The sequence below is a fragment of the Coregonus clupeaformis genome, chromosome 2 (genome assembly GCF_020615455.1).
Source record: "Coregonus clupeaformis isolate EN_2021a chromosome 2, ASM2061545v1, whole genome shotgun sequence".
NCBI lineage: Eukaryota > Metazoa > Chordata > Actinopteri > Salmoniformes > Salmonidae > Coregonus > Coregonus clupeaformis.
In genome coordinates, this window is record NC_059193.1 from 25091189 (window position 1) to 25162968 (window position 71780).

Consider the following 71780-nt stretch of genomic DNA (forward strand, 5'->3'; position numbering starts at 1 on the left):
GTTCAGGGTCCTGTTGGTTCCAGACTTGGTGCACTGGTACCGCTTGCCATGCGGTAGCAGAGAGAACAGTCTATGGCTTTGGTGGCTGGAGTCTTTTTTGTGGGCCTTCCTCTGACACTGCCTGGTATAGAGGACCTGGATGGCAGGGAGCTTGTCCACGATCAGCTCCTTTGTCTTGCTGATGTTGAGGGAGAGGTTGTTGTCCCGGCACCACACTGTTAGGTCTCTGACCTCCTCCCTATAGGCTGCCTCATTGTCGTCAGTGATCAGTCCTACTACTGTCGTGTTGTCAGCAAACTTAATGATGGTGATGGAGTCCTGCGCGGCCACGCAGTCATGGGTGAACAGGGAGTACAGGGGGGCACCCATGTTGATGGTCAGCGTGACGGATGTGTTGTTGCCTACCCTCACTGCCTGGGGGGCGACCTGTTAGGAAGTCCAGGATCCAGTTGCAGAGGGAGGTGTTCAGTCCTAGGGTCCTAAGCTTGGTGATGAGCTCGAAGGGGATTATGGTGTTGAATGCTGAGCTGTAGTCAATGAACAGCATTCTTATATAGGTATTGCTTTTGTCCAGGTGGGTGAGGGCAGCGTGGAGTGCAATAGAGATTGTGTCATCTGTGGATCTGTTGGGGTGGTATACGCATTAGAGTGTGTCCATGGTGTCTGGGATGATGGTGTTGATGTGAGCCATGACCAGCCTTTCAAAGCATTTCATGGTTACAGTGGGGGGGGAAAGTATTTAGTCAGCCACCAATTGTGCAAGTTCTCCCACTTAAAAAGATGAGAGAGGCCTGTAATTTTCATCATAGGTACACGTCAACTATGACAGACAAAATGAGAAAAGAAAATCCAGAAAATCACATTGTAGGATTTTTTATGAATTTATTTGCAAATTATGGTGGAAAATAAGTATTTGGTCAATAAAAAAAGTTTCTCAATACTTTGTTATATACCCTTTGTTGGCAATGACACAGGTCAAACGTTTTCTGTAAGTCTTCACAAGGTTTTCACACACTGTTGCTGGTATTTTGGCCCATTCCTCCATGCAGATCTCCTCTACAGTAGTGATGTTTTGGGGCTGTCGCTGGGCAACACGGACTTTCAACTCCCTCCAAAGATTTTCTATGGGGTTGAGATCTGGAGACTGGCTAGGCCACTCCAAGACCTTGAAATGCTTCTTACGAAGCCACTCCTTCGTTGCCCGGGCGGTGTGTTTGGGATCATTGTCATGCTGAAACCCCCAGCCACGTTTCATCTTCAATGCCCTTGCTGATGGAAGGAGGTTTTCACTCAAAATCTCACGATATATGGCCCCATTCATTCTTTCCTTTACACGGATCAGTCGTCCTGGTCCCTTTGCAGAAAAACAGCCCCAAAGCATGATGTTTCCACCCCCATGCTTCACAGTAGGTATGGTGTTCTTTGGATGCAACTCAGCATTCTTTGTCCTCCAAACACGACGAGTTGAGTTTTTACCAAAAAGTTATATTTTGGTTTCATCTGACCATATGACATTCTCCCAATCCTCTTCTGGATCATCCAAATGCACTCTAGCAAACTTCAGACGGGCCTGGACAGGTACTGGCTTAAGCAGGGGGACACGTCTGGCACTGCAAGATTTGAGTCCCTGGCGGCGTAGTGTGTTACTGATGGTAGGCTTTGTTACTTTGGTCCCAGCTCTCTGCAGGTCATTCACTAGGTCCCCCCATGTGGTTCTGGGATTTCTGCTCACCGTTCTTGTGATCATTTTGACCCCACGGGGTGAGATCTTGCGTGGAGCCCCAGATCGAGGGAGATTATCAGTGGTCTTGTATGTCTTCCATTTCCTAATAATTGCTCCCACAGTTGATTTCTTCAAACCAAGCTGCTTACCTATTGCAGATTCAGTCTTCCCAGCCTGGTGCAGGTCTACAATTTTGTTTCTGGTGTCCTTTGACAGCTCTTTGGTCTTGGCCATAGTGGAGTTTGGAGTGTGACTGTTTGAGGTTGTGGACAGGTGTCTTTTATACTGATAACAAGTTCAAACAGGTGCCATTAATACAGGTAACGAGTGGAGGACAGAGGAGCCTCTTAAAGAAGAAGTTACAGGTCTGTGAGAGCCAGAAATCTTGCTTGTTTGTAGGTGACCAAATACTTATTTTACACCATAATTTGCAAATAAATTCATTAAAAATCCTACAATGTGATTTTCTGGAAAATAAATTCTCAATTTGTCTGTCATGAAAATTACAGGCCTCTCTCATCTTTTTAAGTGGGAGAACTTGCAGAATTGGTGGCTGACTAAATACTTTTTTCCCCCACTGTATATATGTGAGTGCTACGGGGCAATAGTAATTTAGGCCGGTTACCTTGGCATTCTTGGGCACGGGTACAGTGGTGGTCTGCTTGAAACAAGTTGGTATTACAGACCGGGTCAGGGATAGGTTGAAAATGTCAGTGAAGACACTTGACAGCTGATCAGCGCATGCTCTGAGTACGCATCCCGGTATTCCGTCTAACCCTGCGGCCTTGCGAATGTTAACCCGTTTAAAGGTCTTACTCACATCGGCTATGGAGAGAGAGATCACACAGTCGCCCGGACCATCTAGTGCTCTCACGCAAGGCCAAGTGTTGCTTGCCTTGAAGTGAGCATAGAAGGCATTTAGCTTGTCTGGTAGGCTCACATTGCTGGGCAGCTTGCGGCTGGGTTTCCCTCTGTAATTCGTGATAATTTGCAAGCCCTGCCACATCCGTCGAGCGTCAGTTCCGTAAGATTCGATCTTAGTCCTGTATTGATGCTTTGCCTATTTGATGGCTTGTTTGAGGTCGTAGCGGGATTTCCTGTAAGAGTCCAGATTAGTTTCCTGATTAGTGTCCTGACATTAATAAGGCCAGTGACTGATGTGGTTAACTCCTCAATGTTATCGGAACATTTCCGGAACATATTCCAGTCTGTGCTAGCGGAACAGTCCTGTAGCTTAGCATCCGCTTCTTCAGACCACTTCCACATTGAGCGCATCACTGGTACTTCCTGTTTGAGTTTTTGCTTGTAAGCAGGAAGCAGGAAGATAGAGTTATGGTCTGATTTGCCAAAGGGATGGCGAGGGAGGGCCTTGTATGCGTTTCTGTATGGTCTGCAGCTTACAGTGCATTCAGAAAGTATTCAGACCCCTTGGCTTTTTCCACATTGTGTTACGTTACAGCCTTATTCTAAAATTGATTAAATAAAACATTTTCCTCATCAATCTACAAACAATACCCCATAATGACAAAGTGAAAACAGGTTTTTAGTATTTTAGCAAATGTATTCAAAATAAAAAACAGAAATACCTTATTTACATAAGTATTCAGACCCTTTGCTATGAGACTCGAAATTGAGCTCAGTTGCATCCTGTTTCCATTGATCATCCTTGAGATGTCTCTACAACTTGATTGGAGTCCACCTGTGGTAAATTCAATTGATTGGACGTTCTTTGAAAAGGCACACACCTGTCTATATAAGGTCCCACAGTTGACAGTGCATGTCAGAGCAAAAACCAAGCCATGAGGTCGAAGAAATTGTCTGTAGAGCTCTGAGAGGATTGTGTTGAGGAACAGATCTGGGGAAGTGATTAAAAAATTTCTGCAGCATTGAAGGTCCCCAAGAACACAGTGGCCTCCATCATTCTTAAATGGAAGAAGTTTGGAACCACCAAGACTCTTCCTAGAGCTGGCCGCCCGGCCAAACTGAGAAATCGGGGGAGAAGAGCCTTGGTCAGGGAGGTGACCAAGAACCCGATGATCACTCTGACAGAGCTCCAGAGTTCCTCTGTGGAGATGGGAGAACCTTCCAGAAGGACAACCATCTCTGCAGCACTCCAACAATCAGGCCTTTATGGTAGAGTGACCAGCGGAAGCCACTCCTCAGTAAAAGGCACATGACATCCCGCTTGGAGTTTGCCAAAAGGCACCTAAAGACTCTCAGACCATGAGAAACAAGATTCTCTGGTCTGATTAAATCAAGATTGAGCTCTTTGTCCTAAATGCCAAGCATCACGTCTGGAGGAAACCTGGCAGGGACTGGGAGACTAGTCAGGATTGAGGGAAAGATTAATGAAGCAAAGTACAGAGAGATCCTTGATGAAAACCTGCTCCAGAGCGCTCAGGACCTCAGACTGGGGTCAAGGTTCACCTTCCAACAGGACAACGACACTAAGCACACAGCAAATACAATGCAGGAGTGGCTTCGGGACAAGTCTCTGAATGTCCTTGAGTGGCCCAGCCAGAGCCCGGACTTGAACCCGATCGAACATCTCTGGAGAGACCTGAAAATGGCTGTGCAGCAAAGCTCCCCATCCAACCTGACAGAGCTTGAGAGGATCTGCAGAGAAGAATGGGAGAAACTCCCCAAATACAGGTGTGCCAAGCTTGCAGCGTCATACCCAAGTAGACTCGAGGCTGTGATCGCTGCCAAAGGTGCTTCAACAAAGTACTGAGTAAAGGGTCTGAATATTTATGTAAATGTGATATTTCAGTTTTGTTTTTTTATACATATGTGGTATTGTGTGTAGATTGTTGAGGAAAAAATCTATTTAATCAATTTTAGAATAAGGCTGTAACATAAAATGTGGGAAAAGTGAGGAGAGAAAGTGAAGTTAGGGAGAGTGACAAAGGAGAAGGGGAAGGAGAAAGAGAGAGGGGAAGGAGACTGAGAGAGGGGGAGGAGAAAGAGAGAGGAGAGGAGGAAGAGAGAGGGGAGGAGAAAGAGAGAGGAGAGGAAAAAGAGAGAGGAGAGGAGACAGAGAGGGGAGGAGAAAGAGAGAGGAGAGAAGAAAGAGAGAAGGGAGGAGAAAGAGAGAGGAGAGGAGGAAGAGAGAGGGGAGGAGAAAGAGAGAGGAGAGGAGGACGAGAGAGGGGAGGAGAAAGAGAGAGGAGAGGAGGAAGAGAGAGGGGAGGAGAAAGAGAGAGGAGAGGAAGGAGAAAGAGAGAGGGAAGGAGAAAGAGAGAGGGAAGGAGAAAGAGAGAGGGAAGGAGTAAGAGAGAGGGTAGGAGAAAGAGAGAGGGAAGGTGAAAGAGAGAGGGAGGGAGAAAGAGAGAGGGGGAAAAGCTAGCCAGCACAGTGGAAAAAAGTCTGGAAAAGAGGACAAGAACGCAGGAGTGAGACAGACAGTGGCTGTGCCAAGCAACCCACCTGAGTGTGCATGGTGTGGCTATGTTTTGTCTTTGGGAATTCAGGGAAAAGGAGGAGGAGAAAGAGGGGCGGAGGAGGGAGGGAGGGGTAGGCCCAGAGAAAGTAGTCTGCTGGCAGTGTTGGTTAATGAAGTGAAGTCACTCGCAGGAATGATTTAGGCTGCTGCGTCAGTTTTTTTCTCTCCTCTCTCTCTTCCTACTCACATCTGGAGCGGGGAGTCACTTCCTCTGTCTGTGCTGCCAGCGTTGTGTTGTGCCCTAACAGGGCTAGTCCTCTCGTCCTCTACTCCCCCCTTCCCCTCCTCCACTGACGACACTCCAAAGAGATACGGAACACACTACCCCAGGGGGACGGGACCTCCCCAACACAATCTCAGCACGGGACCGACCAGGGACCCTGGACAACCCCCACCAACACCCCACACCCACCCTCTGGAATCTACGTCTGAAAACAGAGAGGGAGAGAGAGAGACTGTGAAATCTGGAGAGAACTGCAACCATCAGATGAACTTTCTGTAGGGTGTTTCCCCTTTCCCTTATATGGCAAAACAACTGGGAAATTATTTGAATTTGTCTGGTTTCTCTTGCACGCCTGCCTGGGCGCTGACTTCTATCCACCAATGCAGGCTGTGCAGCAGGGTTTGTTTGTGTGGCTGACTGACTGCTTTTGGTTCTTCTTTCCTGTGTTGTTTGCATGCGGGGCTTTTGAGGGGACAGCAGGCAGGAGCATTGCTGGTGTATGTGGTGAGGCTGCAGGCACTGCTGTCACTGCCCCCAGGGTTGGTTGGCTTTACACACCATTGTTTTCTCTCTCTCTCTCTCTCTCTCTCTCTCTCTCTCTCTCTCTCTCTCTCTCTCTCTCTCTCTCTCTCCTCCACAATGGGCTCTGTCTGCCTGAGACGAACATTCGGCTGGCAGCAGCCTGAACACAGGCACTGAGACGGTCTCTTTCTGAGGGGGAACTAACAGCAAGGTGGGCCAAAGTTCATCAAGAGGAAGCAACTGTAGTTCTGGAATCTGGACACACAGAGAAGTCTGTGGGAGGGTTATTCACTCTGACTCTTCAACGGTAACAATTCTCAACTGCAACAGGACGTGTAACCCAGTAAGGGGGCGCCTGTATTACATGAGGAGGGCTGTTGTTGTTGTTCCTGAGTTGACCTTGCTAGTTAGGACCAGGATGCTGGAGAAGCTATGAACACTCAAGAGGACAGCACAATGTGAGCTCCTGATTGGTGCCATGACACAAGTGTCTGAGACAGATTGTGTGTGTCGCCTCTGACCTTATACCTTACTGTGGATTACCCTGTTGGACAGACAGACACTCTACTGACTGACAGGTGGACAAAAACAGTGTCGGATGTCATGGCAATGGTGGCGTGGTACCACCGTGACATCAGCCGTGTGCATGCGGAGGACCTGCTGGCCCGGGCTGGGAGGGACGGCAGCTTCCTAGTCAGGGACAGTGAGTCTGTGCCTGGAGCCTACGCCCTCTGTTTGCTGTGAGTACACACACACACACACACACACACACACACCCACGCACGCACAAACACTTATTTTCCATCTCTGAGTGTGTACGGTCATTATGAACCCAGTGATGCTTGCAGTCAGACACCCACACCTGCTCACGGGACACTGGTAACTTTCCCCTACAAGTCAGTGGAAGGGGAACTAACCTCATATTCAGTGTTATAGACTGTCTCAATGTCTGTTTTAATGTCTGTATTGTATTCAGCAGCCTGTCTCTCTGTCATCTCCATCAGTCTCACTCGGAGCTGGGCCAGTGGGCAGGGAGAAGGCTTTGGCTCAGCCCAAGAACAGTCAGGCTGCCCTGTCCTGATACAGCCCAACCCAGCCAGTGTGTGTGTGTGTGTGTGTGTCGAACCCTGGTTAGGGCTCTCTCCTCTCTCTCCTCTCCTCTCCTCTCCTCTCCTCTTCCCTTACTTTAGTCTTCCCTGGGGCCCCTGGAAGAGGGCGGGAGCTGTTGTGACCATACGTCTCTGTGCAAAACGGCCCCGAGCCAGACACATTCCTGAAAGCTGAGCCCCACTGCTGCTCATGCTGCTCGCACACCCGCTCCCCCTCTCCCCCTCTCTCCCTCTCTCTCTCTCTCTCTCTCTTCCTCTCTTGCTCCATCTCTCTCTCTCTCTCTCTCTCTCTCTCTCTCTCTCTCTCTCTCCCTCTCTCCTTCTCCCTCTCTTTCTCTCTACCTCTCTCACTCTCTCCCTCCCTCCCCCTCTCTCTCTCTCTCTCTCTCTCTCTCTCTCTCTCTGTCTCTCTCTCTCTCACTCTCTCTCACTCCATCTCTCTGCCTCTCTCCCTCTCCATCTCTCTCTCCCTCGCTCTCTCTCGCTTTCTCTCCCTCTCTCTGCCTCTCTCTCTCTCTTTCTTCCTTTCTCTCCCTTTCCCTCTCTCCCCCTATCTCTCTCTCTCTCCCTCTCTATCTCTCTCTCACTCCATCTCTCTGCCTCTCTCCCTCTCTCTCTCTCTCCCTCGGTCTCTCTCTCCTTCTCCCTCTCACTCTATTTCTCTCTACCTCTCTCTCTCTGTCTCTCCAACCCTCCCTCCCTCTCTCTCTCTCTCTCTCTCTCTCTCTCTCTCTCTCTCTCTCTCTCTCTCTCTCTCTCTCTCTCTCTCTCTCTCTCCCTCTTTCTTTCCCTCTCCCTCGCTCTCTCTCTCTCTCTCTCCCTCGCTCTCTCTCTCTCTCTCGCTCGCTCTCTCTCTCTTTCTCTCCCTCTCTCTGCCTCTCTCTCTTCCTCTCTCTCCCTCTCCCTCTCTCTCTCTCTCTCTCTCTCCCTCTCTCTCTCCCTCTCCCTCTCTCTCTCTCTCTCTCTCCCTCGCTCTCTACCTCTCTCTCTCTCTCTCTCCCTCTCTCTCGGTCTCTCAACCTCTCTCTCTCTCTCTCTCTCTCTCTCTCTCTCTCTCTCTCTCTCTCTCTCTCTCTCTCTCTCCCTCTTTCTCTCCCTCTCCCTCGCTCTCTCTCTCTCTCTCTCCCTCGCTCTCTCTCTCTCTCCCTCGCTCTCTCTCTCTTTCTCTCCCTCTCTCTGCTTCTCTCTCTTCCTCTCTCTCCCTCTCCCTCTCACTCCCCTCTCTCTCTCTCTCTCCCTCTCTCTCTCTCTCTCTCTCTCTTTCTTTCTCTCTCTCTTCCTCTCTCTCTCCCCTCTCTCTCTCTCCTCTCTCTCTCCCCTCTCTCTCCCCCTCTCTCTCTCTCTCTCTCCCTCTCTCTCTCTCTCTCTCTCTCTCTCTCTCTCTCTCTCTCTCTCTCTCTCTCTCTCTCTCTCTCTGTGTGTGTCTCTTAGCTGTCTCATTCTCTTTTCCCCTCTCTCTCATTCTTTTTTTGTTGTATTCTATTCTGTGTTTTCCCACATCAATACAGACCTACTGTACACTAATCGAATCTCCACATAAATACAGGCCTACTGTACAATAATCTAATACTCACATCAATACAGACCTACTGTACACTAATCGAATCTCCACATAAATACAGGCCTACTGTACAATAATCTAATACTCACATCAATACAGGCCTACTGTACACTAATCGAATCTCCACATCAATACAGGCCTACTGTACACTAATCGAATCTCCACATCAATACAGGCCTACTGTACAATAATCTAATACCCACATCAATACAGGCCTACTGTACACTAATCGAATCTCCACATCAACACAGGCCTACTGTACACTAATCGAATCTCCACATCAATACAGGCCTACTGTACAATAATCTAATATCTACATCAATACAGGCCTACTGTACACTAATCGAATCTCCACGTCAATACAGGCCTACTGTACAATAATCTAATATCCACATCAATACAGGCCTACTGTACACTAATCTAATCTCCACATCAATACAGGTCTACTGTTTCTTTGCATATTCTCTAACTTCATTAATGGGATATATGCATTCCTTTTAGATGAATTGCACATGTGCTTTTCTACCAGGTCAAGCTTTCAACAGGGGGCTTTCAACAGAGGGCTTTCAACAGAGGGCTTTCAACAGAGGGGGTGTTATAGGCATTTACTGTACTGTGTCTCAAGGTTGTGAGAGGTAGTAGAGATAAAAGTTAGCCATCTATTGGATACTTGACAAAGACTAGTAGTATGATTTTGCTACCAAGTGATTATTATCGAACATGAAGCCCATATGTTTTTCAGGTGAGTGACACCCCTCAGGGCAGTTTGTATAGCTATAGCTTGTGTAAACAGTGGTGTGTTAAAACAGTAGGTGTGTGGGTAGTCATGTAGTCTCATGCTACCGCAATGGACCGTGAAGTTGCTAAAATAACCATCGAAATGAGTCACACATCAACAAATTGGCGTCTTGTTTATAAAGTTGTAGTATCTTTAACAAGAGCAGCACATCTGCTCTTCTTTATTTTGCTGTTACTGTAAAGCATGTTTTGCCTTTCAATGTTTATTTCTGTCCCACGGCAGTGGTATAGTGCTGTGTAGTGCTGTCTTGGAGTTCATAGTACATTTATAAATGTTATTTTCCCCTTTTCAGGTTCCAACGGCATGTTCACACTTATCGTATTCTTCCTGATGTAGACGGCCTATTAGCTGTTCAGGTGAGTGACCATCATTAGAGTTCAAGTTCGAGTTTCCATACCCCACTCACATTGAAAGTCAGGGCAATCCTTGTCCAGCAGGGAAACTTTGTTTTTATAGTTAAAAAAACAAAAATATTTTGTTGCATTATTTGAGCTTAAAACATATTTTAGGATAATTTTATAAGGGAAAATATTTGTTTTTGGAATTTTCTAAATACTTTCTATATTATTAATTTCCATGTCAGCTCTACAGTATGCCTGGAAATGCCCTTGTCTGGAGCAAAGGATCCCAATTTTAAACCCTCCAAAATAGTGTTTATAATTCTAAAAACTGGCAATAATGGACATTAACTGAACAATTATCTTATGTAGTTTCTTGCCATAACCCTCTGTGGCTTTAAAGAAAATTTCTCTCAAAACTCTGATACCTAAAAGATGTGTCCGGAGATTTGGTCAATTTGTCTAAAATCCTAAATTAATCAGGAATGAGCAAGACTGCTCATGGTCTGTAAAATTCTCTCCTTTTGATAGATTTAAACAAACAATTTTGAAATCACCATGGTCACAACCATAAACTGTCAACTCCATCTGCCTGATAGATTAAGATATAATATGAATTTTGGTTCAAATATGTCACATTTAATTAGATTTTAGAGTCATAAAGCAACTGAGGAAAACTAAATTGCTACTGTGCATTCCACTTGAATGAGTTGTAAAACATAAACTCCGTCAGATTTCAGAGTGCTGAAAGATCTGATAGAATTGTTATGTTTTTATTGGGGATTTTCAAATGAATAATTTTCCATATTTTAGAAATGTTTGTATTGAACTTTTATTTTTAGAGGTGAAAATGTTTTGAGTATCGTTGTCAACTCCGTCAGTGGCTTGTTAAATCTGTCACTGATGGCTAACCCCCTTAAAATAAATGTTTGGGGTCAATATTCAGAAAAAATATTTTCATCGCTGTTCTGTAACAAATGCTTACACTATTGAAGTATTTGATGTGGGAGACCAAAGGAATAATGTTTGCTATATAAATGTTGTTTTATGTAAAAAAAAAGAAAAAAATAATAACATGCCAAAATGCTAATGAAATTAGCCTTTTATGGTGTCTGACAATGTTGACATAAATCCAGTTAGTTGCATTCTATGAAAAAATAAATAGCTAATACTTTGGTCTATCAAAATATATATTTCAAACTGTGTTAATATTAAGACAAATATTTGTGGGGAAAAAGTTGAGATTGTCCCGTCGTTAAAGAATCCCTGAACTTACAGGGCCGTGCACAGACCTGTCAGGGGGCAGGTGCTCAAAGTGAAAAGGGCACCCACCGGCACACCCCTGATGAATTTCATCATTCATATTTCGAAATTCATAACATACTAACTGCCTCTGTAGCGATTTTGTTTTTTTACATTTGAGCATTGGCCTATTTACTTCTGCAACAGCACACACTCATCACAAATTGTAAGCAAGCAAGTTACAATGCCTCCTAAATACATGATTAACAAGAGGGTGTGCTATCAGCTCATTGATGTTGATGATTGATGTAAATCTGCTAGTTTGCTAGCTAGATTTTTTTTATTTTTACCGATTGTGATTTATTTTCAATGCTCTTAAGTAATAACTTCATAATATAATATTCATAATCTTCTAACTCATGATATATGGCTGGCTGTGGATATTTTAGTACATGGTGGTTAGCTAGAGTCTAGGGCTACAACGAAAATGTGTACTGTTGGGTGTACTCGAGGACCAGGGTTGGGAAACACTCTAGATCACTGTTTCCAAAACTCGGTCTTGGGGGCCCCACTGGTAGCACGTTTTGGTTTTTGCCCAAGCACTACACAGCTGATTAAAATCAAAGCTTGATGATGAGTTGGCTATTTGTACATTGTAGAGTAATACTGAAGACATCAAAATGATGAAATAACACACATGGAATCATGTAGTAACCAAAAAAGTGTTAAACAAATAAAAATATATTTTATATTTGAGATTCTTCAAAGTAGCCACCCTTTGTCTTGATGACAGTTTACACACTCTTGGCATTCTCTCAACCAGCTTCATGAGGTAGTCACCTGGAATGGATTTCAATAAACAGGTGTGCCTTGTTATTTTGTGGAATTTGAAATACAGAAGATTGATATACAGAAGATAGCCCCATTTGGTAAAATACCATATTATGGCAAGAACAGCTCAAATAAGCAAAGAGAAATGACAGTCCATCAGCCTCAGAAATTGCAGCCCAAATAAATGCTTCAAGTAACAGACACATCTCAACATCATCTGTTCAGAGGAGACTGTGTGAATCAGGCCTTCGTGGTTGAATTGCTGCAAAGAAACCACTACTAAAGGACACCAATAAGAAGAAGAGACTTGCTTGGGCCAAGAAACACGAGCAATGGACATTAGACCGGTGGAAATGTGTCCTTTGGTCTGGAGTCCAAATTTGAGATTTTTGGTTGTCTTTGTGAGACACAGAGTAGGTGAACGGATGATCTCTGCATGTGTGGTTCCCACAGTGAAGCATGGAGGAGGAGGTGTGATGGTGTGGGGGTGCTTTGCTAGTGACACTGTCTGTGATTTATTTAGAATTCAAGATACACTTAACTAGCATGGCTACCACAGCATTCTGCAGTGATACACCATCCCATCTGGTGTGGGCTTAGTGGGACTATCATTTGTTTTTCAACAGGACAATGATCCAACACACCCCCAGGCTGTGTAAGGGCTATTTTACCAAGAAGGAGAGTGATGGAGTGCTGCATCAGATGACCTGGCCTCCACAATCCCCCGACCTCAACCAAATTGAGATGGTTTGGGATGAGTTGGAACGCAGAGGGAAGGAAAAGCAGCCAACAAGTGCTCAGCATATATGGGAACTCCTTCAAGACTGTTGGAAAAGCATTCCAGGTGAAGCTGGTTGAGAGAATGCCAAGAGTGTGGAAAGCTGTCATCAAGGCAAAGGGTGGCTATTTGAAGAATCTCAAATATAAAATATATTTTTATTTGTTTAACACTTTTTTGGTTACTACATGATTCCATATGTGTTATTTCATAGTTTATGTATTCACTATTATTTTACAATGTAGAAAATAGTAAAACAATAAAGAAAAACCCTTGAATGAGTAGGTGTTCTAAAACTTTTGAGCGGTAGTGTATATATAAATTATTTAATTATATATCATAAGGGCACTCCAGCTAGTAAACCTAGTAACTACATCTAGCCAACAACTATTATCAAGCTAGCAAGAAGCAAGACAAGGACAAAACTCACTTGGCGAGTGGGAGGGCAAAGGGGCAAGTTCTCGGGCACAGGTAGACCCCTATCTGTGCACGTGCCTGGTAACTAAACTAATATACTGTAACCTACATGTACACATGCAACAGTATCCTGTTGTAGCAACCACTATCGAGAAAGAATGTATAGTACAATACTGTAGTTGTTATCGTTACTGTACGACAACAGAGTTGTGTTGTCTGTTGTAAGGGAAACAGGAAGCGTCTTGTGTTCTAATACTGGGCTCATTCTGCTACATGCCTTGTTGTTTTAATGGCATCTCTTTCTGCCATGTTGCCACATGCTCGGATAATGACCTCAGCTGCACAGAGGAGAAATTGTGTGTGTGTGTGTCACAGATTCCTGCTCTACCCATGCACTGGGTCATTGACCAGTGCTCTAAGGGGGTTGGGTCTGTTTGTGCTTTGAGTGTGTATGTGTCATGGACAGGGATGTGTTTGTTGATGGTTAGCCGCTCAGAGGATAGGGGTGGCTGGGATTGGTTTGTGTGTGTCGGTTATATGTGTGTGTATTAGACACAGTAAGTATTTGGGATGACTCCTTTCAAGAGCCTGTGCCTGGTCCTAATTATCAGGAAGGAGAAAAACACAAAAACTAAAACGTTAGAGGCAGCCTGTAAATTCCTTCACCGTGTCTGGGTGCACAAGTCCAAAGACAACAGCTCAAATACTATATAACCTTTACTTTCAGATGAGGGCTGTCTTCCACATACTGCATCACTGCTTCGTTTGTTTTCCACTGAAGTCAGTAAAGTCTCCAGTAAGCAGACTGTCTCACTGGCTTTGAAACCATTACCACGTAGGGATTGCTGTGTTGCTTTCTTGTTTTTCTGAGAGGGCTATTTTACAGAGGGGATATTTTGAGCGAAAAGAGAGGCCATTTTTGTCTCCCTGTGTCATTTAGTCTTCATTTAGTATGTAATCACTTTTCAAGAGCTCCTCGAAAAAATGCATAAATCATTTGAATAGTCCCTGGCAGCTGGGGCAGGTAACGTCTGCCAAAAATGGTTTTTCAAACCACACGAGGAAAACAAACGTTTCTAAAATTAAGACTTACATGAAAAATGCTTTTATTTTTTGCAGTGTTGCTGTGAGTGCCCTGTGTCTGAGTTTGTCCGTGACATCTAATACGTCTGTGCCCGCAGCGTTGTGGGTATTTTGAGTGCAATTAGTGTAAACAGTCTTTGTGTCTGACTGGCACCTTAATGTGGTTGTCTATGGCTGGTGAATGTGTGTTTCCCCTTCATGTTTACTGTACATATCTGAGGCGTCTGTCTGTTGGAGTGTTTGTAGCGGGCAGCGGGTGTTTAAGGTAGACTGGCTCAGAACAGAGGTCAGCTAGTAAACTGCTGGAACACTGACTCATGGCAGCAATATGGAGGTGAAAGAAACGCACACCTATTTAGGCAAGGTGCTGGCTAACGGAGTAGAACAATAAGAAAAAGGAGAGCCGCACACTCTAGGAGCTCAGATGCAATAATTTAATAACCAACGTTTCGACAGACAAGCTGTCTTCATCAGGGTAACGACAAACACTGCAGGTCACTAGTTTATATAGTGTCAAAGGACACACACAGGTGTCTGTAATCATGACCTGATATCATTGGTTAATTCACAGATAAACAGAACATACAAAAAACATGAATAGATAGCATAAGATCATAGATACAACGTGGCTACATAGGCCCAAACATTTACAATGAATAGCAAAATCACAAGAATGGCTTCAAATCAAAGTCTACGCTGAGACCGAATGGAGCAAGGGTCTTTAAATTAAAGATCCAGGCAGCCTCTCGTTTTAACAATAACTTGTCCAGGTCACCCCCTCTCCTAGGGAGGGTGACATGTTCGATGCCGATATAACTTTGGGACGAAATCGAGTTGTTCGCTTCCAAAGTGGGCCGCGACTGGGTATGTCGAGTTTTTGCACCCAATGGTACTACGATGCTCCGAGATCCGTACTTTTAACTCGCCCTTTGTTTTACCCACATCATGTTTACCACAAGGACAAGTTAAGATAAATAACTGCCATAGTGGAGCACGTGATAACACCTTTGATTGGGATCTGTTCCCCTGTTTGGGGGTGTTTGAAGGATCTACATTTGTAAGTGCCATTGCATTGAGCGCAGCCATTACACTTGTAGTTTCCATCCGGTAGAGGCGCAAATAGACGTTGTGCAGGGATATTTAGGGGTGGTAAATCAGTTTACCAATTGATCAGAGATTTCTGCCCCGCGAGAATATGACCAAGGGAGGGTCCGAAAACACATTACCGATACTGTCATCGGATCTTAGAATGTGCCAATGTTTGTGAACGATTCCCTTAGTTTGTTTTGAGCGCTTTAATAGCGTGTAGTCAGAACGCAAGAACGCTTCTTTTTGCGAGACTATCCTTGAAAGAGATCAGGTCTCGATTTGTTTTGAATTTTCTCAATGGCAGTATTAATCTTACCATTTTTGTACCCCCTCTCCTTGAATTTTCTTTGCGTCTCAGCCATATGTGTCGAAATGTGATTATTTTTTGCAAATGCTTTTGATTTGACAGAATTGGCTGTAGTGTGACGAGTACTGAGGATACAATAGGCAGGAATGAACAATGTAAAGGTTTACTTAACACTGAGCAAGCGAACAACACTGAACAGTCCAGGGCTATATAGGGGTGGTGATGAGGTGCAGGTGCGCTGGAGGTAATTAGGGTGCGTAGGGTTTCCATTCCGGTGTTGCCGAGGTGGTGCGCTCAGACCAGTAGCTCAGTAGACCGGCGAATCAGAGCGCCGGAGGGGAGCAACGGGAGGAGACGTGACATGTAGGGGAAACTGTTTTTCAAGGGAAGCGGGTGACAACTATCAGCCCTCAACAAACTGTTACGATCAGTTGGTTTCCTGTAAAGCTCAGTGTATAGAACATTATCCTCACACAAAATCAGAAGATCAAGGAAACTGATTTGACGTGTGTCAGATTGTATAGTAAATCTCAGGTGCTCAGAACAAGAGTTAAGGAATGCCTGGAGCTGTTTTGAATCACCCGTCCATAGAACAAAAATATCATCAATGTACCGTTTCAAAATAATAATGTTAGGCAAGAAAACATTTTTGAGAGGATTGAAAATTGACTGTTTCTCCATGTAACCCACATACAAATTAGCATAGTTTGGAGCCATAGGGGATCCCATAGCAGTACCCTTCGTCTGAATAAAGAAATAATTTAGAAACATGAAGTAGTTGTGTGTGAGTACTATTTCAGCCAATATTATAATGCATGCACTGGAAGGTAGTTCATTTGGGTCACGTTGCAGAAGAAAATGCTCCATGGCCTCAATACCGCCCTCGTGTGGAATATTCGTGTATAACGACTCAACATCAAAAGTAACTAACAAGGTATTATCAGGGAGAGGATCAAGAGATTCAATAATAGAGATCATACTGCTGGTGTCCTTTACAAAGGAGGGGAACTGTTCTGCGAGTGGTCTAATAAAAAAGTCAACAAAGGTCGATAAAGGGGCTGTTACTGCATCAATGCCCGCTACAATAGGGCTCCCTGGAGGTTTTGTAACATTCTTGTGTAATTTCGGCAAAGTATAGAAGGTGGCAATTTTAGGGTGTTGAATAGCCAAAAAGTCGTGTTCTTTTTTGGTGATTTGACCAGAACAAATACCCATCTAGGACAGTAAAGATAGTGTTCTGAAATTGGGAAGTGGGGTCACTTCTGAGTTTCTTGTAAATGACACTAATTTACATAAACTGTCCTATCCATGAGTACAACCGACCCACCCTTATCAGCAGAGCGGGTAAGAACTGATGTATCGGATTGTAAATCAAGCAAAGCTTGTTTTTAATCCTTAGGTAAATTATGGAAAGATATGTAGCCTCCCGTGTAGCTCAGTTGGTAGAGCATGTCGTTTGCAACGCCAGTGTTGTGGGTTCGATTCGGACTGGGGGCAAGTATGAAAAATATATGCACTAACTGTAGGTCGCTCTGGATAAGAGCGTCCGCTAAAATGTAATATGTTCTCAAGGAGATTACAATATATTTTTCAAAAGTCTGCAATATGTCTCAATAGAGTGATTGCGATTGGCTGGAGGTACAAAATAACTCTTACTTCTGAAAGGAGTCGGAGTATGTGCAGGTGAGCCACCTACATGTTCAGTTGAAATACCACGATTAGGGGAGCTGAAGTATTCCCTTAAACGGATGATTCTAAAAAACTTAAACATGTCTACCTTAACATCGAAATCGTTGCACTGAGTTGTAGGCACAAAAGATAACCCTTTATTAAGCAAGGAGACATTGGCAGGACTCAATATCTTGCTTGGTAAATTAAAGACACTGAGTCCCGTGGGTTCTGGGACCATGTGAACGGTCCCCTCTGCCTCTGGTAGTCGTTTCTTCTTACCCCGTTGGGTACAGCATTTCGTCCGTACGCGTGACCGCGGCCACCTCCGCGCTTCGGTCGGCCCAGTCTCTCGTTGGATAAAAAACTGGCACTGGAAGCGGATGAGGCGCTGGTTATAAAGCGTTGGTCAGACTCATGGCAGCAAACCTTGTCAGTGACCAGGATGTGGGTGGGTGGTTGGTTGTGACATAATCTCCTGTCCTGTGGGGATAGTAGGGGTTTCTGCAGCCCGCTGGGCGGTGTGTGTTTGATGTGGTTCTTGTTCTGGCCATTCAAACAGAGGTGAGGGGCTGTGGCTTCTGTTTGGCACCTCCAGGGTCTAGGAGAGTAGCACCTCTATTCCAAATCCCCCTCCTGAGTATATCCAGGTCAGTTGGCTTCCAGATATGAGGAGCTCTGGAGGCATGCAGTCACATTCAAAACATCCACAGCCATTTTGCTTTTGTGGATAATGTTAGAACAGTACATGCTGATCCTGAACAGATGCACTGCATATTTGAGACAGTCTTCCAAGCTTTAGGAACTTGTAGGAACAGTTTAGGAACATGATGATCACCTGTGTGTAGGTTCTATGATATATATATATATATATATATATATATATATATATATATATATATATATATATATATATATATATATATATATATATATATATATATATATATATATATTTAATGTTGAGTTTATGGTATTTTAGACCTTTCTGGGTAATGTTTTGTAACCACAGCCCATGTATGCACATTCACATAAAAAACAAAAATGTTTAAGCTGTAAGCCAGGAGTTTCAGGCCATTGTGTTAGCGTAAAACTAAAAAATGTGTCTGTGAATGTCTATATAAATTGTATTTATACACTGAGTAGACAAAACATTAGGAACACCTGCTCTTTCCATGACATAGACTGATCAGGTGAACACTATGATCCCGTATAGATGTCACTTGTTAAATCCACTTCAATCAGTGTAGATGAAGGGGAGGAGACATGTTAAATAAGGATTTTAAAGCCTTGACACAATTGAGACATGGATTGTGTATGTGTGCCATTCAGAGGGTGAATGGGCAAGACAAAATATTTAAGTGCCTTTGAACAGTGTATGGTAGTAGGTGCCAGGCGCACCGGTTTGTGTCAAGAACTGCAATGCTGCTGGGTTTTTCACACTCAACAGTTTCCAGTGTGTATCAAGAATGGTCCACCACCCAAAGGACATCCAGTCAACTTGACACAACTGTGGGAAGCATTGGAGTCAACATGGGCCAGCATCCCTGTGGAACACTTTCCACACCTTGTAGAGTCCACACCCCCAACGAATTGAGGCTGTTCTGAGGGCAAAAGGGGATGAAACTCAATATTAGGAAGGTGTTCCTAATGTTTTGTACACTCAGTGTATGTCTGTGTGTGTGCTTCCCCACAGACGTCTCAGGGGGTGCAGGTGAACTGTTTCCGTACACTGGGGGACCTAGTGTTGGGGTACCAGCACCCCCATAAGGGTCTGGTCACCCCCCTGCTGTACCCTGTGGGGAGGGATATGGAGCCTGGTGACGAGAGCTCAGGTGATGATGAGAAGCCAGGGCTGGTGTGGAGTCCCAGCCCAGCCCCAGTCTCGGTCATTACAGCTCCCCCCACTGGACTCCCAGTAACCCCGCCCCCACACCTCCTCTTCCTCCATAGGCTACAGGAGCTCAACACACCCAGGTACACAGTCCCTAACACCCATCACACATCAGGAGTATACAGATGTACAAAATGTGTAGTATTGGTCTGGGGATTTAGGGATGAAAGTACTTTAGCACTGTAGCACTTTCCTGTGGCATCTCTCTTCAAATTGCCTAGTGGTGCTTGTGGTCCCCTGGTTTCACAGCATGGCAGGTGAGGTGGTTGGGCTGCTCAGTGAGTATCTGCGCAGTGAGCTGCCTCTGGATGTGGAGGGTCTACGTAGAGGAGCAACAGGCCTACGCCATCTACACCAAACCCTGGGCACTGCATGCCAGGGACTCAACAGGTGGGTTTCACCATGTAACAACTGCTATTACATTTAAAGTGTTCTATGCCATTTGGTATTTGTGATGTGATGGCTTTGTTGGTTATCATGAGGAAAAAATGAAATGGATTCTCTGATCCACAGTGAGATTGACCTGACCATGTCCAGTTTGGAGACGCTGGCCAAAGTGTTTGACCATCCCATCTGCCCTTTAACCTCCGCCAAGTCACAGGTACATCCCTTCTGTGATATATCCTGTTTGTCCTGTCTGTCCTACCCTGTCTGTCCTGTCTTGTCTGTCCTGTCTGTCCAACCTGTCTGTCCTTCTATGTCTGTCCTACCCTGTCTTCCCTGTCTGTCCTTCTATATCTATCCTACCCTGTCTGACCTGGCCTGTCTACCCATCTGTCCTGGCCTGTCTACCCTGTCTGTCCTAATATGTCTATTCTACCCAGTCTGTCCTGACCTGTCTGTCCTGTCCTGTCTGGCCCTCCATGTCTGTCCCCCCTTGTCTGTCCTGTCCTGTCTGTCTTGTTCTGTCTGTCCTACCCTGTCTGTCCTGTCCCGTCAGTCCTACCTTGTCTGTAACCCTCTGTCTACTCTACTATGGTCCACAAGGGACCCACAAACTAAGACAAAAACAGAATGGAAATCTGCTTTGTTATGCCCTCTAGTGCACTAATTGAAAATAAAGCATCTCTAAATATGTTCAATTCATGGGGAACAATATACACTGAGTGTACAAAACATTAAGGACACCTGCTCTTTCCATGACATAGACTGACAAGGTGAATCCAGGTGAAAGCTATGATCCCTTATTGATGTCACTTGTTAAATCCACTTCAATCAGTGTAGATGAAGGGGAGGAGACAGGTTAAAGAATTATTTTTAAACCTTGAGAGAATTGAGACATGGATTGTGTATGTGTGCCATTTAGAGGGTGAATGGGCAAGACAAAATATTTAAGCGCCTTGGAACAGGGTATGGTAGTAGGTGCCAGGCGCACCGGTTTGTGTCAAGAACTGCAACGCTGCTGGGTTTTTCACGCTCAACAGTTTCCAGTGTGTATCAAGAATGGTCCACCACCCAAAGGACATCCAGCCAACTTGACACAACTGTGGGATGCATTGGAGTCAACATGGGCAAGCATCCTTGTGGATTGCCTTCGACACCTTGTAGAGTCCATGCCCCGACAAATTGAGGTTGTTCTGAGGGCAAAATGGGGTGCAACTCAATATTAAGAAGGTGTTCTTAATGTTTTGTACACTCAGTGTATGTCTACCTGTATTGCACATAGCACACAGCTACTTACTATATTAATGTCCCTCCTTTTAGAATATGGGTACAGGTCCAGATATGGAGTTGGACAGCCTGCTGTGTAAGATCTCTGTACTGGTCAGCCTGCTCTCCTCCCTGGAGAAGAGGGTATGTACTCACATATTCACACACTACCCCCCCAATACATATCAGTCTTAGTTTCATGGTCTAGACCAGTGGTTCCCAACCAGGGGTACTAGGACCTCTGGGCGTACTTGGCCTATCAATAGGGGGTACTTGAGAAGACTCATGAGATCGTAGGCCTACTGATAAAATGCTCATGAGGAGGTACTTCAGGGGTACTCCGGGCAGAGCAGAACTCAGATGCCGGTACAGTAACCGAAAAAGGTTGGGAACCACTGGTCTATACAGTCTAGCGCTCTCTCTGCTCTTACTGTGCAGGTGCTGAAAGCTCTTCAAGATGCTGTGACCAATCACAACCTGGCTGTGCAGCCTGCCCCTCCACCTGAGCCCACCCTTGCTCCAGCCCCTGCTCCAGCTCCAGCACCTGTCCCCGCCCCAGTCCCTGTCCCCGCCCCAGCACCTGTCCCCACCCCAGTCCCTGTAGCCACGAACCATGCCAGGCCCATACCTGTCCACTCCTTTCAGGTGAGCGAGAGCGACAAGGGCCACTTCATAATTTTAAGGGGGCATACCAGCTGATTAGTCAGTGATTCCTATTTTTGACCATCTGTGTGTGTGTCTGTCTGTGTGTGTGTGTGTGTGTCTAGATTAAGATGGTGCGTTATGGCAGACAGACAGTGTCAGTGGATGTGGACACAGGAGTGCTGCTGTTTGACAGGAAGGCCGGGTCATTTGGAGTGGAGACAGTCTCACATGAGCAGAGTAAGAGAATAACAACAATGTCTAATGTTGCTTGACTGAGTTTGATCAAGTTACATGATCTTAATGGTTCACCTATTTTTCCTTCTGCCTACATGTGTCAGTTCTGCAGTTAGTCAAGTTCCAGAGCAGCCCAGCCAAGCTGCGCATGGTCGTGGACAGTCATCACAACACCCCACAAGAGCTCATATTTGAGAATGCAAGGGTATATACAGTTCTACGTTCATCTGTATGCAGGGGGCCTCTAAGATTTCTCCTTTCAGCAAAATATATACTTTAATGTTTTTTTGTTGTTGTTGTTGTTTCTCTGTAAAACTAGTAGCGACCTAGCGATTTTATGAAGTTGGCTATAGCTAGCCCAGATAGGTTCCCAATCTCCCAACCTCATAACTAGCTAACAAGGAGATATTTCAGGCTATCAAGTTAGAATAGCTAGCTTGTCTAACTGTCTCAGCTGGCATGCCTGCTGGCAAGGTTGCTGGACTTTAGAAAAGCAAGCAATGTACTGAATAAGACTCACATTCCTTTCAATCTTTTACCCAGATTTTAGCAGAGATGCAGGGAAGCATATTATTATTTTATTTTTTAAGAACCCCAGTCAGGAGGATGCAGACAGCTCAAGAGGTATTCTTAGATATGCAGAAGAATATACGTTTTTTATTGTTTATTTAATTTTTACATAGAATCAAGCATAATGATTATGGCTCTAGATTGCAAGAAAAAGCTGTTTCAGGTGTTCGAAAAATGGAAAATTCTCAAATGTACAGTCCCCCTCCAGACCACTCCCCAGCCATCCTCATGTACTTTGTGCCTCCTCAGATTTTTGGGGTGCATGACATTGTAGTTTTATATTGACTGAGAACACTCTCTCTTCCCTCCAGAAACGGGAGGCGTTCTGCCAGCTGCTACAGCTGATGAAGACCAAGCACTCCCATCTGAGTGAACCTGATGTAATCTCTGTGTTTGTGGGCAGCTGGAACATGGGTAACTAAGACACCTATGGCACCTCACTGTCCTAGAGTAATACAATATAATAATAATAATAATATGCCATTTAGCAGACGCTTTTATCCAAAGCGACTTACAGTCATGCGTGCATACATTTTCTTTGTGTATGGGTGGTCCCGGGGATCGAACCCACTACCCTGGCGTTACAAGCGCCGGGCTCTACCAGCTGAGCTACTATCTGACATCAATACTATCACTGGTAGCGCTAGCTACGGCTAGCTAAGTTATTACAGAATTATTACACTGGAAAGCCATAATGATCTTATTGGAAACATGAGCACTAGATGTTGGTCTATGTTGGACCCTCACTAAATATCTTAATGCCTGTGTGTTCAGGTGGCTCCCCTCCCCCTCGCAGTCTGCAGTCCTGGGTGACGTGTTGTGGTCTGGGTCGAACCCCAGATGAGTCCACAGCTCTGCTGCCTCATGACATCTACGCCCTGGGTACCCAGGAGAACTCTCAGGGGGAGAAGGAGTGGACCGAGCACATCAAGGCTACTCTACACAGCTACACTCACATAGAGTACAAACAGGTGAGCGTCAGCTTTCCCTCTCTTGGTCTCCATTTATCTCAATTTTCTCTCTCTCTCTTGCTCTCTCTCTACTGTATGTGTGGCTCTGTCACCATCTCTCCATCTGTGTGTGTCTCTCTCTCTACTGTATGTGTGGCTCTGTCACCATCTCTCCATCTGTGTGTGTCTCTCTCTCTACTGTATGTGTGGCTCTGTCACCATCTCTCCATCTGTGTGTGTCTCTCTCTCTACTGTATGTGTGGCTCTGTCACCATCTCTCCATCTGTGTGTGTCTCTCTCTCTACTGTATGTGTGGCTCTGTCACCATCTCTCCATCTGTGTGTGTCTCTCTCTCTACTGTATGTGTGGCTCTGTCACCATCTCTCCATCTGTGTGTCTCTATCTCTCTACTGTATGTGTGGCTCTGTCACCATCTCTCCATCTGTGTGTGTCTCTCTCTCTACTGTATGTGTGGCTCTGTCACCATCTCTCCATCTGTGTGTGTCTCTCTCTCTCTACTGTATGTGTGGTTCTGTCACCATCTCTCCATCTGTGTGTGTCTCTCTCTCTCTCTACTGTATGTGTGGCTCTGTCACCATCTCTCCATCTGTGTGTCTCTCTCTCTCTACTGTATGTGTGGCTCTGTCACCATCTCTCCATCTGTGTGTCTCTCTGTCTCTACTCTATGTGTGGCTCTGTCACCATCTCTCCATCTGTGTGTGTCTCTCTCTCTACTGTATGTGTGGCTCTGTCACCATCTCTCCATCTGTGTGTCTCTATCTCTCTACTGTATGTGTGGCTCTGTCACCATCTCTCCATCTGTGTGTGTCTCTCTCTCTCTACTGTATGTGTGGCTCTGTCACCATCTCTCCATCTGTGTGTGTCTCTCTCTCTCTACTGTATGTGTGGCTCTGTCACAATCTCTCCATCTGTGTGTGTCTCTCTCTCTACTGTATGTGTGGCTCTGTCACCATCTCTCCATCTGTGTGTCTCTATCTCTCTACTGTATGTGTGGCTCTGTCACCATCTCTCCATCTGTGTCTCTCTCTCTCTACTGTATGTGTGGCTCTGTCACCATCTCTCCATCTGTGTCTCTCTCTCTCTACTGTATGTGTGGCTCTGTCACCATCTCTCCATCTGTGTGTCTCTCTCTCTACTGTATGTGTGGCTCTGTCACCATCTCTCCATCTGTGTGTGTCTCTCTCTCTCTACTGTATGTGTGGTTCTGTCACCATCTCTCCATCTGTGTGTCTCTCTCTCTCTACTGTATGTGTGGCTCTGTCACCATCTCTCCATCTGTGTCTCTCTCTCTACTGTATGTGTGGCTCTGTCACCATCTCTCCATCTGTGTGTCTCTCTCTCTCTACTGTATGTGTGGCTCTGTCACCATCTCTCCATCTGTGTGTCTCTCTCTCTCTACTGTATGTGTGGCTCTGTCACCATCTCTCCATCTGTGTCTCTCTCTCTCTACTGTATGTGTGGCTCTGTCACCATCTCTCCATCTGTGTCTCTCTCTCACCACCTTATTTTCCCTTTCTCCCAGCTTTCAGTCTCTCTGATTGTCTAATATGTCCTTGCTCACCTTATGGCAGGGATCATCAACTAGATTCAGCCGCGGGCTGATTTTTCTCTTGAGCGGATGGTCAGGGGGCCGGAACATAACTACAAATAATTTGTAGACTGCAAATTGACCACAAGAAGCCCAAACAGATATAATGTTGGACTAAAGCATTAACACGACTCAGGATATGACCCAGATGCAGACAGGAGACGGAAGGTTCAATACACAGAGTAGTTTATTAAACTACAGGAGGCAGGCAAAGGGCAGGTCGAGGACAGGCAGAGGTTCGTAACCAGGTCTGAGTCAGATAGGTACAGGAAGGCGGCCAGGCTCGGGGTCAGGGAGGAACCGGGAGGACTAGAAAACAGGGACTAGCGAAAACAGGAGTACGGAAAAACACGCTGGTAGGCTTGACGAGACAAGACGAACTGGCAACAGACAAACAGAAAACGCAGGTGGAAATGCACAGGGGATTATGGGGAAAATGGGAGACACCTGGAGGGGAATGGAGACAAGCACAAGACAGGTGAAACAGATCAGGGTGTGACAAGCATAATCATTTCAAACCTTGCCTACATTAGTATACGATCACTTGTCTCTCTATTATGCACGGGAATACTTGAAAACAGATTTCTTAAATAAAATTCACTTGCAGCTGATTTCCTTGTGTTTTACAGTCTTTTATATCCAACAATGAAAATAAAAATAATGGTTTTGTTTTTTTCCTCATAAAACTTGGGGGGCCAAATATAACCACCCGTGGGCCAAATATAACCACCCGTGGGCCAAATATAACCACCCGTGGGCCAAATATAACCACCCGTGGGCCAAATTGGGGAACCCTGCCTTATGGGATATCTGTTTGATGTACTTTTTCTTTCACCCATTCATCCTGAAATAATGATTGGTGCTTATTTACTGTACATAGTGCTTGACTTGGACTGAAATAGGTGCCTGTACTCATTTGAGGTGCTGGTACTCAGCTCCATGCTCTCTGTATGAACATGTTGTCGACAAGAGGTACATAAAACAGAGTGTGTAAACTGGATGCCTATAAAATAACAAAAGAGAAAATCAAGACACAGTATATGTTATCATTACTTACACAGCAGTACAGTAGACCTATTTTCTAGGGCGGCAGGTAGCTTAGTGGGTAAGAGCGTTGTGCCAGTAACCGAAAGGTCGCTGGTTCTAATCCCCGAGCCGACTAGGTGAAAAATCTGTCGATGTGCCCTTAAGCAAGGCACTTAACCCTAATTGCTCCTGTAAGTCGCTCTGGATAAGAGCGTCTGCTAAATGACTAAAATGTAAATGTAAATGTAGGTCTTGATTGCTCTGTTATAGTGTACTGTGGTTATGTGTCCTGCAGGTGGCAGTACAGTCCCTGTGGAACATGAGGCTGGCAGTGCTTGTGAAGCCGGAGCATGAGAGTCGCATCAGCCATGTGAACACAGCCAGTGTGAAGACTGGCCTGGGGAACACGCTGGGTATGACGCCAGGCCCATACTTGAGTCGTTTATGGGTCGGCTACCCATAACACCACACCTTCCTCCTCCTCCTCTCAGAAAACCACACGGTGGCCAACTTCCAAAAATATCAGAGCATGATTAAGAGGAATTAAATGTGTTTTTAATTACTCAGATTAACCTTTAAAATTGATCTGTTTCCAGGAAATAAGGGTGCTGTTGGGGTCTCCTTCCTTTTCAACAGTACCTCCTTTGGCTTCGTTAACTGCCATCTGACCTCTGGCAGTGAGAAAGTAGTCAGGTATGTACGTATGGTATACACAACTGTATACACAACCATTTCCTATGTTCAGCTGTTTGGTATATCATTTGGGTGTTGGTTGACTGGTAGTACATGTGGGTGATGTTCAACACAGATATCATCAGAGTGATGTGTACAGTGTGACATGCCAGGGCTGTACAGTGTGTGAATGTTTCTACTGTATGTGTGCAGCATGGCTATGTGTGTCCCTGTGCTTGTGGTCCTGTCAGGAGGAACCAGAACTGTGCGGACATCCTCAGGCTGTTGTCCCTTGGTGACCGGCAGCTCAGTGCCTTTGACGTTAGCCTGCGCTTCACACATCTCTTCTGGTGTGGAGACCTCAACTACAGACTAGACCTGGAAGTACAGGTCAGACAGGGACCCTGTCTCCTCTTTTATTGTTCCCCGGCAAATAGATCACATGTAGTGTAACCCGAAAACAAGAATCTCCATAGACCCAGCCTTACCTTGTATTCTCTTACACTGAATCTCTATTCCCCTCATGGCCGTTCCCGTTTTACAGGACATTTTGAAACATGTGTCCAAGCGGGAGTTTGATGAGCTCATGTATGCTGACCAGCTGACACAAGAACGACACAAGAAAAAGGCCTTCCTCAATTTCAGTGAGGAGCTCCTCATCCTCCTCCCAGTTGATGTCAAACTGTTTGTTTATGTGTGGGTGAAAATATCTGTGTTATTGATTCTGCTCAGTCATTTCTCCTCTTCATTGCTTTTGTCTCAAAATCTATCCGCTCTCTCTCCATTTCTCTCTCTCTCCTATCTCTTTCTCTCCATTTCTCTCTCTCCATTTCTCTCTCTCCTATCTCTTTCTCTCCTATCTCTCTCTCTCTATTTCTCTCTCTCTCCTATCTCTCTCTCTCCATTTCTCACTCTCTCCATTTCTCACTCTCTCCATTTCTCTCTCTCCTATCTCTTTCTCTCCTATCTCTCTCTCTCTATTTCTCTCTGTCTCCTATCTCTCTTTCTCCATTTCTCTTTCTCTCTATTTCTCTCTCTCCTATCTCTCTTTCTCCATTTCTATTTCTCTCCTATCTCTCTCTCTATTTCTCTCTCTCTGCTATCTCTCTTTCTCCATTTCTCTTTCTCTCCTATATCTCTCTCTCTCTATTTCTCTCTCTCTCCTATCTCTCTCTCCATTTCTCACTCTCTCCATTTCTCTCTCTCCTATCTCTTTCTCTCCTATCTCTCTTTCTCCATTTCTCTCTCTTTGTCCTGGTTAAGAGGAAGAGAAGATTGCGTTTCCTCCCACCTATCGGTACGAGAGGGGATCCAGGGACAGCTACCTGTGGCAGAAATACAAGACCTCTGGCGTGAGTCTACCTCCCCGTGACACTATCTGACACAACCTCTCAAAGCTACATCATGTCCACATCAGGGTGTTGTCTGAATGACCTTCAATCCGAAAATGATTAGTCATCCACACAAAGCATCACTTGTGAGCCTTGTGAAGCAGTCAACAAATAAGGAAATTGCATAATGCTAGGTTGGGAAGCTTTGCTTTTGCAACAACTGTACCATACACGACTAAATAGAGAAGTATAGCTCCCTACTGGACTTCCTTTATGTGTAACCCAATCGTTTTTTATTGGGGTCACAAGGGTCACGGGGCTAATAATACCTCACAGGCTGAAATGGCTGGTAGGATTGGAGTGCAGGGTACCATTATTAATACATTCTATTTTCACACACCCCACATCTAACACACACAAACATACAGTACATATAGTCGTTCTTCTGTTCTGTGTCAACAGGTGCGTGTCAATGTGCCATCGTGGTGTGACCGGATTCTGTGGAAGTCCTACTCAGAGACACATATCACCTGCAACTCCTATGGTGGGTTTAGGTTAGGACATATTTTTTTTAGGTTCATAACATTATCTTCAGACATAACGGCATTGTGGTTTAGCATTTAGACACAGTAAATTGGATATCATAGTATTATTTCCTGTGGCATTCCAAAATTAGACATTCCGTGGCCATTTCTTTCATTGTTTTCCTGTAAAATGTGAGAGGCCCTGTTAAGGTATGATTGGCAACTCCTACGTCCTCTGGTCTGTGGTCCTCAGACGAACAGTCATTTCCTCACCGCGGCTCTGACTCCAGGGCAATGCTTTTGACTTCCATCAGCAAATACAGTATATTCACTGTACACCATACACCATACACAACTGTAAGGCCTGTATCTTTATGACAGGGCTGCATCATTATGACATGTCTGTATCTTTATGACAGGTCTGTACAATTATGACAGGTCTTTATGTATCATTATGACAGGTCTGTATCATTATGACAGGTCTGTATCATTATGACAGGGCTGTATCATTATGACAGGTCTGTATCATTATGACAGGGCTGTATCATTATGACAGGGCTGTATCATTATGACAGGGCTGTATCATTATGACAGGGCTGTATCATTATGACAGGTCTGTATCATTATGACAGGGCTGTATCATTATGACAGGTCTGTATGTGTCATTATGACAGGGCTGTATCATTATGACAGGGCTGTATCATTATGACATGTCTGTATCTTTATGACAGGTCTGTACAATTATGACAGGTCTGTATGTGTCATTATGACAGGTCTGTATCATTATGACAGGGCTGTATCATTATGACAGGTCTGTATGTGTCATTATGACAGGGCTATATCATTATGACAGGGCTGTATCATTATGACAGGTCTGTATCATTATGACAGGGCTGTATCATTATGACAGGTCTGTATCATTATGACAGGGCTGTATCATTATGACAGGCCTGTATCATTATGACAGGGCTGTATCATTATGACAGGTCTGTATCATTATGACAGGTCTGTATCATTATGACAGGTCTGTATCATTATGACAGGTCTGTATGTGTCATTATGACAGGGCTGTATCATTATGACAGGCCTGTATCATTATGACAGGTCTGTATCATTATGACAGGGCGGTATCATTATGACAGGTCTGTATCATTATGACAGGCCTGTATCATTATGACAGGGCTGTATCATTATGACAGGCCTGTATCATTATGACAGGGCTGTATCATTATGACAGGGCGGTATCATTATGACAGGTCTGTATCATTATGACAGGTCTGTATCATTATGACAGGTCTGTATCATTATGACAGGTCTGTATGTGTCATTATGACAGGGCTGTATCATTATGACAGGCCTGTATCATTATGACATGTCTGTATCTTTATGACAGGTCTGTACAATTATGACAGGTCTTTATGTATCATTATGACAGGGCTGTATCATTATGACAGGCCTGTATCATTATGACAGGTCTGTATCATTATGACAGGGCGGTATCATTATGACAGGTCTGTATCATTATGACAGGTCTGTATCATTATGACAGGTCTGTATCATTATGACAGGTCTGTATCATTATGACAGGTCTGTATCATTATGACAGGTCTGTATCATTATGACAGGGCTGTATCATTATGACAGGTCTGTATCATTATGACAGGGCTGTATCATTGTGACTGAGATCTCTGTGTCTGTCTCCAGGTTGTACAGACGACATTTTCACCAGTGACCACTCGCCTGTTTTCGCCACGTTCCATGTAGGGGTGGCATCCAAGTTCATCTCCAAAACAGGTGGTCATTGTAGTTATTTTGGCATAATCATTTTGATTAATATAAGTAATATAATATAACGTTTATGCTCGCTTGTGACCCTCTATTGCCTACAAAAAGAGCCAAGCTTGAGCATGGAGAGGGCCTGGATAGAGTTGGAGGGCATTGAGGCCATTGTGAAGACAGCCAGCAAAGCCAAGTTCTTCATTGAGTTTCACTCATCCTGTCTTGAAGGTACTTTGCCCTTAATAACATTTTCTCAGCTAGTTCATCTAAAGTTCTTGTTATGATGAGTTTCTGGTAGGAAGAAGTGCAGGATGTAAGAGAAAGCAGCAGACACTCAGTTTGATTTACATTTATTTCAGTATTGGATCATATAATGGAAAGCTCGTGTGTTTATCTCCTGAGTGGCACAGTGGTCTAAGGCGCCGCATCGCAGTGCTAACTGTGCCACTAGAGATCCTGGTTCGAATCCAGGCTCTGTCGCAGCCGGCCGCGACCGGGAGACTCATGGGCGGCGCACAATTGGCCCAGGGTAGGGGAGGGAATGGCCGGCAGGAATGTAGCTCAGTTGATAGAGCATGGCGTTTGCAACGCCAGGGTTGTGGGTTCGATTCCCACGGGGGGCCAGTATAAAAAAAATAAAAAAATAAAAAATATATGTATTCACTAACTGTAAGTTGCTCTGGATAAGAGCGTCTGCTAAATGACTAAAATGTAAATAATAAGACGAACGTGCTTTGCTTCTTATCATATGACTGAATTATATAGACTCTCTCTCAGCCTATATAGTGCTCTTCCAGTCTACTTTTGTCTTATCCAGGTGCTAACCATAATTGAGTTGTCACTCAACTACGCCCATATAATTCCTTTCCTTGGTTTCGTGTGGCACCAGTGGCCCCCCAATCTATCTTGGCACACTGACCTTCTAGTACTCACTTGTGATACTACGAACACATGGCTTTCCTCGCTCTCTCATACAATTTACAATCTTTATAATATTGGATCAAACACTCGTCATATCAGTTCTATAATAAACTCTGTGTCTTATGTGATGAATGACTTTGTTTTCTTGCAGAGATCCGCCGTTCCATAGAGAATGACTCACAGAGCTGTGACGTGCCTTGCTTCCTCAAACTGGGCTGGTCTTCCAAGCAGCTGCCCAAGGTAAATACATCAATCTGGAGATACAGTAGATGACCAGACTCATCCCAAAGACACATACAGTGCATCCTCATCAATCTAACAACAATACCCGATAATGACAAAGCGAAAAAGTTTTTATACATATTTGCAAATTTTTGAAAAATAAAAAACAGAAATACCTTATTTACATAAGTGTTCAGATCCTTTACTCAGTACTTAGTTGAAGCACCTGTTTTTACTTTGTCATTATTGGGTATTGTGTGTAGATTGATGAGGAAAACCCCCAATTTAATCAATTTTAGAATAAGGCCGTAATGTAACAAAATGTGGAAAAAGTCAAGGGGTCTGAAAACTTTCAGAATGCGCTGTAGCTAACCTGTTTGTGTGTGTTTGTGTGTGTGGGTCCACATATCATAGCTTCTCCTGATCGTCTCTGACATGGAGTACCTTCAGGATCATCACCTCTTGCTGTGCGTCAAGTCTTGTGATGGGTTTGAGTCATACGGTTGGTCATAAGTCCTTCCCTCCCTGTTCATAACCGCCACCATTCACTACTAGTCATCAATCAAAGCCCCCTTTAAACCTATTAATTGAGAAGTGTATTTTAGGCACAGATCAATGACCAGTTTATCTTCTCCAAGTCTTAATCTTAACCATTAGGGGAGAAAAAAGCTAAACTGATCAGAGATCAGTGTGTGGGATAACTTCATCCCACTCCACTGTTGACCCTACTGTTGATTCTGTAGGTGAGTGCTGTGTGGCGCTGCGCTCCCTCATCGGCGCGGCGGAGCAGTTTGAGACGTTTCTGACCCACCGGGGCGAGGACATGGGCTCCATACGTGGGCGGGTCAGGGTCCACGTGCCCAAGGACCGGCGAGGTACACGTGGGAAGATCTACGGTAGGTTAGCCTGCCCGCCCTCCTGCCAACCTCTCCTCTCCTCTCTTCACTCTGCTCTCCTCTCCTCTCCTCTCTTCACTCTCCTCTCCTCTCTTCACTCTCCTCTCTTCACTCTCCTCTCTTTGCTCTCCTCTCTTCACTCTTCACTGTCCTCTCTTCACTCTCCTCTCTTCACTCTCCTCTCTTCACTCTCCTCTCTTCACTCTGCTATCCTCTCTCCTCTCTTCACTCTCCTCTCTTCACTCTCCTCTCTTCACTCTGCTCTCCTATCTTCACTCTCCTCTCCTCTCTTCACTCTCTTCTTTCTTCACTCTCCTCTCTTCACCCTGCTCTCCTCTCTTCACTCTACTCTCTTCACTCTGCTCTCCTCTCTTCACTCTCCTCTCTTCACTCTGCTCTGCTCTCCTTTCTTCACTTTCCTCTCTTCACTGTCCTCTATTCACTCTCCTCTCTTCACTCTCCTATCTTCACTCTCCTTTCTTCCCTCTCCTCTCTTCACTCTGCTCTGCTCTCCTCTCTTCACTCTCCTCTCTTCACTCTGCTCTCTTCACTCTCCTCTCTTCTCTCTGCTCTCCTCACTTCACTCTCCTCTCTTCACCCTGCTCTCCTGTTTTCCCTCTCCTCTCTTCACTCTCCTCTCTTCACTCTGCTCTCCTCCATTCACGCTGCTCTCCTCTCGTAACTCTCCTGCCTTCACGCTGCGCTCCTCTCTTCAGTCTCCTCTCTTCACTCTGCTCTCATCTCTTCACTCTGCTCTCCTATCTTCACTCTCCTCTCCTCTCTTCACTCTCTTCTTTCTTCACTCTCCTCTCTTCACCCTGCTCTCCTCTCTTCACTCTACTCTCTTCACTCTGCTCTCCTCTCTTCACTCTCCTCTCTTCACTCTGCTCTGCTCTCCTTTCTTCACTTTCCTCTCTTCACTCTCCTCTATTCACTCTCCTCTCTTCACTCTCCTATCTTCACTCTCCTTTCTTCCCTCTCCTCTCTTCACTCTGCTCTGCTCTCCTCTCTTCACTCTCCTCTCTTCACTCTCCTCTCTTCACTCTGCTCTCTTCACTCTCCTCTCTTCTCTCTGCTCTCCTCACTTCACTCTCCTCTCTTCACCCTGCTCTCCTGTTTTCACTCTCCTCTCTTCACTCTCCTCTCTTCACTCTGCTCTCCTCCCTTCACGCTGCTCTCCTCTCGTAATCTCTCCTGCCTTCACGCTGCACTCCTCTCTTCAGTCTCCTCTCTTCACTCTGCTCTCATCTCTTCACGTTGCTCTCTTAACTCTCCTTTCTTCACTCTCCTCTCTTCACTCTGCTCTCTTCACTCTGCTCTCTTCACTCTCCTCTCTTCACTCTCCTCTCTTTACTCTCCTCTCTTCACTCTCCTCTCTTCACTCTGCTCTCCTCTCTTCACTCTGCTCTCCTCTCTTCTCGCTGCTCTCCTCTCTTCACTCTGCTCTCCTCTCTTCACTCTGCTCTCCTCTCTTCTCGCTGCTCTCCTCTCTTCACTCTGCTCTGCTCTCCTTTCTTCACTTTCCTCTCTTCACTGTCCTCTATTCACTCTCCTCTCTTCACTCTCCTATCTTCACTCTCCTTTCTTCCCTCTCCTCTCTTCACTCTGCTCTGCTCTCCTCTCTTCACTCTCCTCTCTTCACTCTGCTCTCTTCACTCTCCTCTCTTCTCTCTGCTCTCCTCACTTCACTCTCCTCTCTTCACCCTGCTCTCCTGTTTTCACTCTCCTCTCTTCACTCTCCTCTCTTCACTCTGCTCTCCTCCATTCACGCTGCTCTCCTCTCGTAACTCTCCTGCCTTCACGCTGCGCTCCTCTCTTCAGTCTCCTCTCTTCACTCTGCTCTCATCTCTTCACTCTCATCTCTTCACTCTGCTCTCCTATCTTCACTCTCCTCTCCTCTCTTCACTCTCTTCTTTCTTCACTCTCCTCTCTTCACCCTGCTCTCCTCTCTTCACTCTACTCTCTTCACTCTGCTCTCCTCTCTTCACTCTCCTCTCTTCACTCTGCTCTGCTCTCCTTTCTTCACTTTCCTCTCTTCACTCTCCTCTATTCACTCTCCTCTCTTCACTCTCCTATCTTCACTCTCCTTTCTTCCCTCTCCTCTCTTCACTCTGCTCTGCTCTCCTCTCTTCACTCTCCTCTCTTCACTCTCCTCTCTTCACTCTCCTCTCTTCACTCTCCTCTCTTCACTCTGCTCTCCTATCTTCACTCTCCTCTCCTCTCTTCACTCTCTTCTTTCTTCACTCTCCTCTCTTCACCCTGCTCTCCTCTTTTCACTCTACTCTCTTCACTCTGCTCTCCTCTCTTCACTCTCCTCTCTTCACTCTGCTCTGCTCTCCTTTCTTCACTTTCCTCTCTTCACTGTCCTCTATTCACTCTCCTCTCTTCACTCTCCTATCTTCACTCTCCTTTCTTCCCTCTCCTCTCTTCACTCTGCTCTGCTCTCCTCTCTTCACTCTCCTCTCTTCACTCTGCTCTCTTCACTCTCCTCTCTTCTCTCTGCTCTCCTCACTTCCTCTCCTCTCTTCACCCTGCTCTCTGTTTTCACTCTCCTCTCTTCACTCTCCTCTCTTCACTCTGTCTCTCCTCCATTCACGCTGCTCTCCTCTCATTAACTCTCCTGCCTTCACGCTGCGCTCCTCTCTTCAGTCTCCTCTCTTCACTCTGCTCTCATCTCTTCACTCTCATCTCTTCACTCTGCTCTCCTATCTTCACTCTCCTCTCCTCTCTTCACTCTCTTCTTTCTTCACTCTCCTCTCTTCACCCTGCTCTCCTCTCTTCACTCTACTCTCTTCACTCTGCTCTCCTCTCTTCACTCTCCTCTCTTCACTCTGCTCTGCTCTCCTTTCTTCACTTTCCTCTCTTCACTCTCCTCTATTCACTCTCCTCTCTTCACTCTCCTATCTTCAGTCTCCTTTCTTCCCTCTCCTCTCTTCACTCTGCTCTGCTCTCCTCTCTTCACTCTCCTCTCTTCACTCTCCTCTCTTCACTCTGCTCTCTTCACTCTCCTCTCTTCTCTCTGCTCTCCTCACTTCACTCTCCTCTCTTCACCCTGCTCTCCTGTTTTCACTCTCCTCTCTTCACTCTCCTCTCTTCACTCTGCTCTCCTCCCTTCACGCTGCTCTCCTCTCGTAACTCTCCTGCCTTCACGCTGCACTCCTCTCTTCAGTCTCCTCTCTTCACTCTGCTCTCATCTCTTCACGTTGCTCTCTTAACTCTCCTTTCTTCACTCTCCTCTCTTCACTCTGCTCTCTTCACTCTGCTCTCTTCACTCTCCTCTCTTCACTCTCCTCTCTTTACTCTCCTCTCTTCACTCTCCTCTCTTCACTCTGCTCTCCTCTCTTCACTCTGCTCTCCTCTCTTCTCGCTGCTCTCCTCTCTTCACTCTGCTCTCCTCTCTTCACTCTGCTCTCCTCTCTTCTCGCTGCTCTCCTCTCTTCACTCTGCTCTGCTCTCCTTTCTTCACTTTCCTCTCTTCACTGTCCTCTATTCACTCTCCTCTCTTCACTCTCCTATCTTCACTCTCCTTTCTTCCCTCTCCTCTCTTCACTCTGCTCTGCTCTCCTCTCTTCACTCTCCTCTCTTCACTCTGCTCTCTTCACTCTCCTCTCTTCTCTCTGCTCTCCTCACTTCACTCTCCTCTCTTCACCCTGCTCTCCTGTTTTCACTCTCCTCTCTTCACTCTCCTCTCTTCACTCTGCTCTCCTCCATTCACGCTGCTCTCCTCTCGTAACTCTCCTGCCTTCACGCTGCGCTCCTCTCTTCAGTCTCCTCTCTTCACTCTGCTCTCATCTCTTCACTCTCATCTCTTCACTCTGCTCTCCTATCTTCACTCTCCTCTCCTCTCTTCACTCTCTTCTTTCTTCACTCTCCTCTCTTCACCCTGCTCTCCTCTCTTCACTCTACTCTCTTCACTCTGCTCTCCTCTCTTCACTCTCTCTCTTCACTCTGCTCTGCTCTCCTTTCTTCACTTTCCTCTCTTCACTCTCCTCTATTCACTCTCCTCTCTTCACTCTCCTATCTTCACTCTCCTTTCTTCCCTCTCCTCTCTTCACTCTGCTCTGCTCTCCTCTCTTCACTCTGCTCTCTTCACTCTCCTCTCTTCACTCTCCTCTCTTTACTCTCCTCTCTTCACTCTCCTCTCTTCACTCTGCTCTCCTCTCTTCACTCTGCTCTCCTCTCTTCTCGCTGCTCTCCTCTCTTCACTCTGCTCTCCTCTCTTCACTCTGCTCTCCTCTCTTCTCGCTGCTCTCCTCTCTTCACTCTGCTCTGCTCTCCTTTCTTCACTTTCCTCTCTTCACTGTCCTCTATTCACTCTCCTCTCTTCACTCTCCTATCTTCACTCTCCTTTCTTCCCTCTCCTCTCTTCACTCTGCTCTGCTCTCCTCTCTTCACTCTCCTCTCTTCACTCTGCTCTCTTCACTCTCCTCTCTTCTCTCTGCTCTCCTCACTTCACTCTCCTCTCTTCACCCTGCTCTCCTGTTTTCACTCTCCTCTCTTCACTCTCCTCTCTTCACTCTGCTCTCCTCCATTCACGCTGCTCTCCTCTCGTAACTCTCCTGCCTTCACGCTGCGCTCCTCTCTTCAGTCTCCTCTCTTCACTCTGCTCTCATCTCTTCACTCTCATCTCTTCACTCTGCTCTCCTATCTTCACTCTCCTCTCCTCTCTTCACCTCTCTTCTTTCTTCACTCTCCTCTCTTCACCCTGCTCTCCTCTCTTCACTCTACTCTCTTCACTCTGCTCTCCTCTCTTCACTCTCCTCTCTTCACTCTGCTCTGCTCTCCTTTCTTCACTTTCCTCTCTTCACTCTCCTCTATTCACTCTCCTCTCTTCACTCTCCTATCTTCACTCTCCTTTCTTCCCTCTCCTCTCTTCACTCTGCTCTGCTCTCCTCTCTTCACTCTCCTCTCTTCACTCTCCTCTCTTCACTCTGCTCTCTTCACTCTCCTCTCTTCACCCTGCTCTCCTGTTTTCACTCTCCTCTCTTCACTCTCCTCTCTTCACTCTGCTCTCCTCCCTTCACGCTGCTCTCCTCTCGTAACTCTCCTGCCTTCACGCTGCACTCCTCTCTTCAGTCTCCTCTCTTCACTCTGCTCTCATCTCTTCACGTTGCTCTCTTAACTCTCCTTTCTTCACTCTCCTCTCTTCACTCTGCTCTCTTCACTCTGCTCTCTTCACTCTCCTCTCTTCACTCTCCTCTCTTTACTCTCCTCTCTTCACTCTCCTCTCTTCACTCTGCTCTCCTCTCTTCACTCTGCTCTCCTCTCTTCTCGCTGCTCTCCTCTCTTCACTCTCCTCTCTTCACGCTGCTCTCCTCTCTTCACTCTCCTCTCTTCAATCTCCTCTCTTCACTCTGATCTCCTCTCTTCACTCTCCTATCTTCACTCTCCTTTCTTCCCTCTCCTCTCTTCACTCTGCTCTGCTCTCCTCTCTTCACTCTCCTCTCTTCACTCTCCTCTCTTCACTCTGCTCTCTTCACTCTCCTCTCTTCTCTCTGCTCTCCTCACTTCACTCTCCTCTCTTCACCCTGCTCTCCTGTTTTCACTCTCCTCTCTTCACTCTTCTCTCCTCCCTTCACGCTGCTCTCCTCTCGTAACTCTCCTGCCTTCACGCTGCGCTCCTCTCTTCAGTCTCCTCTCTTCACTCTGCTCTCATCTCTTCACGCTGCTCTCTTCACTCTCCTCTCTTCACTCTCCTCTCTTCACTCTGCTCTCTTCACTCTGCTCTCTTCACTCTCCTCTCTTCACTCTCCTCTCTTCACTCTGATCTCTTCACTCTGCTCTCTTCACTCTCCTCTCTTCACTCTCCTCTCTTCACTCTCCTCTCTTCACTCTGCTCTCCTCTCTTCACTCTGCTCTCCTCTCTTCTCGCTGCTCTCCTCTCTTCACTCTCCTCTCTTCACGCTGCTCTCCTCTCTTCACCCTCCTCTCTTCAATCTCCTCTCTTCACTCTGATCTCCTCTCTTCACTCTCCTATCTTCACTCTCCTTTCTTCCCTCTCCTCTCTTCACTCTGCTCTGCTCTCCTCTCTTCACTCTCCTCTCTTCACTCTCCTCTCTTCACTCTGCTCTCTTCACTCTCCTCTCTTCTCTCTGCTCTCCTCACTTCACTCTCCTCTCTTCACCCTGCTCTCCTGTTTTCACTCTCCTCTCTTCACTCTCCTCTCTTCACTCTGCTCTCCTCCCTTCATGCTGCTCTCCTCTCTTCAGTCTCCTCTCTTCACTCTGCTCTCATCTCTTCACGCTGCTCTCTTCACTCTCCTCTCTTCACTCTCCTCTCTTCACTCTCCTCTCTTCACTCTGCTCTCTTCACTCTCCTCTCTTCACTCTCCTCTCTTCACTCTCCTCTCTTCACTCTCCTCTCTTCACTCTCCTCTCTTCACTCTGCTCTCTTCACTCTCCTCTCTTCACTCTGCTCTCCTCTCTTCACTCTGCTCTCCTCTCTTCTCGCTGCTCTCCTCTCTTCACTCTCCTCTCTTCACGCTGCTCTCCTCTCTTCACCCTCCTCTCTTCAATCTCCTCTCTTCACTCTGATCTCCTCTCTTCACTCTCCTATCTTCACTCTCCTTTCTTCCCTCTGCTCTCTTCACTCTGCTCTGCTCTCCTCTCTTCACTCTCCTCTCTTCACTCTCCTCTCTTCACTCTGCTCTCTTCACTCTCCTCTCTTCTCTCTGCTCTCCTCACTTCACTCTCCTCTCTTCACCCTGCTCTCCTGTTTTCACTCTCCTCTCTTCACTCTCCTCTCTTCACTCTGCTCTCCTCCCTTCATGCTGCTCTCCTCTCGTAACTCTCCTGCCTTCACGCTGCGCTCCTCTCTTCAGTCTCCTCTCTTCACTCTGCTCTCATCTCTTCACGCTGCTCTCTTCACTCTCCTCTCTTCACTCTCCTCTCTTCACTCTGCTCTCTTCACTCTGCTCTCTTCACTCTCCTCTCTTCACTCTCCTCTCTTCACTCTGTCCTCTTCACTCTCCTCTCTTCACTCTCCTCTCTTCACTCTGCTCACTTCACTCTCCTCTCTTCACTCTCCTCTCTTCACTCTCCTCTCTTCACTCTGCTCTCCTCTCTTCACTCTCCTCTCTTCACTCTGCTCTCCTCTCCTCTTTTCACTCTCCTCTCTTCACTTTGCTATCTTCACTCTATTTTCTTCACTCTCCTCTCTTCACTCTCCTCTCTTCTCTTCACTCTGCTCTCTTCACTCTCCTTTCTTCACTCCGCTCTCCTCTCTTCACACTCCTCTCTTCACTCTCCTCCCTTCACTCTCTGCTCTTCACTCTCCTCTCTTCGCTCTCCTCTCTTCACTATCCTTTCTTCACTCTCCTCTCTTCACTCTCCTCTCTTCACTCTCCCCTCTTCACTCTGCTCTCCTCTCTTCACTCTCCTCCCCTCTCTTCACTCTAATCTCTTCACTATCCTCTTTTCAGTCTCCTCTCTTCACTCTCCTCTCTTCACTCTCCTCTCTTCACTCTGATCTCCTCTATTCACTCTTCTCTCTTCAGTCTCCTCTCTTCACTCTCCTCTCTTCACTCTGCTCTCTTCATTCTGCTCTCTTCACTCTGCTCTCTTCACTCTGCTCTGCTCTGCTCTCTCCACTCTCATCTCTTCACTCTGCTCTCCTCTCTTCACTCTCCTCTCTTCACTCTGCTCTCTTCTCTTCAGTCTGCTCTCCTCTCTTCACTCTCCTCTCCTCTCTTCACTCTCTTCTCTTCACTGTGCTTTCTTCACTCTCCTCTCTTCATTCTGCTCTCCTCTCTTCACTCTACTCTCCTCTCTTCACTCTGTTATCCTCTCTTTTAGTCTCCTCTCTTCACTCCGCTCTCCTCTCTTTTAGTCTCCTCTCTTCACTCTGCTCTCCTCTCTTCACTCTCCTCTCCTCTTTTCACTCTCCTCTCTTCACTCTCATCTCTTCACTCTCCTCTCTTAACTCTCCTTCCTTCATGCTGCTCTCCTCTCTTCATTCTCCTTTCTTCACTCTGCTGTCCTCTCTTCACTCTCCTCTCTTCACTCTGCTCTCCTCTCTTCAATCTCCTCTCTTCACTCTGCTCTCCTCTCCTCTTTTCACTCTCCTCTCTTCACTTTGCTCTCTTCACTCTATTTTCTTCACTCTCCTCTCTTCACTCTCCTCTCTTCTCTTCACTCTGCTCTCTTCACTCTCCTTTCTTCACTCTGCTCTCCTCTCTTCACACTCCTCTCTTCACTCTCCTCCCTTCACTCTCTGCTCTTCACTCTCCTCTCTTCACTCTCCTTTCTTCACTATCCTTTCTTCACTCTCCTCTCTTCACTCTCCTCTCTTCACTCTCCCCTCTTCACTCTGCTCTCCTCTCTTCACTCTTCACTCTCCTCCCCTCTCTTCACTCTAATCTCTTCACTCTCCTCTTTTCAGTCTCCTCTCTTCACTCTCCTCTCTTCACTCTGCTCTCTTCACTCTGCTCTCTTCACTCTCCTCTCTTCACTCTGCTCTCTTCACTCTGCTCTGCTCTCTTCACTCTCCTCTCTTCACTCTGCTCTGCTCTCTTCACTCTCCTCTCTTCACTCTCCTCTCTTCACTCTGCTCTCTTCACTCTGCTCTCTTCACTCTCCTCTCTTCACTCTGCTCTCTTCACTCTGCTCTGCTCTGCTCTCTCCACTCTCATCTCTTCACTCTGCTCTCCTCTCTTCACTCTCCTCTCTTCACTCTGCTCTCCTCTCTTCACTCTCCTCTCCTCTCTTCACTCTCTTCTCTTCACTGTGCTTTCTTCACTCTCCTCTCTTCATTCTGCTCTCCTCTCTTCACTCTCCTCTCTTCACTCTACTCTCCTCTCTTCACTCTGTTATCCTCTCTTTTAGTCTCCTCTCTTCACTCTGCTCTCCTCTCTTTTAGTCTCCTCTCTTCACTCTGCTCTCCTCTCTTCACTCTCCTCTCCTCTTTTCACACTCTTCTCTTCACTCTGCTCTCTTCACTCTCCTCTCTTCACTCTCCTCTCTTCACTCTGTTCTCCTCTCTTCATTCTCCTCTCTTCACTCTGATATCCTCTCTTCACTCTCCTCTCTTCACTCTGCTCTCCTCTCTTCATTCTGCTCTCTTAATGATCCTTTTTTCACTCTCCTCCCTTCACGCTGCTCTCCTCTCTTCACTCTGCTCTCCTCTCTTCACTCTCCTAGCTTCACTCTGCTCTCCTCTTTTCACTCTGCTCTCCTCTCTTCACTCTGCTCTCCTCTCTTCACTCTCCTCGCTTCACTCTGCTCTCCTCTTTTCACTATGCACTCCTCTCTTCACTCTCCTCTCTTCACTCTGCTCTCTTCACTATCCTCTCTTCACTCTGCTCACTTCTCTTCACTCTCCTCTCTTCACTCTCTTCTCTTCAATCTGCTCTCTTCACTCTCCTCTCCTCACTCTGCTCTCCTCTCTTCACTCTGCTCTCCTCTCTTCACTCTGCTCTCCTCTCTTCACGCTCCTCTCTTCACTCTGCTCTCTTCACTCTCCTCTCTTCACTCTGCTCTGCTCTCCTCTCTTCACTCTGCCCTCCTCTCTTCACTCTCCTCTCTTCACTCTGCTCTCTTAATTTTCCTTTCTTCACTCTCCTCTCTTCACTCTGTTCTCCTCCCTTCACTCTCCTCTCTTCACTCTGCTCTCCTCTCTTTACTCTCTTCACTCTGTTCTCCTCTCTTCACTCTCCTCTGTTCACTCTGCTCTCCTCTCTTCACTCTCCTCTCTTCACTCTGCTCTCTTCACTCTCCTCTCTTCACTCTACTCTCTTCTCTCTCCCCTCTTCACTCTGCTCTCCTCTCTTCAAGTTCCTCTCTTCACTCTCCTCTCTTCACTCTCCTTTCTTCACTCTCCTCTCTTCACTCTGCTCTCCTCTCTTCACTCTCCTCTCCTCTTTTCACACTCTTCTCTTCACTCTGCTCTCTTCACTGTCCTCTCTTCACTCTGCTCACTTCTCTTCACTCTCCTCTCTTCACTCTCTTCTCTTCAATCTGCTCTCTTCATTCTCCTCTCTTCACTCTGCTCTCCTCTCTTCACACTCCTCTCTTCACTCTGCTCTCTTCACTCTCCTCTCTTCACTCTGCTCTGCTCTCCTCTCTTCACTCTGCTCTCCTCTCTTCACTCTCCTCTCTTCACTCTGCTCTCTTAATTCTCCTTTCTTCACTCTCCTCTCTTCACTCTGTTCTCCTCTCTTCACTCTCCTGTCTTCACTCTGCTGTCCTCTCTTCACTCTAGTCTCTTCACTCTGCTCTCCTCTCTTCACTCTCCTCTCCTCTCTTCACTCTGTTCTCCTCTCTTCACTCTGCTCTCTTAATTCTCCTTTCTTCACTCTCATCTCTTCACTCTGCTCTCCTCTCTTCACTCTCCTTTCTTCACTCTCCTCTCTTCACTCTGCTCTCCTCTCTTCACTCTGCTCTCCTCTCTTCACTCTCCTCTCCTCTTTTCACACTCTTCTCTTCACTCTGCTCTCTTCACTCTCCTCTCTTCACTCTCATCTTCTCTTCACTCTCCTCTCTTCACTCTGCTCTCCTCTCTTCACTCTTCTGTCTTCACTCTGATCTCCTCTCTTCACTCTCCTCTCTTCACTCTCCTCTCTTCACTCTCCTCTCTTCACTCTCCTCTCTTCACTGCTATCCTCTCTTCACTCTCCTCTCTTCATTCTGCTCTCCTCTCTTCACTCTCCTCTCTTCACGCTGCTTTTTTCACTCTGCTCTTCACTCTCCTCTCTTCACTCTGCTTTCATCACTCTCATCTCTTCACTCTCCTCTGCTCTCTTCACTATGCTCTATTCACTCTGCTCTTTTCACTCTACTCTCTTCACTCTGATCTCTTCACTCTGCTCTCTTCACTCTGCTCTCTTCACTCTCCTCTCTTCACTCTGCTCTCTTCACTCTGCTCTCTTCACTCTACTCTCTTCACTCTCCTCTCTTCACTCTCATCTCTTCACTCTGCTCTCCTCTCTTCACTCTTCTGTCTTCACTCTGATCTCCTCTCTTCACTCTCCTCTCTTCACTCTCCTCTCTTCACTCTCCTCTCTTCACTCTCCTCTCTTCACTGCTATCCTCTCTTCACTCTCCTCTCTTCATTCTGCTCTCCTCTCTTTACTCTCCTCTCTTCACTTTCTTCTCTTCACTCTTCTTTCTTCACTCTCTTCTCTTCACCTTAATCTCCTCTATTCACTCTCCTCTCTTCACTCTGCTCTGCTCCTCTCTTTAATCTCCTCTCTTCAGTCTGCTCTCATCTCTTCACACTCCTCTCCTCTTTTCACACTTCTCTTCACTCTGCTCTCTTCACTCTCCTCTCTTCACTCTTCACTCTCCTCTCTTCACTCTCCTCTCTTCACTCTCCTCTCTTCACTGCTATCCTCTCTTCAATCTCCTCTCTTCATTCTGCTCTCCTCTCTTCACTCTCCTCTCTTCACTTTCTTCTCTTCACTCTTCTTTCTTCACTCTCTTCTCTTCACCGTAATCTCCTCTATTCACTCTCCTCTATTCACTCTGCTCTGCTCCTCTCTTTAATCTCCTCTCTTCAGTTTGCTCTCCTCTCTTCACCCTCTTCACTCTCCTATCTTCACACTCATTTCTTTACTCTCCTCTCTTCTCTCTCCCCTCTTCACTCTGCTCTCATCTCTTCACTCTCCTCTCTTCACTCTGCTCTCCTCTCTTCACGCTCCTCTCTTCACTCTGCTCTGCTCTCCTCCCTTCACTCTGTTATCCTTTCTTCACTCTCCTCTCTTCACTCTGCCCTCCTCCCTTTACGCTGCTATCCTCTCTTAACTCTCCTCCCTTCACGCTGCTCTCCTCTCCTCTCTTCACTCTGCTCTGCTCTCCTCTCCTCTCTTAACTCTCCTCCCTTCACGCTGCTCTCCTCTATTCACTCTCCTCTCTTCACTCTGCTCTCCTCTGCCCTGGCTTCCTCTATTTGGCTCCTCAATGATCCAAGTCTTGGCTTTCTATCTCTCTCTCTGGTCTCTGCCCTGGCTTCCCCTATTTGTTTCCTCAATGATCCAAGGTTTGGCTTTCACGCTCTCTGGTCTCTGCCCTGGCTTCCTCTATTTGGCTTCTCAATGATCCCATGTTTATCTATCTCTGTTCTCTGCCCTGGCTTCCTCTATTTGGCTCCTCAATGATCAAAGGTTTGTCTTTCACTCTCTCTGGTCTCTGCCCTGGCTTCCTCTATTTAGCTCCTCAATGATCCCAGGCTTTATCTATATTTGTTCTCTGCCCTGGCTTCCTCTATTTGGCTCCTCAATTATCAGCTGCTATCCTCTCTTAACTCTCCTCCCTTCATGCTACTCTCCTCTCTTCACTCTCCTCTCCTCTCTTCACTCTGCTCTCTTCACTCTGCTCTCTTCACTCTGATCTCTTCACTCTGCTCTATTCACTCTCCTCTCTTCACTCTGCTCTCTTCACTCTCCTCTCTTCACTCTGCTCTCTTCACTCTGCTCTCTTCACTCTCCACTCTCATCTCTTCACTCTCCGCTCTTCACTTTGCTCTCTTCACTCTCCACTCTCCTCTCTTCACTCTGCTCTCCTTTCTTCTCTCTCCTATCCTTTTCACTCTTCTTTCTTCACTCTGCTCTCCTCTCTTCACTCTCCTTTCTTAACTCTTCTCTCCTCTCTTCACGCTCCTCTCTTTACTCTCCTCTCTTCACTCTGCTCTCCTTTCTTCACTCTTCTCTCTTCACTCTTCTCTCCTCACGCTCCTCTCTTCACTCTCCTCTCTTCACTCTCCTCTCTTCACGCTGCTTTTTTCACTCTGCTCTTCACTCTCCTCTCTTCACTCTGCTTTCATCACTCTCATCTCTTCACTCTCCTCTGCTCTCTTCACTATGCTCTATTCACTCTGCTCTTTTCACTCTACTCTCTTCACTCTGATCTCTTCACTCTGCTCTCTTCACTCTGCTCTCTTCACTCTGCTCTCTTCACTCTCCTCTCTTCACTCTGCTCTCTTCACTCTACTCTCTTCACTCTCCTCTCTTCACTCTCATCTCTTCACTCTCCGCTCTGCACTCTGCTCTCTTCACTCTCCTCTCTTCACTCTACTCACTTCACTCTGCTCTCCTCTCTTCAATCTCCTCTCTTCACTCTCCTCTCTTCACTCTCCTCTCTTCACTCTGCTCTCCTCTCTTCACTCTCCTCTCTTCACTGTCCTCTCTTCACTCTCCTCTCTTCACTCTGCTCTCCTTTCTGTACGCTGCTCTCCTCTCTTCACTCTTCTCTCTTTACTCTGCTCTTCACTCTCCTCTCTTCACTCTGCTCTCCTCTCTTCACTTTCCTCTCTTCACTCTGCTCTCCTCTCTTCACTCTCCTCTCTTCACTCTGCTCTCCTCTCTTCACTCTGCTCCCCTCTCTGCACGCTGCTTTCCTCTCTTCACTCTCCTCTCTTCACTCTGCTCTCCTCTCTTCACTCTCCTCTCTTCACTCTGCTCTCCTCTCTTCACTCTCCTGTCTTCACTCTGCTCTCCTCTCCTCACTCTGCTCTCCTCTCTTTTAGTCTCCTCTTTTCACTCTGCTCTCCTCTCTTTTAGTCTCATCTCTTCACTCTGCTTGTACTATCGCTTCGCGCTAGGCTTCCATCGCGACAGTCCATGTGCCTTCTGGTTCTCCTGTGTATCTCTCAATGCTTCCTCTATTTGGCTCCTCAATGATCCAAAGCTTGACTTTCTCTCTCTCTGGTCTCTGCCCTTGCTTCCTCTATTTGGCTCCTCCCTCAATGATCCAAGGCTTTCTCTCTCTCTCTCTGGTCTCTGCCCTGGCTTCCTCTATTTGGCTCCTCAATGATCCAAGGCTTTCTCTCTTTCTGGTGTCTGCCCTGGCTTCCTCTATTTGGCTCTTCAATGATCCAAGGTTTGGCTTTCTCTCTCCCTGGTCTCTGCCCTGGCTTCCTCTATTTTGCTCCTCAATTATCCAAGGTTTGGCTTTCACTCTCTCTGGTCTCTGCCCTGGCTTCCTCTATTTGGCTTCTCAATGATCCCATACTTTATCTATCTCTGTTCTCTGCCCTGGCTTCCTCTATTTGGCTCCTCAATGATCCACGAATTGGCTTTCACTCTTTCTGGTCTCTGCCCTGACTTCCTCTATTTGGCTCCTCAATGATCCAAGGCTTCCTCTCTCTCTGGTGTCTGCCCTGGCTTCCTCTATTTGGCTCTTCAATGATCCAAGGCTTTCACTCTCTCTGGTCTCTGTCCTGGCTTCCTCTATTTGGCTTCTCAATGATCCTATACTTTATCTATCTCTTTTCTCTGCCCTGGCTTCCTCTATTTGGCTCCTCAATGATCCACGAATTGGCTTTCACTCTTTCTGGTCTCTGCCCTAGCTTCCTCTATTTGGCTCCTCAATGATCCAATGCTTTATCTATCTCTGTTCTCTGCCCTGGCTTCCTCTATTTGGCTCCTCAATGATCAAAGGTTTGTCTTTCACTCTCTCTGGTCTCTGCCCTGGCTTCCTTTATTTGGCTCCTTAATGATCCCAGGCTTTATCTATCTCTGTTTCTGCCCTGGCTTCCTCTATTTGGCTCCTCAATTATCCAAGGCTTGGCTTTCTCTTTCTTCACTCTGCTCTCCTCTCTTCACTCTGCTCTCTTAATTCTCCTCTCTTCACTCTCCTCTCTTCACTCTCCTCTCTTCACTCTGCTCTCCTCTCTTCACTGTGCTCTCCTCTCTTCACTCTCCTCTCATCTCGTTTAGTCTCCTCTCTTCACTCTCCTCTCATCTCGTTTAGTCTCCTCTCTTCACTCTGCTCTCCTCTCTTCACTCTGCTCTCCCCTCTTTTAGTCTCCTCGCTTCACTCTGCTCTCCTCTCTTCACTCAGCTCTCCTCTCTTCACTCTCCTCTCTTCACTCTGCTCTCCTCTCTTCACTGTTATCCTCTCTTTTAGTCTCCTCTTTTCACTCTGCTCTCCTCTCTTTTAGTCTCATCTCTTCACTTTGCCTGTACTATCGCTTCGCACTGGGCTTCCATCGCGACAGTCCACAGTCTCATGTGTATCTCTCAATGCTTCCTCCATTTGGCTCCTCAATGATCCAAAGCTTTCTCTCTCTCTGGTCTCTGCTCTGGCTTCATCTACTTGGCTCATCAATGATCCAAGGCTTTCTCTCTCTCTCTCTGGTCTCTTCCCTGGCTTCCTGTATTTGGCTCCTCAATGATCCAAGGCTTTCTCTCTCTCTGGTCTCTGCCCTGGCTTCCTCTATTTGGCTCCTCAATGATCCAAGACTTTCTCTCTCTCTGGTCTCTGCCCTGGCTTTCTCTATTTGGCTCCTCAATGATCCAAGACTTTCTCTCTCTCGGGTCTCTGCCCTGGCTTCTTCTTTTGGCTCCTTGCTGGCTGAGCCTGACCAGATGCATCCTGACACATTAAAAGGATACAGTGTGAGTGGATGCCCTTAGCCCTATAGGTCAAGCCTCACACATTGCCATGACAACATGCATAAACACTGCCACCACATGCTAGGCTGGGTCTTTACCCCAGACAACACAGAACATGAAGAAGGCGTGAGTTAGATTGTATCCAGTAAACATCTGTTTGGCTTTTTCAGAGTGGTTCTGCTTTGAGAAGGATGAGAAGGATCTGGTGAGGGGACGCTTGTCTCCTCAGTCCACTTGGGCACCTATCAGCCGGTGAGGATATTTGGGAGTTTTTCAAGATGCTCATAGTGAAACTAATATACACTGTCAACGTTTGATTTAAAGATGTAGTTGGTTAGTGATGGGCATATTGTTTTTGTTTACTTTCATTATGATTTGACCATTCATTTCAGATCCTCACCCCCTCCACCCAAGCCAGCCCCTAGCAGTTACACAAACCCTGCTTACTTCATATTTGAAGGTGTGCCCGTCCTTCGCAGGGTGGAGGAGGCTCCACCCCCTCGTAGGGACCCCCAGGTGGTCTGGGCCGGCGACTCAGCGCTGCAGCTCCCAAAGCTCTCTGCGGGCCGTGGCTATGACAGGAAGTCCGCTCGCAGGTCAGACTTCACCGAAATCGAGATTCTAGGCATCCTGCCCCACTACTCCTCCTCCAATGACCATCATCCATCCCAGACCAACTCCTCCTATCAGCTCTTCCCAGCAAAAGACCCATCGCCAATCCCTCCTGCCCCATGTCCCACCACCACCTCTCACTATCATGAACAGCCCAGACAACCACAACCAAGAAAAAACAATGTTGTCCAGGACTCCATCCTGCCTGCCAAGAACCTGAGGAACATGTACATGGACCACTCCGCTGTCATCAGAGAGACCCCCAGGAGAGAACAGCCTAGGGTGCACCAACAGGAACGAGCCAGCCCTGTACGGAGCAGCAAACCCACATCCCTCTACCCCTATGTATCCACCCATGTGCCCCACGTCCAGGCCTCAGCCCCCTGGGTGGTGGAGCAGCCAGTTGAGCCACTAGGGGACCACTCCCTCACAGCCCTGCAGATAGCCAAGTCACTCAGCGAGGTGGACTTCTTCCCTGTGGACCTCAGGGCTCCATCCACACCATGCCAGAGACCGGCCCAGAGGAATGACCTGGCCATGGCTACCGAGAGAGGCTACTGCTGGGAGAAAGAGGTGGGTGACTAGATACAATATGTAGAGAGTGGGACTAGTTATGGGTGAAGAGTTTTTCTTAAAGTTCACGTGATCAAGAAAAACTCCTAGCCACAATAATATGGCAACAAACACTTAGCTTTGGGATCATTTTTTTGGGGGGGTGTCTAATGCAGGTCCTCCGTGGGGCTCCAGAGACGGTGCGGGAGCTACTCAGCACCCTGGGTCTGCAAAAGTACACCTGGAGACTCAGCCTCAATGGCTGGGATGACCTGGACTACTTCAGGTGAGAGGAGGAATAATGGAAACTGATTAGTTTGGTCTCAGTGGTCTAAGTCAGTCAGGGATACCTTTATGACCTTTGTCCTCTCCACAGTGGCATCACAGAGGAGGACCTGCGTGCAGCCGGAGTGTCAAACCCCTCGCATCGCCGGAGGATCCTGGAGAACCTACCCAGGATCTGGGATTCACTATAGACCTACTTATGTTGTTTGAGTTTTCAAACTGAAGATAATGAACATCAGTGACAGATGCCTGCCCTAATGGACTACAAGTCATCTCTTCTCCACACCGTCATTTTATTTACAGTAACAACGAGTTGCTTTTAAGCAAACACACAAAAGACACAATGCATGTCCCATGAAATCCTCATCTCATATCCCTTACCATTCACGTGTACACCTTAAAATGAGAGATGTGGATTCAAGCCACAGTCAAACATTTTTATATCCAATTTAGATCCACATAGCTAAATATTGATTATGTGTCTGGGTCATTCTACAGATTCGGTGACATTTCAGTATTGTCAGTGTCCCAAGATGTACTAGTGTTATAACTTGTCAGAACATTTATCAAACTACACTTAAATTACAACATTTCAAAGTTTTACATGTTTTTAATATGGAGTAGAGAATATGATTTTAAACAGAGATGAATTTCAATACTTATATGTTTGCTTTTCTTAGGAGTATTAAGAATTTCGCCTGTCCCTATTGACCATCATGCAAATGGCGTGACTCATTTTGAGTACACAGTGTTAAATAATAATGCTTTTTTTGTTAAATTAATTGTATATGCCCCCCTTATTATGCATAATCCATTTTCTCAGCATAAGACATTTTATTTTCTGAGAAATTCAGGCTTTTACCCCTGTCCTTGTATTTCTTTCAACCCCGTAACGCAACAATACCCCCACTCACAATTAAATAATGGTTTGATCCTGTGGACATCATTTATGAGGAAGTGACATCATACAAGTCTTCAGAGAAGCCTGGTGTGACAAGTGGTAAGCTGCTCTCTCACTTTTTATAAATATTTCATGTTTTTTAAGCACATATGGGCTTTGTCAATCTCAGGTATTCAACTCTGTTGGGGGGAATTCATACTTAAGATTTTACCAAGAATTGTTTTTATAGCTATGAAGTATAACAATGTCTTTTGTTGAATAGACTGCTAGCTGCTAGCATCCCGAATTAGCAACAGATTAGCACAAAATCTTCAACCCTGTCACATTCAACCCCATCACATTTTTCAATGTTACAGGGTTGAATGGCTGTTACAGGGTTGAATAGCTGTTAAATCTTAGCAATATTTAATGTATATTGCTTAATACCAATCATATTTTCTTGTTGAATGTTTGTTGTTTACGGTTTTACAGTATCAACTAAAAGTACGAGGAATTTTTGAAAATAATAACTTAAAAAAAGTGACAATTAATTTGTTCTCTCTCCTATATACATTGACATATTTAGGAGTATTATCTGCAAGTTCATGTTCATTTTACTACATAGTGATTAAAAGGATACAATATTTAGTCTTGAAGAGTAAGCAGGTCATTGACTTGACCTTGACCTACAATTTCAGATTCAACAATGGAAAAAACAGCAGCAGAAAGGAAACACACATAGAGAGGAAGGTGAGGGACATCCAGCGCCGGTGGTCAGGTAATTCTCCTGGAAATGTAAGATCTTTAAGACACGAGGTGGTGGTGGTCATGGACACACAATCAACAGAAAATAAAGTTTTGTTGCTTTAAAGCATAATTTGGTAATGCATAAATGCACCAGATGGTGTTGGTGCAACCCTAAAAAGAACCGCAGACAGGCTGATTAGTCAAGGATGTGACATCCCAAATGCTCATACTCTGTACAGGGTCTTAGAGGAGAACAACACTGCCATCAAGCTTTACTTCATTGAAGACGAGGCCATCGAGAAAGCCGTCCAAGGTATGCCAGCCAATTTGCCAGTAGTTCCATCCACAATGCGGATCCACCAAGTTGTTTGTGTGGCTGCAAGGCAAATTGCCTACCGTGATGTAAGCTGTATGTGCACAGTCCACAACAAGAAACTGGAATGCCAGTGTTTCAATACACAACATTTCACATTTACCCCTAAAGTTACATCAGTCGTGTCACAGAGGGAGGTTGATTGGGCAAATCCAGACATATGCGGGAAATGGTGCGTGGCCAAATATGATGACGATTTCTATCCCGGAATAATTCTAGCCACAGATGAATCCCATGTGCAGGTCAAATGCATGTGCTGTGCTGGACCAAATAGGTACTTCTGGCCACTTCTTGATGATATCCTGTGGTATCCATTTGAGGACATCTTGGAACACATTGATCCCCCTAAACCGGTGACTTCTAGGCACATGGAAATACAGAAGGAAGTGTGGGCTAGGCTCTCTCAGTAAAAATGGTGAACAAACTGTAGGCTTACCTATAGGTTATTAATGTTAAGATGTTTGCTTAATGTTCAAACATTCAAACAACACAGACATTCCTGCCATTACTCTGGATATTTCTATGAAATCAATGAAATGTTGTAACTGTTGTTAGTTTATTAATGTGTTTTAATCTGTCTAGATTTCATCTTGATTGTTTAAACTTTAAAAGCTATGTTGACAGTAGTTTAAAATGTAAAAAAATGGCAACATGTGACCTATATAGGTTATCAATGTTAAGATGTTTGCTCAATGTTCAAACAGACTCCTGCCATTATCAGATGGATATTTTTATGAAATCAATGAAATGTTGTTACTGTTATTAGTTCATTAATGTGTTTTACTCTGTCTAGCTTTCATCTAGATTATTTAGATTTTAAAAGCTATGTTGACAGTAGGTTTAAAAATGTTTAAAATGTTTAAAAAATGGCAACGTGTTAGTGATCTCAAAAGATAAAACATATGACACATGATGCTTTTCACTCAACCCTGTTACATGATTTTCAACCCTGTTGCGGTGCATTCATCCCTGTTACGAGATTATTTTTTACATTTTTGTATTAAATACACAAAATATAACATCAATAGTGTTTTTATTGTGTGTATTAAATCAGGGTAAATAAGGCTATTTCAATTTTGTCAGGAATTACGCAGCATTCTTGCACATTTCTTGCGAAAATGTGGAGTTAGATTAGAAATTTCTTCATCGTAAACTGGAAAGGATGGTGCTGGTCAGTTTTTCTTGATTTTCTCTTTAATTACAATATGCCATTATTTACAAGGGACATCTAAACTGTCAGATTATGCCAGAAGCTGATCTCAAGCTTATTGGAAAAATGAATAGTTGAATAACAAAATGACTGTGACGGGGTTGAATTAAATTGGGACTTGTTTGAGAAAATAATACAGAATAATAACTTAATACTCTACATTGAGATGGGAAAAGGTATTTTCTATCAAGTACACACATTACTTTGTCACATCAAATAAAAAAAAGTTTAAGATTTTAATGTTCATTGTTTCATCCTCCTCAATCACAAAAGGCACCGAATCTGTAGAATGACCCGTCTCCTCAGCAGTCACCATACTATAGTGTTTACTGAGCATTCACACCCATGACCTCCTCCCCTGCTCTTTCCACTCCTCTACCGATACAGAGAACAGCACAAAGCTTGTTAAAGCACTCAATAAGGGCCATGGCGGGTGAAATATATAGCTGTACATATTTACCAGTACACGTTTTAACATGGCCTGTAAAGTTAATATGAAAAAACTGCCTCGCTTTCTGTTTGCTGTCCGATGGTATTGTTATGTTGTCACTGGGGTGTAGTTGTTCTTAGTGATAAAAGAGGAATCCATTGGGAGGAATTTGTGAATCCTGGGCTAGTTTATTTACATTCTGTCCTTTACGCCTACATTGTATATCCTGTTTCTCTATCTGGTTATCTCTCCCTTAGCCCATAACTCTACTGCGCTCTTCAAGGGGCACACACCCATTTAACATGTGCTACTGTGTACTGTTCCCCAAAAAAGTTTACTGCCTTTTAAAACAGAATTGTATAAAACGAACTGTTGACTGAGTGACAGATAGTGTGGGTTCTTGGACATTGCTATTGTGTGAAGACTGAGGGCGTAAAACCTGTTCTTGAGGCCTGTGGTCCTTTGCCAGTGGTTCTTTGCCAGTGGTGCCACATTGCTCATCATCTGATCTTTAGATATACATTTAACTGTGGATCTTGGCACTTTACAACTTTATTCCCTGTAGGTTGTTGAATGAAGTTAATGAGTATGACATGTATATTACATTCATTCAACCCAATGGGAGACGATATGAATAAAACAATATTGTGACATTATGAAATTGACTGTACATATTTATAAGGACATTTGGGACCATGTAAAACAAAGGAGATTGAACATTGGGAGGTTTGATATCCCAGACTGCACTATGGCATCATGTTTGTTTTGTCGTCATATAAAACTATAAACTAACCACACCAAGTGGGCTCTTCCTCTCTTTATGATACACACCTTGCTGGCACAAACATTCAATGGTGGAAAAGCCAATCCAGAAGACCACACCTTGATATAATTGTCAAGCTAGAAAGCTAGGTATAAGCACAATTACATTCCAATCATAGAATTGACCGAAACACAATTGAATAACTGTCATCACTCACTTCATTTGCAAAATCATAACAGGTTTAGTAATCATTTATAATTGTTTTATTTGCTATTTGTTACTTTTCTCAGTCTTTCTTCGTTAGCCATCTTCTCGTTTAGACTTGAAACAAAACTTCCTGTTTCTGGTTTCACTCTAAATTGTCAGTTACACCCACAAAAATCACACTACTCTGTCTCTGTGCTGCAATCACCCGGTAGCTCAATAGATCAAGGCCTGCATGTTTGAATAACAGGTAAGAGTGGATGACGTGTGTCTGTGTGAGATTATGAGAAATCTGTATATATTATTGGTCTGTGTGTTATCTATCTTCTGTGGTGGTGCGTAGAACCCTACAGGCCAACACTTTCCTATGTGTCCCCTGACAGCAGGTGTGTGCCAGTGACCGCCTGGCTGGCCGTCGAGGTAAACGTGTACTGGTCTCCCCTCCTGGATTCAGATGCCGCTGTGTGATAAGACCCCCGGTCAGACTGGCTCCGGTGGAACTCTCATAATGTCATCACAGGACGTCCTCAGGTGATTCTGGGACTTTTGGCAGAATGTCAAAACAGTGATCCCGCCTGCTCCTCTGTAAAACCAACAGCCATTGTCCTGCCACTACAAAAAGGAGGTTGGTTCAAAGCCAGGTTTGGAACAAAGATGTCTTATACTGTGTGACCATGATTATGATGTCTTATACTGTGTGACTATATTAGATTTTAAACTAAAGGGAAAATACAATTCACTGACTGACTGTCTGTGAATGCTATATAAAGCCAGTCAGCCTGTCCTTTGATTGTTACTGAGTGGGTTTCTGTAGTGTGCTGCGTCAGTGGCCCACTCACATTCCAGGCTTGTGAGCCATTAACAGGTCATCACAAACACACGTGCGGGCATGGGCGGACACACACACACACACACACACACACACACACACACACACACACACACACACACACACACACACACACACACACACACACACACACACACACACACACACACACAGCAGTACTGACTTATCCAAGGGTTAGGGGTCAGGCTCTAAAGGGGAAGGCAGAGGAGGGGCAGGAGGGCAAATTGAATGTGTTTCGGTAGTGTGCTGCGTCAGTGGCCCACTCACATTCCAGGCTTATGAGCCATTGACAGGGCTTCACATACACACATGTGGGCACGCGCGGACACGCGCACACACACACACACACACACACACACACACACACACACACACACACACACACACACACACACACACACATAGGGCTAAATGATGTTCAATAATATGCATATGATATATTTGACTCCATTAGATATTAGGATTAAACAATGTGAAATCAAGTATTATTAGTTTAGCTGACTAAGATCAAGAAATGGTCATTAGATGTGAATATCAAATGCAAATATTTAATAACATTGTGAAAGGAATTAATTCCATTATACAAGGCAAAACCATAAGTTACAAGACATTACTGGCAACAAGGCATTAGTTAGGCATATGTTGTACATCTTAAAGTTACAAGACAAATCGGTCCTACTCGGACAATAACAATAGAAAATAGAACATTCCTCATAAGACCTTTTCTCCAAGGGCAGGATACAAGAAGAAGCAGGACAGAATAATGTATACCTATGAAGGTGTGCCTTTTTCAAACCAAAACTGACCACCACAAACCAATCAGACCATTCCAAGTTACAGTACCATCAAACTAGCTAGCCCAACCTCCACACAGGAGGTCACAGCATCCAATGGTTTGTGTGGGGGATGGAACCAATGAAGATGAGGTAGCATTCCTAAGAAGGACAATAAAACCTCTTCCATACAGTTAAGTTGTTAGAGTTCATGCTGAAAAATTTTAAATGACCACAGAGATATATTCAACATCATACATCCATATTTAGATGTCATCAAAGTTCTCCTCAGAGAGCAATGTTCAGATAGACCAAACATGGATGCAGTAATATTATTCATGACAGCGTAGCCACGCACGTCTCCAACTCAATCATCAAGTTTGCTGATGACACAACAGTGGTAGGCCTGATTAACAACAACAATGAGACAGCCTACAGGGAGGTGAGGGCCCTGGCGGAGTGGTGCCAGGAAAAAAACCTCTACCTCAACGTCAACAATTGTGGACTTAAGGGGACAGCAGAGAGAACATGCCCCCATTCACATTGACAGGGTCACAGTGGAGACGGTGAAAATCTTCAAATTCCTTGGCGTGCACATCACTGACAACCTGAAATGGTCCATCCAGTCTGGTGAAGTAGGCGCCACAGCGCCTCTTCAACCTCAGGAGGCTGAAGAAATTTGGTTTGGCCCTTACAACCCTCATGAACTTCTACAAATGCAATATTGAGAGCATCCTGTCGGGCTGTATCACCGCCTGGTACGGCAATTGCACAGTCCACAACCGCAGGGCTCTCCAGAGGGTGGTGCGGTCAGTCCAACGCATCACCGGGGACACACTGCCTGCCCTCCAGGAGAGGAGGGGCAGGAGGGCAAATTGAATGGGTTTCTGCAGTGTGCGCACACACACAAAAACACACACACACACACACAACACACACAACACACACACAGCAGTACTGACTTCTCCAAGGGTCATGGGTGAGGCTCTAAAGGGGAAGGCTCTAGGAGGAGAGGAGGGCAAATTACCACGGCAACCCTGGCTCCTCTCCAAAGCTGCACTGACCCCAGGATATGAGTAGTAGCACTGCCGGCCCCACAGAAAGAATGCATAGCAAACTAGCACCATGACACCATGACACTTAAATGAACCGAATGTGTTCGAAGAACCGAACTTGCACATTTATCATAAATAGTTATTTACAGTATAAATCCTTTTTTTGGGGGGGATACATCAGCTTTAATGTTGCAGATAGATTGTAACTTCCATCAATGTAAATGTCTGCATCACTTCCAATCTCCCATATGTTGTTTTCTTCTCGCAAATATATATATATATATATATACATATACATATACATACATATACACATACATACATATAAATACAAATACATACATATAAACTCAGCAAAAAAAGAAACGTCCTCTCACTGTCAACTTCGTTTATTTTCAGCAAACTTAACATGTGTAAATATTTGTATGAACATAACAAGATTCAACAACTGATACATAAACTGAAACAAGTTCCACAGACATGTGACTAACAGAAATTGAATAATGTGTCCCTGAACAAAGGGGGGGTCAAAATCTGGTGTGGCCACCCGCTGCATTAAGTACTGCAGTGCATCTCCTCCTCATGGACTACACCAGATTTGCCAGTTCCTGCTGTGAGATGTTACCCCACTCTTCCACCAATACACCTGCAAGTTCCCTGACATTTCTGGGGGGGAATGGCCCTAGCCCTCACCCTCCGATCCAAAAGGTCCCAGACGTGCTCAATGGGATTGAGATCCGGGCTCTTCGCTGGCCATGGCAGAACACTGACATTCCTGTATTGCAGGAAATCACGCACAGAACGAGCAGTATGGCTGGTGGCATTGTCATGCTGGAGGGTCATGTCAGGATGAGCCTGCAGGAAGGGTACCACATGAGGGAGGAGGATGTCTTCCCTGTAACGCACAGTGTTGAGATTGCCTGCAATGACAACAAGCTCAGTCCGATGATGCTGTGACACACCGCCCCAGACCATGACGGACCCTCCACCTCCAAATTGATCCCGCTCCAGAGTACAGGCATCGGTGTAACGCTCATTCCTTCAACGATAATCGCGAATCCGACCATCACCCCTGGTGAGACAAAACGGCGACTCGTCAGTGAAGAGCACTTTTTGCCAGTCCTTCCTGGTCCAGCGATGGTGGGTTTGTGCCCATAGGCGACGTTGTTGCTAGTGATGTCTGGTGAGGACATGCCTTACAACAGGCCTACAAACCCTCAGTCCAGCCTCTCTCAGCCTATTGCAGACAGGCTGAGCACTGATGGAGGGATTGTGCGTTCCTGGTGTAACTCGGGCAGTTGTTGTTGCCATCCTGTACCTGTCCCGCAGGTGTGATGTTCGGATGTAACAATCCTGTGCAGGTGTTGTTACACGTGGTCTGCCACTGCGAGGACGATCAGCTGTCCGTCCTGTCTCCCTGTAGCGCTGTCTTAGGCGTATCACAGTACGGACATTGCAATTTATTGCCATGGCCACATCTGCAGTCCTCATGCCTCCTTGCAGCATGCCTAAGGCACTTTCACGCAGATGAGCAGGGACCCTGGGCATCTTTCTTCTAGTGTTTTTCAGAGTCAGTAGAAAGGCCTCTTTAGTGTCTCTAAGCTTTCATAACTGTGACCTTAATTGCCTACCGTCTGTAAGCTGTTAGTGTCTTAATGACCGTTCCACAGGTGCATGTTCATTAATTGTTTATGGTTCATTGAACAAGCATGGGAAACAGTGTTTAAACCCTTTACAATGAAGATCTGTGAAGTTATTTGGATTTTCACGAAATTATCTTTGAAAGAAAGGGTCCTGAAAAAGGGACGTTTCTTTTTTTATATATAAATATCCTTTTTTTTTATTTTGTTCCTTTATTACTTTCCAACCCCACCACCCCTTCCCTAATTGGAGTACACTAGTGAACAACAATGCTTAGGCCTCTACTTCCAGCTTATACATACTATCTACATTGTATGGACACAGTCAATTTTACAATAATTATATTTTGTTTGTTTTTACTCCTGAACTTTCTCTACCCTCAACCTCTCCGATCATTTTCATGATGTCCATCCGGTTTGCTTCTATATGCCATATCTTTCTAACTGTGCTCTTTCACAAAAGCTCTCAACCTATACCCTATATACTTATTATGGACACAGTATGCTTTACATTAGTTATCTTGTTGTTATTAGTTGTTGTTAATTGTTATTAGTCCCATCCTTCAGCTTCATTCAACACCTCCCATCTATCTCTTAACACCATCCATATTGGATTTCTATTTGCCATATATTTTTCAACTGTACTGTGATGTTTCACAAAAGTTCTGAACCCTTCTATTCTCATTGTTTCAACAGATTGTAAATTGAAAATACACTTTTTTGCTAAAAGTATTATTATATTATTGATCGATTGACTATGACTTTTCAGATCACCCAGTAGTGCTATCTGCAGGGTTAGTTCCAGGTAAATATTGCAATCCTTCAGCCATTCCTGGACCTATGACCAAAAACAAGCTACAAATGGACAGTACCAAAACAAATGATCTAATGATTCTGTCTCTTCGCAGCAAAATCTGCAGAGCTGGGAAGATTGTATCCCCCATATAAATACAATTATATTGGTAGCGTTGTTTTGTGTATCAGTTCATAAACAATATGCCATGGAATCGGTACGTCAAAAATCTCTTCACAACTATTTTGCAATTTATATGGGACGGCTGTCAATCCTTTGGTCCTTAAATGAAACTGGTGTACTTTTTTATTTATCACAATTTTCTTTAACCAATGATGTTCTTTAATGCAAGGCCGACAGACAAGTTCCTTACTTTTTCCCCATTCCACTTTCCTCTTCCAATTTTGCGGTAATGCTGCAATTATTTGGTTGTAATTTTGGGTAGAGCAGACATTTCCATATGTTTTTGTTAGCTGTATGTGCGACAACTCCACCAGTCCTACCTATGATATAATCTACGAAGATTATACCTTTTTTAAACATTTTTTCAAAAAATAATGGTTTCTTATCAATTAGTATATTTGAGTTTAACCACAATATTTGTTGCGTTATTTGTTCTGTCATTTCTGGAGGATTAAATTGAAATTGCAACCATGGCTAGTTTTAGAAATAGTGATATTTGGGAGATTATTTCCTTTTCAAATAACTGAAAGTGAGAGGTTGTAATCTGAATAAAGGGGAAAAGGCCATTCTTGAACATGGGGTGAGACAATCTTACTCATTTGCTAGAGAACCAGTTCGGATTGAAGTATAACTTTTGTATTTCTGAAGCTTTTAATGATAGGTCTAATGCTTTCATATTTAATAATTTCTGTCCTCTGAATTCATATTCATTCTATAAATAGGCCCGTTTAATTTTGTCTGGCTTGCCATTCCAAATAAAATTGAATATTTTTTTTTCATATAATTTCAAATACTGTTCGCTAGGCGTAGGCAAGACAGTAAGCAAATAGGTAAACTGGGATAATACTAAAGAGTTATTCAGGGTGATTTTTCCACAAATAGACAGGTATTTACCTTTCCATGGGAGCAAGATCTTATCTATTTTTGCAAAACTTTCTATTAAAATGTATTGGAGTGAGATCATTTATTTTATTTGGGATATGTATTCCGAATATATCCACATCACCATCAGACCATTTTATTGGTAAACTACATGGTAATGTAAAATTTTAATTTTTTTGTGATCCAATACGTAATATAGTACATTTAGAAAACATGCATCATCAGCGTACAATGACACCTTTGCTTTTAAGCCCTGGATTTCTAATCCCTTGATATTATTGTTGGATCTGATTTGAATAGTTAACATTTCGATGGCCATAATGTATAGATACAGTGGGGGGAAAAAGTATTTAGTCAGCCACCAATTGTGCAAGTTCTCCCACTTAAAAAGATGAGAGAGGCCTGTAATTTTCATCATAGGTACACGTCAACTATGAGAGACAAAATGAGAAAAAAAATCCAGAAAATCACATTGTAGGATTTTTAATGAATTTATTTGCAAATTATGGTGGAAAATAAGTATTTGGTCAATAACAAAAGTTTCTCAATACTTTGTTATATACCCTTTGTTGGCAATGACACAGGTCAAACGTTTTCTGTAAGTCTTCACAAGGTTTTCACACACTGTTGCTCGTATTTTGGCCCATTCCTCCATGCAGATCTCCTCTAGAGCAGTGATGTTTTGGGGCTGTCGCTGGGCAACACAGACTTTCAACTCCCTCCAAAGATTTTCTATGGGGTTGAGATCTGGAGACTGGCTAGGCCACTCCAGGACCTTGAAATGCTTCTTACCAAGCCACTCCTTCGTTGCCCGGGCGGTGTGTTTGGGATCATTGTCATGCTGAAAGACCCAGCCACGTTTCATCTTCAATGCCCTTGCTGATGGAAGGAGGTTTTCACTCAAAATCTCACGATACATGGCCCCATTCATTCTTTCCTTTACACGGATCAGTCGTCCTGGTCCCTTTGCAGAAAAACAGCCCCAAAGCATGATGTTTCCACCCCCATGCTTCACAGTAGGTATGGTGTTCTTTGGATGCAACTCAGCATTCTTTGTCCTCCAAACACGACGAGTTGAGTTTTTACCAAAAAGTTCTATTTTGGTTTCATCTGACCATATGACATTCTCCCAATCCTCTTCTGGATCATCCAAATGCACTCTAGCAAACTTCAGACGGGCCTGGACATGTACTGGCTTAAGCAGGGGGACACGTCTGGCACTGCAGGATTTGAGTCCCTGGCGGCGTAGTGTGTTACTGATGGTAGGCTTTGTTACTTTGGTCCCAGCTCTCTGCAGGTCATTCACTAGGTCCCCCGTGTGGTTCTGGGATTTTTGCTCACCGTTCTTGTGATCATTTTGACCCCACAGGGTGAGATCTTGCGTGGAGCCCCAGATCGAGGGAGATTATCAGTGGTCTTGTATGTCTTCCATTTCCTAATAATTGCTCCCACAGTTGATTTCTTCAAACCAAGCTGCTTACCTATTGCAGATTCAGTCTTCCCAGCCTGGTGCAGGTCTACAATTTTGTTTCTGGTGTCCTTTGACAGCTCTTTGGTCTTGGCCATAGTGGAGTTTGGAGTGTGACTGTTTGAGGTTGTGGACAGGTGTCTTTTATACTGATAACAAGTTCAAACAGGTGCCATTAATACAGGTAACGAGTGGAGGACAGAGGAGCCTCTTAAAGAAGAAGTTACAGGTCTGTGAGAGCCAGAAATCTTGCTTGTTTGTAGGTGACCAAATACTTATTTTCCACCATAATTTGCAAATAAATTCATTAAAAATCCTACAATGTGATTTTCTGGAGAAAGAAATTATCAATTTGTCTGTCATAGTTGACGTGTACCTATGATGAAAATTACAGGCCTCTCTCATCTTTTTAAGTGGGAGAACTTGCACAATTGGTGGCTGACTAAATACTTTTTTGTTTTACTCCTCTTGACAGTTTAAAACTTTCGGAGAAATAGCCATTATTTACTATTTTACACCTAGGGTTACTATACATTATTTTAACCCATTTTATAAGAGATTCTCCAAAATTGAAATACTCCAGGCATTAGTATATAAACACCAGTCGTACTTTATCAAATGCCTTTTCAAAGTCTGCTATGAATAACTGGCCTGGTTTCCCAGATTTTTCATAGTGTTCTATTGTTTCCAGTACTTGCCTTATATTATCTCCAATGTATCGTCCATGTAAAAAACCTGTCTGATTAGAATGAATAATGTCTGACAATACCTTTTTAATTCTATGCGCTATACATTTTGCTAGAATTTTTGCATCACAACACTGAAGTGTAAGGGGCCTCCAATTTTTTTAATGGACTGGATCTTTATATTTCCCACTTGTATCCTGTTTCATTAATAATGAAATCAGACCTTCTTCTTGAGTGTCTGATAATCTACCATTTACATAGGAGTGGTTAAAACATGCTAATAACGGTCCTCTGAGTATATCAAAAAAGGTTTGGTATACCTCGACTGGTATGCCATCCAACCCTGGAGTTTTCCCGGACTTAAAGTCTTTAATTGCATCCAGAAGTTGCTCCTCTGTAATTTCACCTTCATTTAGTGCATTTTTCCCCATATTCCATCCAGTTTGCTTTATTTTTTATAATATATTACACTTGATCTTTCTTGAATAAGTTTCTCAATTTCTTTTTGTTTTTCCTCTAATTTATTCTGAGCCTCTATGTTACAGTTTTTATTGCTATCTACAATGCCTTGCAAAAATATTCATCCCCCTTGGCGTTTTTCCTATTTTGTTGCATTACAATCTGTAATTTAAATTGATTTTTATTTGGATTTCATGTAATGAACATACACAAAATAGTCCAAATTGGTGAAGTGAAATGAAAAAAGAACTTGTTTCAAAAAATTATTCAAAATAAATAACGGAAAAGTGGTGCGTGCATATGTATTCACCCCCTTTGCTATGAAGCCCCTAAATAAGATGTGGTGCAACCAATTACCTTCAGAAGTCACATATTTAGTTAAATAAAGTCCACCTGTGTGCAATCTAAGTGTCACATGATCTGTCCCATGATCTCAGTATATATACACCTGTTCTGAAAGGCCCCAGTGTGAGAATGTGATTTGAAGGAGTCAGGCGCAGGAGGGTAAATAACCGAATACAGAGTTTATTCCGTAGGACACAGTTACGCTGGATAGCGTCAACAAAATACAGGCACACGGGGAACAATATCCCCAGAAATACACGGTACGGGTAGCTCAACCGAGCTACACTCAACTCACAAATAACAATCACCCACAAGGACAAGGGGGGCAGAGGGAACACATATACATATACTAATGAGGGGATATGAACCAGGTGTGTGTAATTGACAAGACAAGACAAATGGAATGATGAGATATGGAGTGGCAGTGGCTAGTAGGCCGGTGAGGATGAATGCCAAAGCCTGCCCGAACAAGGAGGGGAGGCAGCTTCGGAGGAAGTCGTGACACCCAGAGTCTGCAACACCACTAAGCAAGTGGCACCACCAAGCAAGCGGCACCATGAAGACCAAGGAGCTCTCCAAACTTTGAACATCCCACGGAGCACCATTAAATCCATTATTAAAAAATTGAAAGAATATGGCACCACAACAAACCTGCCAAGAGAGGGCCGCCCACCAAAACTCACGGACCAGGCAAGGAGGGCATTAATCAGAGAGGCAACAAAGAGACCAAAGATAACCCTGAAGGAGCTGCAAAGCGCCACAGCGGAGATTGGAGTATCTGTCCATAGGACCACTTTAAGACGTACACTCCACAGAGATGGGCTTTACGGAAGAGTGGCCAGAAAAAAGCCATTGCTTAAAGAAAAAAATAAGCAAACACGTTTGGTATTCGCCAAAAGGCACGTGGGAGACTCCCCAAACATATGGAAGAAGGTACTCTGGTCAGATGAGACTAAAATTGAGCTTTTTAGCCATCAAGGAAAACGCTATGTCTGGCGCAAACCCAACACCTCTTATCACCCCGAGAACACCATCCCCACAGTGAAGCATGGTGGTGGCAGCATCATGCTGTGGAGATGTTTTTCATCGGCAGGGACTGGGAAACTGGTAAAAATTGAAGGAATGATGGATGGCGCTAAATACAGGGAAATTCTTGAGGGAAACCTGTTTCAGTCTTCCAGAGATTTGAGACTGGGATGGAGGTTCACCTTCCAGCAGGACAATGACCCTAAGCATACTGCTAAAGCAACACTCGAGTGGTTTAAGGGGAAACATTTAAATGTCTTGGATTGGCCTAGTCAAAACCCAGACCTCAATCCAATTGAGAATATGTGGTATGACTTAAAGATTGTTGTACACCAGCGGAACCCATCCAACTTGAAGGAGCTGGAGCAGTTTTGCCTTGAAGAATGGGCAAACATCCCAGTGGCTAGATGTGCCAAGCTTATAGAGACATACCACAAGAGACTTGCAGCTGTAATTGCTGCAAAAGGTGTCTCTACAAAGTATTGACTTTGGGGGGGTGAATAGTTATGCATGCTCAAGTTTTCTGTTTTTTTGTCTTATTTCTTGTTTGTTTCACAATAAAAAATATTTCGCATCTTCAAAGTGGTAGGCATGTTGTGTAAATCAAATGATACAAACCCCTCAAAAATCCATTTTAATTCCAGGTTGTAAGGCAAGAAAATAGGAAAAATGCCAAGGGGGGTGAATACTTTCGCAAGCCACTGTATCTGTTCTGTTAGACCTTCTATTTCCTTTGTTAGTATGGACTCTTTTGACCTAAATTGTTTTTGTTTTCGAGATGAGTACTGAATTGCATGGCCTCTAAAGGCACATTTAAAAGTGTCCCATACAATAAGGGGATTTGCTGTACCTACAGTGGGGAGAACAAGTATTTGATACACTGCCGATTTTACATTTTGCATTTTTCCTACTTACAAAGCATGTAGAGGTCTGTAATTGTTATCATAGGTACACTTCAACTGTGAGAGACGGAATCTAAAACAAAAATCCAGAAAATCACATTGTATGATTTTTAAGTAATTAATTTGCATTTTATTGCATGACATAAGTATTTGATCACCTACCAACCAGTAAGAATTCCGGCTCTCACAGACCTGTTAGTTTTTCTTTAAGAAGCCCTCCTGTTCTCCACTTATTACCTGTATTAACTGCACCTGTTTGAACTCGTTACCTTTATAAAAGACACCTGTCCACACACTCAATCAAACAGACTCCAACCTCTCCACAATGGCCAAGACCAGAGAGCTGTGTAAGGACATCAGGGATGAAATTGTAGACCTGCACAAGGCTGGGATGGGCTACAGGACAATAGGCAAGCAGCTTGGTGAGAAGGCAACAACTGTTGGCGCAATTATTAGAAAATGGAAGAAGTTCAAGATGACGGTCAATCACCCTCGGTCTGGGGCTCCATGCAAGATCTCACCTCGTGGGGCATCAATGATCATGAGGAAGGTGAGGGATCAGCCCAGAACTACACGGCAGGACCTGGTCAATGACCTGAAGAGAGCTGGGACCACAGTCTCAAAGAAAACCATTAGTAACACACTACGCCGTCATGGATTAAAATCCTGCAGCACACGCAAGGTCCCCCTACTCAAGCCAGCGCATGTCCAGGCCCATCTGAAGTTTGCCAATGACCATCTCGATGATCCAAAGGAGGAATGGGAGAAGGTCATGTGGTCTGATGAGACAAAAGTAGAGCTTTTTGGTCTCCACTCGCTGTGTTTGGAGGAAGAAGAAGGATGAGTACAACCCCAAGAACACCATCCCAACCGTGAAGCATGGAGGTGGAAACATCATTCTTTGGGGATGCTTTTCTGCAAAGGGGACAGGACGACTGCACCGTATTGAGGGGAGGATGGATGGGGCCATGTATCGTGAGATCTTGGCCAACAACCTCCTTCCCTCAGTAAGAGCATTGAAGATGGGTCGTGGCTTGGTCTTCCAGCATGACAACGACCCGAAACACACAGCCAGGGCAACTAAGGAGTGGCTCCGTAAGAAGCATCTCAAGGTCCTGGAGTGGCCTAGCCAGTCTCCAGACCTGAACCCAATAGAAAATCTTTGGAGGGAGCTGAAAGTCCGTATTGCCCAGCGACAGCCCCGAAACCTGAAGGATCTGGAGAAGGTCTGTATGGAGGAGTGGGCCAAAATCCCTGCTGCAGTGTGTGAAAACCTGGTCAAGACCTACAGGAAACGTATGATCTCTGTAATTGCAAACAAAGGTTTCTGTACCAAATATTAAGTTCTGCTTTTCTGATGTATCAAATACTTATGTCATGCAATAAAATGCAAATTAATTACTTAAAAATCATACAATGTGATTTTCTGGATTTTCATGATTTCCTTAAGAGCATGAGGGTGATAGTTTGTAGTGTGATTTCCTTTACGGTCCATTGAGCTATTTAAAACAGTATTATAGTCTCCCACCGTAATAATATAGTCTTGTATTGTATTGTATTGTTTGCAGGGTTGATAATGTATTATATATATTGTCAAAGAAGTGTGGATCATCATTATTTGGTCCGTAAAGGTTAATGAGCCATATCTGTTTATGGACCAATAACATATTTAAAATCATCCATCTACCTTGCAGATCTGTTTGTGAAAGTGTGAAAATTATGTTGTTTTTGCCAGGGCATCTGTAAGGGCAAAATTATTAACTTAACATAATGCAAATCTTTCTCATTTTTCAGCGTTAGCATCCTGTTATTGGGGATCACAGTGATGTATAGGGATCTCTCTTCCTGCAGAGGTGTGTCCCTATGTTATTTTACTGTATGAGTCAGCACATTGTTTTGGATATCCTGCAGGAATTCGTCCACTTAGATAAATACACTTGAGGCGCCATAAATCAAATCTACATTTCCCTACAAGGCCAGCCCTATGGCCTCGTAGCCACACTGTCTACATATCACTATCTATTGTACAGTAATGGAATCTGGACCCTTATTCACAAGTATCTCAGAGTAGGAGTGCTGATCTAGGGTCAGGTCCTCCCTGTCCATATAATCTTACTCATTGTGATCTAAAACACAAAGCTGATTCTAGATCAGCACTCATACTCTGAAACACTTGATAATTATGACACCTGATCTAATGTATATCTCTAGGAGAATACATACTGTAGTTTCTGATGGGCCTGTTTCGAGTCATGAGGAAACTGACATTCCCAGCCAGATAAGACCTGTACTAAATGATGTATCTCTTCCAAAACTAGGTTACTGCTCATCCTGCCCACATTTATTTCTTTATGATTATGTTTTATCATTTTATCACTCACATCTCCGGCAAAATCGGGCAGGTGACGTGGAAAGTTGTCCAGAGACAATATTACATTTCTCCTATCACGCCAGGATCAAACGCTGTGTAAATGTGGTACTTTGCGACAAACATTTACAGAACTGTGTAAATATTAACTTCATAAAAACAAAGCTGGAGCAATGTATCACCCAGGGAGAGGTGCAATATTTAGTAAGCCACCAGTCCGGAAGGCTTGGGTGGCAGTAGAGCAACATGATAATGAGGACTAGTGGGACAGAGGTTGACCAGGGGTCGAGACACAGTAGACTACTTTCTGGTAGAATACACAGTCTGATTAATCACTTTCACTGTATACTAACCTTATCAGTCATTTGGAAAATCAAATACATAACCAACAACCAATGGTTATTTAAATGGGAACAAACTGATGCTTTATTCTCAATATTGAGACAGCTGCTCTGGTCAATTATTAGTAGGCTAGTGCAGTAGGAGGCTAATGGAAGTCTGGGTCATTATACAGCTAAATGCAGTTCGTTTTATTTCCACTCTGATTTATTACAGGCTGTATGCAATTAAATACACAGTGGGTCGCCCGCGGTGTTGAGCCATTCGATTTCGGGGGCTTTTGGTTATGTGCCAGTTCTCATGAAATTGCTAGGATCAATTCCTCTTCTATTGAAAGGAACAGTGGCGATTTTAGCATGTAAATCTTGGTGGGGCAAACAACAACAAAAATGTGGGATGCATGCCAGCAAAGCCACTACACAACACAACACAACACAACATTAAACAATACATTAGTTGCACTATAATGGTGACAAACGGTGCCCACAAACTTTTAAGTCCTACATAAAGCTGTCCCAACAGCAGAGTCCCAACAGCAGTCCCAACACCTTATCACTGCTACACCTGGCTATTGGCGGAGCCTTGTCTGGCAGCGAAACAGTTCATTCAGCCTCATTTACTGCCTTTTTAAAAAACATAGCTGATACGGCTGACTTGCTTAAACAAATGTGGTTTCTACTGACAATTGAGATGTACAAACTACGGCATAAGGGGACGACAAGTGAATAAGAGGCTATCCGTAATTTCGATTAAGACATTAATGAACGAGCTAGGACGGACGTAGTCAATATAACTATTTGTTCAGCACTTTTGAAATGTACAGCGACAGAATTCAGAAAATGGGCCGTTCTTACAGTGTTCTCCCTGTACACCAAGTCAGAACTGTAGAATAAATAAAGGGGGCATATAAGCAGACAATGAAAGCTCTTACAATATTCGATGATTACATTTCTCTAAAACAGGTTATAGGCTACATGTGCACTACCAAGTCAGAAAAGTAGGCGAAATTAAGAGGGGAAAATTATTAGGGTGAGGCACATGGGCTACTAACATCTTACTACACAACATACACTTAGTATTACTTTCTTAGCTACAGTGTACATATCTCCCTGGCATATTACATCATTTATGCAGCAGCATACAATAAATTATTGCACTCACCTTGTTGTGCTGCGCTCACTTGAACAGGGAGTTGGCACTGCGGTCCTTCTGGGGCAAATTATGTCATCAAACTTTGTCATCAAAGTCTGGCATTCTCTGGATTTATGGTGCTTTCAAGACAACTGGGAACTCTGAAAAAAACAAGGTTGAATCATGATGATGTCAGTGATCTTCAGGTCGTAGCTCTAGAAAGAGGCCCGAGTTCCGGATTTACAATTCTGAGTTGGATGACTGTTCAAAACGTATTTTCCCAGGCGTTTTTCCCGAGTTCCCAGTTGTCTTGAACTCACTGAAGTCAGATTTCGCAGTTCCGAATTAACAGAAGCACGGCACAAATCATGCTTCATTGACAGCATGACCTATGTTGAATGTTTATCATTTTAAACTTGGAAAGGAGACCCTAAATCTCAGACTTGTGACCACACAGCCACTCCACTGAATAGCAGGCTAGTGATTGCTTTGCAAACCACTCATTATTGAATTTGCGATTTCCTACTTGTTATGTAATGTTTATGTCCAATGGCCGATGAGCACCGATACATTTTATCTATAATTTCTCTTCATTATTTATCTTCATATGAGAAGAATTAAAAAGGATTTGCCAGTAGATTGTCGACTTGATTCATGATGATGATTGCTAGCTAAGATTTTGAAAGTATGATGTTGACATGATCAGTCCAGTCAATGCTACTGTAGATATAACGTGATTTGATGTCATTTTATCTGTGGCCAATTACCTTGAGCCTTCTTGGATGGGCACTTCTAATGTAACTCTATGGCAGCACCCAAAGGGCTTGAATTTTCTAGCTCTACCCTTAGACTTGGCGGTGAAGTAGTGTCCACATGAGTGACAGAACACTGAGCCAATCACAGCCACAATTAGAGAACATTACCAACACCTATGCTCCGTATTTTCAGCTGGCTGCCCCACCACAAAAAGCACTGAGCTAGGCTGAAACACCTGCATTTAGGAGCTGCCTTACTCAATAAAACAAAAAATAGGCCATGTTTGTATGCGGCTTTATTAACTCAATGAATATATATATTTTTTATTTTGTTTGCTAACTGATATGTGACATGTATTAATGCCAAAATAGTAGGCTTAATCAAAAGTTCCTGTGAACATATGGCACATTTACTAAAAAAGCAATCAAAAAGTTGAAAGTCAATGTTTGAAGTCAATGTTATTTTATGAATCAAATCAAATCAACGTTATAATAAAATAATAAATAATAAAATCATTGTTATAAATCAATGTCAAAATCTTTTTGAAATCGGTGTTATTATAATGCTAAAACATTGATTGAATATCGGTTTTGAAACGAATAGGCCTAACCTACTTTTCATTTCAGAGGGACAGACGGAGGAGAGGGGGGCCCATTTCCTTTATATGCCGGACGGTCCAACCCAACCGTCAGTCAGTCAGGCGTATATCCTGTATCTATCCAAGCCGTTTGCAGAGATAGTGCACACACTGCAGCGGTCACATTGGGATCTTAACTGGGTAAGTTGTACACCAATATCTCGGATTTAAGTTAAACTTTTAAGTTATATATCCCTTATGTCAGGTTTATTAGCGATAGTACTATTATTAGGGTTACCAGGTTTTCTAGAAGTTCGCATAATCGTCAGTGTTTTTCTATGGAACGAAATAGACCATTCGCGCGTTTCTCTGTAATCTACGTACCAGCCGGACTAGTTGGATAACAGATTTAGATACAACACCAGTGTTGTCAGTTTATGGTTATAGCTCGGGGACGTGGGGTTTTCAGTATAGGCTATGAGAGAAGATAAAACTATTGTTTATGTAAGGCTATGTCTGTACCCTGTGCAGTGCACTTTTATGGGCAAGGAACTTCAGTTAATTCATCAAAGGTGCCAACAAGACGTTTGTATTTTTAACACAACATGCTGTTATATTTTTTCCTAAAGAAAATAATCGGGGACTGCTTCAAAATTCAAATTCATGTGTTTGAGCGAAACCAGTATTTCCACAGTGATGCCATGTGAATACCTAATTTATTCAATGTCTCCACAGATATTACAAGACAAGTTTTGGCTCTCTGTTGAAAAGACAGAAGATGGACACAGCCATCAACAGCCACCTTGTGCGGAAACAGTCCAGTTTGATTCTGCACGCTGGGTATTCCAACGACACCTGTCGCTTCAATGAGGAGTTTAAGTACATCCTACTGCCTGTGTCTTACAGCCTGGTGTGTGTTCTGGGTCTGGTGCTGAACTCTGTGGCTCTGTGGATGTTCCTGACCAAGATGCGACCGTGGAACACTAGCACCGTCTACATGTTCCACCTGGCCCTCTCAGACTTCCTGTACGTTCTATCCCTGCCCACCCTCATCTACTACTACGCCAACCGCAGCCACTGGCCCTTCGGCGTGGCCGCCTGCAAGATCGTCCGCTTCTTGTTCTACGCTAACCTCTACTGTAGCATCCTCTTCCTCACCTGCACCAGCGTCCACCGCTACCTGGGCATCTGCCACCCCATCAAGGCCCTGACCATGGTGAAGCCGCGTCATGCCCACGCCGTGTGTGGCATGGTGTGGGCTGCCGTCACGGCGTGTCTGGTGCCCAACCTCATCTTCGTTACCACCAGTCAGAGGGACAACGACACATTGTGTCATGATACGACCAGTCCGGAGCAGTTTAAGGGGTATGTGGACTACAGCTCTGCGGTCATGGTCCTGTTGTTCGGCGTCCCCTTCATGGTCATCATGGTCTGTTACTGTCTGATGGCGAGGGCTCTGTGTCGGCCCAGACAGGGGCTTTCGCCCAGACAGCAGAGCTCACCCTCACGCACCAAGTCCATCAAGCTGATTGTGGTGGTGCTGGTGGTGTTCGCTGTGTGTTTTGTACCCTTCCACATCACACGCACCCTTTACTATACCTACCGCGTGCTGGATGCCAAATGTGAATTCCTGAACATCGTCAACTTTGCCTATAAGATCACCAGGCCCCTGGCCAGTGTGAACAGTTGTATTGATCCAATCCTGTATTTCCTTGCTGGGGATCACTACCGCTCTAAGCTGGTCAAAGCTCTCACTGGAAAGAGACAGACAACCACCAGTCGCTCTGCTGCCGTATCTGCAAAACTGCCCCAGTAACCATGAGATCGCCCTGGTCTATAAGAACCCAGACTCGAAAGCCAGCGGTGAACCTGAGAGATAGTGGGTAAAACATATGGACATCTATGGGGTATCATATATAGAAATGCCTAACCTCCGTAATATAAACACGGAGGAAACAGAGAACAGTCCTGGGCTGGCCACTACACAGCTGCACTTCCTTTGGATACTGTTCTGTCATTTCGGACACAGGATGACTACTGTACAGGCTGATCAAGGGGGCCTCATTACAGAGCCCAGATCTGAATGAGAAGTTCAGTTTATAAAAGGC

General features: G+C 44.7%; 2 protein-coding genes across 2 annotated transcripts in view; both read left to right on the top strand.

Annotated features, from left to right (window-relative positions):
* Window positions 1-6006: 6006 nt before the first annotated feature.
* On the top strand, window positions 6007-49387 carry LOC121532110 (phosphatidylinositol 3,4,5-trisphosphate 5-phosphatase 2B-like). The gene is made up of 26 exons (XM_041837820.2): window positions 6007-6650; window positions 9672-9735; window positions 18829-19109; window positions 19276-19416; window positions 19540-19627; window positions 20731-20820; window positions 21115-21321; window positions 21444-21558; window positions 21660-21760; window positions 22437-22539; window positions 22900-23096; window positions 26006-26123; window positions 26307-26403; window positions 26634-26772; window positions 26927-27026; window positions 27646-27734; window positions 28176-28257; window positions 29942-30031; window positions 30131-30244; window positions 31089-31177; window positions 31574-31661; window positions 31903-32055; window positions 47554-47635; window positions 47776-48568; window positions 48724-48833; window positions 48924-49387. Exons 1-26 carry the CDS (start codon window positions 6514-6516, stop codon window positions 49021-49023), a joined length of 3768 nt encoding a protein of 1255 aa, XP_041693754.2. The 5' UTR covers window positions 6007-6513; the 3' UTR covers window positions 49024-49387.
* A 20407-nt stretch (window positions 49388-69794) lies between these two features.
* Window positions 69795-71780, top strand: part of LOC121536588 (P2Y purinoceptor 4-like) — a 2521-nt gene continuing 535 nt past the window's right edge. Inside the window, exons 1-2 of the mRNA XM_041843990.1 lie at window positions 69795-69873; window positions 70408-71780. The exon at window positions 70408-71780 is cut by the window's right edge and continues 535 nt beyond it. Coding sequence (XP_041699924.1) covers window positions 70451-71488 — 1038 coding nt within the window. The 5' untranslated portion in view covers window positions 69795-69873; window positions 70408-70450 and the 3' untranslated portion in view covers window positions 71489-71780. The remainder of the gene's footprint in view (window positions 69874-70407) is intronic.

Bases quoted from the DNA above. Each gene is read 5' to 3' on its own strand.
- LOC121532110 (XM_041837820.2), top strand. From the start codon at position 6,514: ATGGCAATGGTGGCGTGGTACCACCGTGACATCAGCCGTGTGCATGCG. The intron at 26,124-26,306 runs GTATGACGCCAG...ATCTGTTTCCAG, and splicing joins TGGCCTGGGGAACACGCTGG to GAAATAAGGGTGCTGTTGGG. The intron at 48,569-48,723 runs GTGGGTGACTAG...TGTCTAATGCAG, and splicing joins GCTACTGCTGGGAGAAAGAG to GTCCTCCGTGGGGCTCCAGA.